The sequence below is a fragment of the Corvus moneduloides genome, chromosome 4, assembly GCF_009650955.1.
Source record: "Corvus moneduloides isolate bCorMon1 chromosome 4, bCorMon1.pri, whole genome shotgun sequence".
Lineage (NCBI taxonomy): Eukaryota > Metazoa > Chordata > Aves > Passeriformes > Corvidae > Corvus > Corvus moneduloides.
In genome coordinates this window covers 59,170,220-59,242,308 of record NC_045479.1, presented here as the reverse complement: position 1 = coordinate 59,242,308, position 72,089 = coordinate 59,170,220, and the positions used below count along the sequence as shown (strand labels likewise).

General features: G+C 39.4%; 1 protein-coding gene across 1 annotated transcript; it reads right to left on the bottom strand.

The window, feature by feature from the left end:
* Positions 1-29,942: 29,942 nt before the first annotated feature.
* CERK (ceramide kinase) lies at positions 29,943-71,620 on the bottom strand. The gene is made up of 13 exons (XM_032106260.1): positions 71,333-71,620; positions 62,535-62,648; positions 61,228-61,350; positions 59,404-59,529; positions 58,822-58,885; positions 54,618-54,763; positions 45,748-45,822; positions 44,083-44,235; positions 43,178-43,283; positions 40,436-40,506; positions 35,501-35,706; positions 32,052-32,260; positions 29,943-31,138 (listed from the first exon to the last, which is right to left on the bottom strand). Exons 1-13 carry the CDS (start codon positions 71,469-71,471, stop codon positions 31,039-31,041), a joined length of 1,632 nt encoding a protein of 543 aa, XP_031962151.1. The 5' UTR covers positions 71,472-71,620; the 3' UTR covers positions 29,943-31,038.
* Between the last annotated feature and the right edge of the window lie 469 nt (positions 71,621-72,089).

The following is a 72,089-nucleotide window of genomic DNA, read 5'->3' as shown; positions in this document are numbered from 1 at the left end:
AACAAGTAATGAGCAATTGCCTTGAGCATGACTTGTTTTGGATATTTGAATTCTTTTATCATTGTTTTTCCTTTTTCTGTCCTGTTAAACTGTCTTTATCCCAATCCACAAGTTTTCTGACTTTTACTCTTCCCACTCTCTCCCCTTCCTGCTGGAGGGGCAGTGAGCAAGCGGCTGTGTGGGACCAAGGCTGATATTTGCTGTAATTATTACCAAGGTGTCGTGAACATAAGAACAATTGGAAAGTAGACATGAGCCTTCAAATAAAGACAGGTTTGAGATATGCAGTGAATTATGCAACTAATTTTCACAGAGCTGTGAAAAAGTATCTAGGATTTTTGCTCTGAAGCTGAGCAGTACCACAGCACAAACCTTTGCTTTTGATGAATAGTCTGGAGCAAAATATCTGGGCAAAGTGTGGATCTGCCCCATGTTTTGGTACATCACTGAGTGGTAATCACTTCACCCAGGCTGTTAGAGCCAGCCCTGCAGATTTTCAGATCTCAGAATAGAGATTAGACTACTATTTTTAGGAGATAACTTTATTTTTCAGAATTAGATTCTACATAGATGAACAGAGAATAGCAGGAGGGGAAGGCAGTCATTTCTACAGATGTAATTTTTGGAATATACCTGCTGACACTTCAGTAGAAGTTTGAGGCAGTGCAGGCTTAATTTAAAGAAACAGCAACCTCCCTTTTGAGGTTGGAAGTGGATTTGTTAGTTTCATTAAGCAGCAGAGTTTGTTTGACAAGTAAGTGAAGTCTGACCACAGTGTCAGCTAATCAAGATTATCACATTCCTGGGGAGATGATCCAGGCTGAGCTGAAAGCTATTTTCCTGGTGTTTGTGTCTGTGTGCACTTATAGATGTATGTTGGGTAGTGGGCTGGACCTGTGAGACCATGGATGTCAATAATGAGAAGTGCTTTATTGCTTTGCTGTGTGTCAGACCCAGCACAGGAATGGCAGTGTTCTAAATCACAGTAGTTCCCCTGCAGGGCAGAGTACAGCCGGAGTCACAGCAGGCTGCTGCCAAACACATGGAGACACAGGGCACATCAGGGTTTAGCAGAGGTGAAAGGCATGAGGACAAGAGCTCTACAGTGGGAAGAGACTCTCTACTCAATGACAGTCCAAAGGCTACTGGACTAGGCACCATCAGCTACCCTACACATGGTCCACACTCCTGTGATGCTCTGTAAGCAAGTCAGCAGCTGGCCAAGTAAGGAAGATTTTACACTTCATAGAGCTCTGGTTTCTCAGAGGATGGCCAAATCCATAGCAGCTTCCTTGCCCTTCCAAGTGGCTGTCACATTCTTAAGGCCAAACACGGGCTCCATACAGGCTGGTGGATTCAGAAGAGGCAGGTTGGCAAAGCCTTGTGAAGTATTTTCCTGTGCTGTGCCGCACCACCGGCCGTGCTGGGTGTCAATGACATGGACTGCTCCACACTCCAGGTACTTGGGGTCTGCCCAGTCTGGCTCTCACTGCCTGGGGGACACCACCACCCCTTCTGCAAGGTCTGACAGTGCTTTAACCCACAGCAGCTACCTTCCTGGAGCACGAAGAGGTTACTTTTCGAAGATGTTAAGCTACCAGTAAAGTGCAGCTTGGACTATGCAGGCTTTATTCCTGCCAATGACTTCACAGGAACTATCGAGTCCAGCACTTTGCTCCTTGCTCAGGGCAGCCCTGCTCCCCAGTGTTGACAGCATTATCTCTTGACCATTTTTGCACCTATCTCCCCAAGCAACTGCAGTTCCAGAAGGAGGGCCTGTTTGAATGTGTGATAGCTTCATGTTAGGTGCCGGGAGGAGAAAGGTTACTCGCAATCTAGTTCTACCCCAACTTTGAGTTTGTTTGCCACAAACTCATTGAAAGAGTAAATTTACATTAAAATGTATGGTATTGCACACCCCCTGATGTTGATTTCTCTCAGCAAATTTGCATGCTGTGTATGTTTGAAATATATGGTGCATCTGATGAGATCTGGCCCTTACTCCTTGCTAGCAGCTCCAGACTCCCACAGACTGCTATGGGAAACACACCAGTCTCAGAGATAGCAGTGCTGTGCTCACTGATGGGGAACTGCACACCTGCCAAACAGCAACAACATCAGTGTTTCTGTGCATGTGTGTTAATGGCTGTCACCAGCATGGTCCCTTCATAGAATACAGAAAACTGATCTATACTGGGAAAACTGGCACAAAGAGAACTCCCTTGCTCCCTGGTGTATTCATTCCTTGGCCTTGTGGCAATGCTAAACACTGGAACTCAAACACAGAATATTTCAGGGACTCTTAGAAGCCTGGTAGCCAGTTTGAATCCAAAAGAATAAACTAAGGTAAAGAGAAAACACAGTTAGGAATTTTATTTAATTTCTTTTTTTTTTTTTTTTGTCTCCATATCTGCAGTAAGTGTGTATGAAGGCCACATCTCAGAAGTGGAAGAAGATCAGTCGAGTATTCGAATTAAAGTGCACAGTCCCACTACCAGAGCTAATTACAGGAGACCTCCTGGTGGTTCCAGGTTACATGAGGAGTCCTATAAACAAAGCATCCACTTTGCTAAACACAACCTAAAGTTTTTAAACGGAAATAGAAGTGACTTTAATGAAAACTAAGAAGAGAAAAAAAGAAGAGGGGCAAGGGGGAGAGACTGAGAGTATAGAGTCCTCTTAATCTAATCTTAACTTAATCTAGAATTGAGAAGTTATGATGAATTACAGGCTTATTCATTTTCTGAATTAATGGTTATGATTTTCTGAGTGTCCATCTCAGTGGATTATGAGGCTTTTCTCCAATGCTAATTTTTCTGCAGTAAAGATTAGGAAGAAAGCAGTAATGGTAAGAATACAAATTGCATATTAGACAAAATCTTCACAGTAGAGCAGTTTCATCTTAGTTCTCACCTATAGGTTCACCTTTTCCCCAATTTAAGACAATATTCATGTTGCTTTAATTCCAACCTTGCACAAAATGAAAGCAGTCAAACACTCACAGACTTTTCAAAGGAGGACGTTTCCTCCTATTCCAAGTATTTGAACATTTTCAATGTTCATTTTAGGCAGTTTTGAGTTGCAACTGGTGCACTGTCTTGAAGCATTTTTTCACTGATGACCACAATACTCTTTCTGATCCATCCAGCATGTAAGTCTGTTTATGAAAATGTTGCTGTCAGCTGGTACCTAGTACCTAGGATTCAGTGGAAATGAAGAGTTGAGGTGCTGACAGAAGGTGTCTTCCTCCCAATGGGTAGGTGACACTTTACTGTACCATAAATCGAGTATCTCCTGATGGGAGAGAATTTGCTGAAAGTCCTTGCAAGGAGTTTAAAAGATAAAGCGAGATGTCTTCTGTAGTTTCAATGCTTCTAGATAGTTGTTTATTAAGTCTTACCAGAGGAACTGAGCCACTAGCGTGACTCAGGTACAGCATGGAAGGAGGAAAAGTAGGAGTGAGAGCAATTATCAAGATTTACACAGCCTTTTGAAGATATTTTAACCAAAAGTTACTAAAAACTTACATTATTTTCACTTTCTTACCAATTATTCAGTAACACGACTAGGAACTGCGGAATTTTCTATCCAATCAATCCAAACTACTTTTACTGCAGAATATGGAGTAGTAGAAGAAGGAGAAGAAGGTTTAGAGAACAACAACAATCCTCCATTTTGATATTTCTTACTCTTATCTATATACTATAAAGAGAAGCCCAAAACCTCTAAATTTTTCACCCTGTGACAATCTTACATAGTAGTCTATCACCTAATTCACACCACTGTATTTTCTAGTTGTTGTCTGACTGTTGGTAATTTTTTCCAAGGTTTAAAGCTATACCAGTGTTGTCCAGGGGGGTAAAAACCCTTAAAAACAGGCAGAGAAATATTCTCGGCATTCTGGGTTCCTACAGGTTGCCCCATTCCCTGGGCCCTGCCCAGCAGTTGTCACTGCCAGCCACAGCACACCCAACAGTGGCGAGGATGCATTGTGTGTGCAGCAGCATCATGTGCTGCACTGCAGGCACCTTTCTCTGGAGAAAGATGGACACAGCAAATGTGCTGGATGGATAGTCATCAGATTGCTTCATGCACTCTGAGAAGATTTTTGAGTTTGATACTGTGAAGTAAGATATAAAACCTGATATGGAACAAAACTGGTATTGAAATGTACTGTCTGTGAACACCTGCATCAGATTTAACAATTGGGAAGTTTACAGAAAGCACAAGGAAGAGGGAATTCTGCCAAAGTAGATTCACTCAAATATAAATAAAGAAAAAACACTTCAGTATCTTTGATCTGTAGAAATGGTTGAATTTTTATCCCATTCAAATTAGCCAGCCCAAGTATCAAGGAACACCAGACCTTGCCAAGGACCACCAGAATCCAGCCTTACACTGCATCACTTAGGAAAAATGGTGGCATTGCACTGCTGTTGCTGCCAGCACTACATCCGAAATTGCCTGAAGTTTTCTGTCTATGGTTGCTATATATTGAGGATGATTCTCATTAATAAGTTTCTTTTGGCATTCAAAAGTACTCAAACACCCCAAAAAAGACTTCCAGGTAAACCCCATTCAGAAGAGGCCCATTCAGGTTTGTCTTCTCATGTTCAAGTTCTGGCAGTTTGTAAGCAGGTATGACCCATGTGGGACAGTCACACAAAGGTGAGAGTTATCATTGGGTTTGTTTAGTAACAAATCTGGAAGACATGGCCTCTGTGTATCCCTTCTTTGTCTTATGAGCTATGGTCCCATGTCAATATTTTTCCTTCTCAGAAAAAATAAAGTAAAATAAAAATTAAAGGCTATTTTTATCCATTTGAGAGAACAAAAGTAATTGAGTTCTTCTTTTCCTCTTTAAACTCATCTTTATGTCCTGCCTTAGAGGTGCTTGGGTCTCTGTTGTCCAGATGCTTTCCAGAGCAGCCTAGTGCACTGTAATCTAAAAACAAGGATTCAAACAGATGAAAGGCTTATGTGCTTTAATCAGACCATCTCCTGGAACTGCAGTCCCCATTCACTGTCTCAGATCTGACCACAATACGACCTGCATCCAGCTCCCATTGTGCAGCACATGGCTGATCTAAGGGACTGCTGAAGCAAACTTCAACCCTCCTGGGTGCCCCGACCCTGCGTATTCCAATGGAGAAGAGATTAGGTGAAAGAGGGAAGACTACTAACACAGATCAGTAGCTCTAAGTGAGCTGGAGTTTACAGGCAGTGATTTAGATTTTGGAGAGTCAATCAGCAGCTAGATGAAAACCAGATGCCTGGAAATAAATACTGAGGAGAGTAAAATTTTACTGTAAAGGTCAGAGGTGGAAATATCCTCAAGTGAAAGTACAGTAGGAAGAGGTAATAAAGCGATGTCTTTCAAAAGTTGTATTCTACCATGCTATTCATAAACAGATATCATCTTTGGTTTTCATATATTTTTTCCTCACATGCTTGTTCATATTTTTTATCTCACTGTACTGAATGAGGGTAGAAAGTGGATATGATAGCAGCTGTGCTTAGAGCACTTCAAAAAGGCTGCTCACCTGAAGGGAAAAAACAGCTTTCTTTTTTGAGAAAAATTGGAGAGACCAGGTGATCCTGTGATAGGCATATGAAAATGATCTTGTATTTTTTGGAACCCAGGTCCTAACTTGAGGTTTTACATAATTTAGTCCAAATTATAATAATTATTATTATTATTATTAATAACAGTAAGATTCTACATATTCATGATAGTTGTTCTAATTAATAAGTACACAGAATCGTCCCGGGTTATTTTCATCCTGACTGCTCTAAACCATACTGAAGTCTATAGGGTATCGGTGTGCTCATTTTTACCACAATATCCAAGATTTTCACACAGTCTCTCACGTAGGCCTATTAAGAAACTGAAATCAGGTTTTGGTATAAAATCATGGACATATTTTTTTTCCAATATAAAGGGTCATTTATTGATTCCCAGAAAGAATTTTTCTACCAAAACATTAAAGTAGCTTCTATAGAGGCCTTACTCATTTTGTTATGCAGAGAGAACTCCTACCATGCAGTGACACCAAATGTTCTGAATCCCGACAGAGAGCACCTTGCCTGTGACATCTGATTGTCACGTAGTCATGAAAAATATCTGGATGGTACTAGGAATATGTTTATGTGTAGTTTATTTTAGGAAAGAGGATGACAAACATATGTTCCTAAAGCAGTTGTGTGCTTTAAGAAAACAAAGGGAGGAAAATGTTTTATTATCCCTTACAGCATTGCTTCTATTTTATAAGCAAAATGTATGTATTTTTCTTTGCAGTTCTATATACCCCAGGAAAATCTTTTAACCTTGCTGTTCTTTACAGGATTGTGCATTTAGGCTGTCAGAAACCAAACTAATTAAACTGAAAAGCTGCTCACTTCTCTTTCTGTATAAGGTTAGGAAGAAAGAGATACAATTACTGGTGAAAGTAGGACGCTGAGCATAATTTAAAACTTTGTGCAGCCTAGAAGCATTATGAATATGAAATCTTTGTTGTACAAATTACAGCTTGCATGCAGGCCTGGGCACCAGCCTTCCTAGGAAGATAATGACTGATTATAAAGAACTTTAAGAAGGATAAAATGCTTAACATAAGGGCTAGAGGGGATGATCCGTGGAGAAATCACCTATGAGCTAAAGATTTTAGGATGTCTTACATGGTGTCCAAAACTGTTTACATGTGCTTGAAAGATACAAACAAGGAGTCATTAGGAAACTGTTTAGAGCACTTCTCAGGGGTATAATTGCAAATAAAAGTAAGAAAGTGAGCAAACGGAGATTTGACTATCCAGCCATCCAAAATTTTAACAAGGACATGTAATCGACTGTGAAATAGCTTTCCTAGAAAAAGTGTTAGAAGTCACATCTCTGAAATGATTTAAAAGCAAACCGGACACATCACGTGGTAGGGTAATGGATGGAGAATAGAGAAGTGGCTCACAGTGTATTTCTAGCTTTTGTTTTAGGCAGTCCCTCTGGCTGTGACCAATCTGGCTGCCCTCCTTGCTGCTGCTGTGCTTCTGGAGCAGCACTCACCACGGCTCCTGTGCAACACTCTGCCCCTCCAGGCATAGACGGATATTTATTGGTCAAAAAGGATGACTCTGTTGCTTAAATATTAGGTGATTGAGTGGATATGGTAAGTTATCTGCAAGGGGACTCTGTGCACCTTGGCCAAGGCTGAGTGGTGGCAGCACAGCCCTTATACTGCCACAAGGGGCAGTGCCCAAGAGGTGCTGAGGACCTGGTTCACCACCCACTCTGCGGCTGAGAGACACTTCCCAGCTGTGAGCTGCCCTGTTGAGGCTTCTTATGAACTACCCCAGCTCTTAACATGGTATTACATATGCACAAAACAAACAACAAATGTGAGGAAATCAGTATAAAAATGTCAGTTTTCTGTGAATTCTCTGTGTTAATGCGTTCTACGCTCCATTCCTGCAAACAGTCTGCTGCACAGGAGGTTTCTCAGTGAAAATATGTGATGAATTATCACATGGAATGCACATTACAGAAATACAAGTTTGTCCTTGTGAAAGGCCCAATGAGTTTGTTACACCTCTTCTTAGATAGTTTTTTTCGCCCAAAAAGTCCTTTGCATTGCGACATAGATGATAGGAGAAAAATTTGAGATAGAATGCTTTCCTCTATCAGTTAAACAGGGCATCTGCTGAAAACAGTGGTATTAGCAGCAGTAGTAACAGTACTAATATATCCTTGAAATACATGGTAATGATGGATCTATGGTTAAGACACAGAGCTTATAAGGAGACCAGGAGACAGACTTACGGCTTCCCCACGGGTTATCCAGTAAGGTAGTGGGTAAATTTCGTATTTCACTCCAGTTTTGTGTCTTTCATCTATAAAGCAGAGGTACTAACACACGCTGTATTAGAGTGACACAAGTCACAATTCCTTAGAATTCATAATTCTTTAAAAGCCTTTGGCAATAAGGACCTCAGCAGCAAAGGCTGAAGAGCATAGGCAGCATTGGTCATTAGTACTGGTGTGATGCTGGGCCTGTGAACCATGCTGGGAAGGAAATCTTCATCCCTGAAAGCAGCAGGATTCTCCTGGCAAAAGATGTTTAGGTGACAGAAATTTGTTCTGACTGAATTAGCTGACATGCAGCTGAAAAAGAAATGAACAGAAAATATATTAAGTACTTTGTCTTAGAATCTTAAAATAATCTTTGTCATACAAAGCGGTTATCTCCTTTCACACTAACTCTTTTGATCTAAGCATGATAAAAACATGATGTGCCAAATTTGAAACAGAACAGCCAAATAAATCAGTGGCAGCAGCTGTGAAAAGCAGGCAGTATGACTGAGTTTTGTTACAAACCCGCAACCACAGAGCCTGATGTATTTTGTCTAACAAGAGGAACACAAGCCTAGCTTTCAATTCACTGATAAAAATGAACTTCCCTTCCAGCTGGCCAGCTGGAAAATATGAAGGAATGCTGAGACCTTCTCTACAGATAATCAATACTTGATTCCGCTTGATAAATATGCCCAGACATTGGAAATAATTGCCTAAGCACTATAGTGCTGTTACGTGTTTGAAAGACTAGCTATAGGAAATGAAAACCAGTGGAAGAACAAACTAGGGAGTACATTATCATCAAAGCAGTATGTTCATGTAGATGAAGGAAAGGCTGTTGGGGCTGGGCTGTATTTATAAGTGCAAAAATCTGGGGAAATGACTGTTTAAATATTATATACTCACTTTCTACGTGTTTACTTTCCTGATATCACAGCAATTTGGTAAACAAATTATCCAAAGTTAAAAACTTAGGTGCACTCTGTATGCATATACCATTCAGAAGCTAGCATAAAAAAATAATTTCTCCCATTTCACCCTGTCTATCACTGGGAATCTGCATCAGGCGCTGGTAAGAAAGCCCATATGTATTTTTTTCCTCCCCCTCCCCAGTGGAAGCATGTAGTAGCAGGGTAAATAAATAATCAATACAGCAACTGAGCTCTCTTGGGTGTGATTTGGGGCAGAGATTGTGTCATCCAGCCTCACACAGTCCTGACCCAGGGAGACCCTTTTGGCACAGCTGTTAATGGTTACTCAAACCCTTCCTGACTGATGAGGCTATTCCTAAAAATTAGCAAAGGGGCTGAAAGAAGAACATGGGCCTTGTGGAAGTCCAGCCTGGTTTTTTGCTGAGTTCCCAGAGACTGGCATGCTGACAGGACATGCAAAGCACTGGCCCAGTGTGGTTCTGAACCCCACGAGTTCAGGATCATGGAGTGAGGCCTGGAGACACGGGCTCCTTTCCTGGGGGAGGGACACAGTCACGGGGAAGCTGAACCTACCACTCAACTGCACCAGACCAATTGGCCTCTGCTGAGTTTTGCACTTGCTGCCTCTCCCAGTCCCTCGATACTCAATCAACAGGGTTCACACACAGATCTCACAGATGATATATAGTGGCACATTTTGAGATGGGGAGTTGACTTACAGGGATCCCTTATATTTGAATTTGTCATACACCAGTTTATCTGCTTCTCAAACCTGATCACCTAGCTTTTACTTCAACAGTTTCCAAATAGGAACAACTCCATATAGCTAATCTTTCCTCTTTTTCATTTCAGACACAGAGTTTCTCCTAAAATGACACCTGTGTGAGCTATTAGAAAAGTAGGAATCAGTGCTACAACAGTGACAAATTTTCTTTTGCCTAGAAATGTCAGAGCTTTCATGTCCCATATATGTTATATTGGATATGGCTAGAAATAGAAACCTTTATGCCAATTGAAAGGGAAAATTCCCAGTCTCCCAATTCTAGACGACTTCAAAATATCTGACCCTTAAAGTATGAATTATTTTCTAGCATATAAAACCTATTTTTGAAATGTTACAGTTAATTCCTGGCTCAAAATATCTGGACTAGTAATCATAAAAGCTCTTGGCTCTTGAGATGGGAAGATATGAAAAATACACCTTCTAGACTACAAGATTTCTCCTAAACTTTATAAGTAGGTTGTTTTAATTTTGTTTTCTTGTTGGTCGGTTGTTTCTCTGTAACAAGCTCATGGACTGGGTTTATTCTCACAACAATCAGGAACCTCCTGATTTTTGCCGGCAGCATGTAAATAAGAGGATGTACTGATGCTCCTTCCCCAGAAGGCACAAAATAGCTCAACTAGACTTCCCAAGTTCTTATTCTGTATAAAGCAGAACAAACAGCAGCCCATAATGCTCTAAACTGCAATTTAACTTTTGCATTTTGAATGCAAATTGGATGGTTTTGGGTAGGTTTATTAGGAAGAGGGAATAAAGGTAAGGGAATTTTGCCTCTCCATCAGCAGTAGCATGTGTCTCTTGGATCACGGTGGATTTGTATTCACACAAACTCAAACAAATTTGTGCAACTTTGGTCTATAGATCTGCATGTCTCAATGCTTCCCAGAATTCATTAGTAGGCATTTGCAGTAGATAGCAGCTGGGACAAGTGGAAAATATGTCACAATCAGACGGTGAGGCATTGCTTGGGCATTTTCCCAATGACGTGACATTTCAACTTGGCAGGGTTTCACTACCAACCTCCTTATCAGTGTACAGCCATTTCTTGTTCTTATTGTCTTGCTCCACATCAGGAATGTTGTTCCAGGATCTTTGAAATATGATGTTTCTTTTGCCCACAGAGCACCTTTATTGCTCTCCCTTCCTTGTGCCTGGCAGCAAAAATTAGGTCAATTTATTCTATACATTGAAGGCAAACTAATGTGACATTAAACAAAAACTCATACAAGGATGAAGAAAAATGTGAGAATATATCTGTGCATGCTGACAGATTGTTATGCTGTGATTTATCTGGAACAGAAACATCAAGCCAATTTACCTTGTGGTATCATACCACAGCAGTCATCAGATCATCCTGTCTGCCTCCGCTACTTAATCAAGCATGAGTCTGGGAGAGCACTCGAGCGGTGAAGGCACAGACACGATGGTGTGGGGATCACAGGAGCACATCAGCCCTACAGTGTGTGGGCAGGCATGTACCCTGATACCTTTTGGATGCAAACCCCTGACTGCCTCTGCTGCAGATCCATCCCCTCGCCTTGGTGACAAGCGTCTATCCCACGTCATTCCTCACTTCTGGAGTTAGTCTCCTGTGACAGCAGGAGCCTGTTTACACTGGCACTTCTGCTGCACATTGCTAGGCTTTACATGTCTTGGCAGATATTTGTGATATACCAAATGACAGGTGCGTGTCTTAATAAGTTCTACCGGGGGCAGGAATTAGTAGATGAGGGAGCACACAGCAGTGGAAGCATCTGGTAGGAAGAAAAAAGATTGTCTTGTACTCTGTCAAGTGTAATTAGACTTGCCAGTTGTCGTTGCTGCTAGCGTTTACTTAAATAAGTTTTTCTGATGAGAAACTATCTGACAAAACTCAAACCCATGTAAATTTATGAACAACATAATACCAGAATGGTCTTATTATTAAACAGACATGTTGGAGGTCAATAGTCCCTGAGCAGCTTCTTTTGGATATGTCATGGGTGAAGAGTGTAAGGCTTAATGTCAAAGTTACCCATTTGAAGATAGTATATAGAATTTCTGATTTAGCAGAGTGGTATAAAATATACTGAAAACATAACACAAATATGAATTACATTTACCAAAATATAGCAACCGCCACAGTTCAATCGAACTACGAATGTGATTTCCCATTACCCATCTCTATAATATGCTCACTGTCACAATGGGGGATGTTCGCAGTTGCCAAGAGGGAATGTATGCATTGAAACCAGCTCCAGGCAGTTGCTCTCTTTGAAATGCTTTTGCTAGTTGTCTAGCTTAAACTCTATGCGAGCCTTCTTCCATGGCTGAGGTCTATTGGTCAGTCTCAAGCCACCAACCTTACTAAAGCAGAGGTAATGATTTCAGCAAGTTGTAAAATTGTTACATTAAAAATGCTCTCAAAATAATTTGCTTTCAACAGTAAGCTTTGGGGGAGGCTGGCGATAAGTGTCCTACAGTCTAATTAAGAAGGATAAACATTCGTTATTTTTATTTGTGTCTGAAAACATATTTAATTTCCCCCTCCTGGAGAGCAGCCCACAGGGGCACTCGCAATCCACACCCCAGCACACTCTGAGGGTCTCATGCTGGGAGAGGAGCAGTGCACCACATCCAGCTGCTGCAAACAGCATCTCAGTTCTTGTTTTAGATTCTAATCCATCCTTTGGTACTTTTAATTAATGATAATTATTTGTTGCTTTGTTATTATAATAGTGTTTCATTATATAATTGCTTTGTTCCTGTCACCTGAAAGTATTTAGAAATTAAAAAAAAAAAAACAATGATGATGCATTTTCATGTTTTCTTGGCTAATTTAAATTATGGTTCTTGCACAAAACAGCCCACAGCTGGACACCTGACCAGTGTATGACCAGTATGACCAGTGTATGACCAGTGCTGTTTATGTCCAGTGAGGAGTTTGACTTTATTTTGGGAACTATCCTATACAGTCAGTGGAAGACGGAAAGCATAAATAGAAACCTCTGAGCACAGCTTTTAAGGAAGGGGAACAAATGAAAAAGATTCTTTGAAAGGGATAGCTGTGGAGGAAATACGTATTAGCCAGACATGAACTGTAGTCAAGTAATAAACTCCCATAAAAATCACAGAAAACAGCAGCCCTCTACCCCTCTCAAGACACTTCAGGGAGTAATACAGACTGTTGGCTTGTGAGGTCAAAACATCCACATGTTTTTTTTAAGAACAAAGTCATGGAAATTGATGAGCTAAAATAACATCATATATGCAAAAACAAGGAGTGAAGTCCTAACCCTTTTACCTTCAAATGCCGCGGTCCCCTCAAGACATGGTAGAATGTATAGGAAATAGAATTACTTGCCCAATTTATACAAACTCACAGAAACAATGAAAGCTCATAACAATTGTAATATTTTTGAGGGAATATAATTCTACTGTGTTCCTCCAAAGGGCAGACTTTGTTCCCAAGCTAGGTATGTGCCAGGTGGGTGCTGGCACCTTCCTATGGTATGGCTGGGGCTGGCAGCACCATCGTTCAGATTCTTGCTCTCTGAGCTATGGGCAAGCTTTCATAGCCATTTTGTCAAGTCATACTGGCAGTGAAGAAATATCACAAGCAATCTACTCTGTACATGAATTACTTTTTAAGTAATACAAGCAAATTAATAAAATAATAAAGGTTGTCTCTCCTGGAATAAAAGACAAAGAGAAAAATGGCCTAAATATATTGAGAGCATTGTTAATTATCTATAGGCCCAGCAACTGAGTTTCATCTGCCCTAGTTAGGGCTCTCAAAGAGTGAACTTCCCCCTCTGGGTATAAACTTACACTGAGTAATGATGCAATTGCCCCAGACAGCAGATCTAATTCCCCTGGATTGCTAATAACACCTCAGATGTCCAGACACTCATTTCAAGCCGCTCAGCCCCATTTAGGCTCATTTGCTAGCTCACACCCTCATGCCTGAGAGGTGACTCCAAGATGTGCCATCCATCACGCAGCACTCTCATCTCCTGCCTTTCCCAGATGGATGCACAGTCCTGCTCCCTCATGCCACAAGTGCCCAGCAGGCAGTGAAGGTGCCCAGCTTGGATGGGACAGGGGCTGGCCACACACCTGAGAGCCGTGTCACAGTTATCCATCTCTTGCAAAGCCTGATTAAAGGATGGGGCTGCCTGACAAGCTGCCTTCCCCAGCCAAAAGTGCTACTCCAGCACAAGTCTCTGGAGAGGAGAGTAGTCCCCAGTGCACACCCCAGCCTGGGTTACTGGGATTTATCCATGTTTTTTCCTGTCCTTTATCCATGTTTTCAGGCTTCCCATGTATTTTGATGGGAACATGTGCACACTGTGAATTTTAACTCTCCTGGAATAAGTTGGGGACAAGAGAAGGAGAAAAATATGGAGGATATTTGGCAGTTATGAAGGAAATAAAGAGCTTCCCTTGCTCAGCTTCCCACTCCTCACGGGTAGTCACCACAGAAGAGCCCAGAGAGGCAGAAATCCTCCTTGGCAGAATCCCCAGATGCGTCAGAGTCACAAAGGAGCTTCATACCCCAACCCACATGCATGACTCACAAGCCTTCCCCCACTATGCAATATCATGAAATGTTCTGCCATTACAGACCACACTGCACCTTTTTCCCCATTTGGCAAAAGTTCCTTTGCATTCACCTTCCGAGACACGCAAACAAGCCACCCACACAGATAGGGGATCCCTCCAGGACAGAAGCTGTGGCAGATGGTTGGCTTGGCTTGCCTGCATGCATCCCCAGGAAGCAGTGAGAGCCATGTCAGAGAGTTTGGAGGAGGTGAGGAGCCAGGGATAGAGAGGGTTTATGTGGAAGGGGCTGATGGAGGAGAAGCAGTCACAGTTGTCACTCAGACTGAGTCAGTGACAGTGGGCTGTGAGTGACTGCCACAGGAGTCATCAGCAGGAATTTGGGGGGGGGGGGTGTGCACTACCACTGGTCACAGCAGCTGGCCATTGCAGTGTCCAAAGCTGGAAACAGCACCATGGGCTGGCTCACCTGTCCTTTTCACCCCTCAGCCTCAGGTTAATGGGATGGAAAGGAACTGAAGGTCTAATTTCAGCCTCATACTAGAGGCTATGCTAACAAATTAGTGTCTTGATGTACTTGCAGGGCACGTTCAGAAATTCCCTCGGAGACCACGTACTAACCAGTGCTAGTCATCAGCCTGGGCATGCACGGAAAAGAGCCAGCGGCCACAATAGTTCCAGTAGGTTTCGCTGACATCTCAGGAGAGGTGGTGACAGCAATTCTGCTGACAGCCTGTCTAAAGGCCATTGCAAAGGCGCTGCATAATGCACATGTGCGGCTTGACCTGAGACTTTTGATGCAGACCTTGTCCATGAGACCTGAAAACTGGATTGTAGATGAAAGTCAGAGGATTTAACAACCAAACAGCCTACTGCAATGCCCAAGTCTGCTCTTTTAGGTTCTCTGAGCAGGAACTAGTGATAAATGCACCAGGCCAAGTGCGGCAGCTTGCATTCAGGACCTGTCTTCTGTCTCCTGCTGTGTGTGTCTCCAGGTACAACCTCTCTTGCTCCCCAGCCCAGGTCGCCACCCCTTCATGGCCAGCCCCACCAGACCATAAACCATCATCCTGATCCACAGCTGTGGGGCTTTCACCAGTGCAATGGATCCCTGGCAGCACAGTCAAACAGCTTATATACACCAATCTAATTTGTTTTATTTGCCAAAAATATTTGCTGTTATTTTCATCTCCAATACTTCCTAATCCAGGTGACCTAAACAAACTGGGACAATGATGACTGAAGATTTTATCTGACTACAAAGAAGCTGCTCTGGAAAGAGCTGTGAACCCCAGTGCTCTTGCTTTCATCTGGGTCTGAGGGGGCTCTGTGACACTGGGAGGCTCATAATGGAGTGTGATGCCATTAAAGGATGGAAGGACATGGCAAAAAAAGGATTTTTAGCAGAATACAAGCCATAAATGTTAACTCTCACTGGTGACTGTGTGTTTTGTCTTAAACCTGTAAGAACTGAAGAATGGCCCAGATTACTACAGGTATCATTATTTTTTGTTTTGTCACTGTTTAACGTTCTAGTTTGGGGAGTTGTTGCTTTTTTTTCCCCCTAGATGTTGGCATGACTAGATGGCAATAGCATGGTCTTATGCATTTAATACCATTTTGTGGATGCTATGTTGCATGTACATTATTTACTGCTAGCACAAAGAATATATTAATTATTCATTGTGGCAAGAATTGAGTGTCAAAATGCCTCTGGTAATCCTGAATTATAGATTGATCTGTATTTATTTACGTTTTGCTCTTATGAGGTGCTCTTTTAAGACTTTCCCTCAGTGGATTGTTCATCAATATGATCCTGATTCATGTCAGTAATCAACTATCAGCACAGGTGTACACTCTGCCATTGACAAGATGCCATTGCATCTAGCCTTCAGCTGTGTGGTCCTGTTCTCCTTGCTCCAGCATCAGGGACTAACCTCATTCAAAAATACATGTGTGTGCTACCTAGGCAGTGGACATGGCCACACACAACTTGGTCACCAGAGTTGCTTACTTCCTTGCTCTGGGCAGGGCAGCACTACAGCTCGTGCTCTGTGTCAGTTGCTGGGAGGGGACCTGGTGCCATCATTGTCTGCTCAGAAGATGCAGGGACACTCCAAGACATGCCAGAGTCCTGCCAGCATTGTGGTAGGTGGAGCCTACCCAAGTGCAAGGGAAGCTGGCTGGTAGAAACTTGGCAGAGGGGGGAGCTGCAAGGTGGTGTCTCTCAGAACATCAAGCTGCTGGCAGTCAGTGGTGTCTTGTCCCTGTGCAAGGCAGAAGCTCTCTAGCTAGAGTGATGTCTGTGAATCTTGTCAGGCCATGCTTGGAGTATCATGCTCACCACTGTCCCAATAATTCAAGAAAGACACAGGAAGAGGGTCCCAAGGAGGGCTATGAAGATGACCAAGGAACGGGAGAACCTGCCCTTTGAGGAATGACTAAAGGAGTTATGTTTTTAATCCACAAGGAAGAGAAGGCTCGGTGTGGACCTCATCAAGTATTCCAGTACTTAAAAGGGGGCTACAAAGAGGATGGAGGTCCCCTTCTCTTCACAAGGCAGCTCATGGAGTAGACAAGAGGTAACAGACACAAGTTGCACCAGGAGAGGTTTTACCTCAACACAAGAAAGAAATTTTTTACAGCGGGAACAGTCATTCAGTGGAATAACCTCCCCAAAGATGTGGTGAAGTACCTGTTGCCAGAGGTTTTCAAGATGCAGTTGGTTAGGATGCCAGGTAATGTCATCTAGGCTCCTTCTCCCACAAAAGGTTGGACCAGATGGTCTTTTGAGGTCCCTGCAAACCTGGGCAGTTCTATGACTCTGTGGTTATTGTCTTGTATGAGAACAGTTTTTCCAGTCAGAGTTCTGCTGTCTTAATGATGGCATCATAAGCATGTACATCCATCTCCTGTTTCAACTCTGACTATAACCATCTCCCAGTTATGTATGTACTTTCTCACAAATGGGAAGGAAGCATTGGCCACGTGACAAGCAGCTTTCTTCTTCTGAAATTGTGGGTCTGGTAAGGGCCATGGAGAATGTAGCTTAGGAGTCCTTAAGAGCAGGTATTTTTCAAACCCATGAAACCACAGACTTTTATACTTCAGGCACTTGATACAGCTGAAAGTAATTGCTCCAGTGCTGAAAAACAAAATTGTTCTCTAGGGATGATAGTGTTCTTTAGTTAAAATCACAGGAAAATAAATAACTTACTTTTCTAAGAGAAAGCCAAAAATGTCATTTAGAGCAGAGCAATCATTCTTAAAAGGCAGCACTTGTCTGACACGACTACAGAAACAGCACTCTTCCCAGGAAGGAGCTTCTGTGGTTATTATTGTAATTCGTGCAGGTCCAGCTGCCAGAAGCATGTGGAGCAGCTTTAATCACAGTTTTAAACTAATGTGGCAGATATTTATGATAAAAACAGTGGTGTCAGCTGTGTCAGATGCTGTAAAAAACCCTCAAAACAATCAGCTGTCAGATTGATTAAAAAACCCCACATTTTCCTCTGAAAGTGCTGAGGTAATTTAAGAAAAAAAAATTATAAAGAGCAAAATTAATTTAATCAAACAATTTTAATGATAAATTGCAGCTGGGAATGCCTCCTGGGGTTGCAAAGAACAAGTTTATATTGTCAGGTGTGTCAAAAGGAAGATTAGATGGAGACGTTGTACTGAGAGGGAAGAAGAAGGGAAAATTGTTTCCCTCAGTTCTCTGCTGTCGGAGCATCCCAGAAGAGCCATCTCCCACCCAACACGGCCAAGTGATGTCTCCTGCCCGCTTTCTGTCCTCCTCAGGCTTGCACCAATGAGAACACTTGATTCCACAAAAAGAGTCAGAAACAGTAAAAAGTTACCTAATGACTTACTCTTCTGAGCCTGCTCCTTAAACAACAATTTGGGATGCAATTATGGATCATGGTCTGGCACTGCCTGTCCTGCTATGGGGCCACAGGGCCATACAGGGCCAACCCATGGCTGTGCTATCCTGTGGTATTGTATCACCCCTCCTCTCACCACCTCGGTAATGGTGGGCTGGGACCATGCCACTGTGCTGATCCTGACAGGAACGGCCAGTTTCTGAGGGGCAGGTTTCCAAAGACTGCACCTCTGTGGGGAAATACATCCTGTTCCTCTGTGTTTGCTGTGCAAAATGATAAGGCTAATGTGCATCAGGTGAAGCTGGGGCTAAACCAGTTTGGCTTATGTGATATATGCAATCATAGTCCATGCTAAAGAGTAAGCACATTAGAAGGGACAGGTAGGAAAATGATCAGACAACCCTGTGTCTTAATCTTAAATTTGAAAAAAACCCCTAAAATAATCTCCTTGGTTCTGTCTGTATTTTTAATGGGAAAATTAATATGGGGAAACAGAAAAATGAAACTAGATGATTACTTAGTGCCATGCATTAAATGTTATCATTCAAGAGTGTTGTACACAGAAGACAGCAAATATTGTAGATATGTCAGGGATGATTCAATGTTACTGAAATAACTCGAGAACATAAGCTCTCCTTTACTACTGTCAGAATAGCTAGACATGTTTGATTTAGTTCATCCTGCTGTGCCATGTTGCTCTGCTTTTTCTGTTAACTCCTCAATTCAACCTTACAATTGGGAATTCAGATAACACAGCCCTTCACTTCTGATCTTAGTTGAATACAAATGCCATAATTTTATGCTTCCTTGCTTTCTCTACTCTCTGACCTTTCATGTTTCTTGAGGGACATCTTATTTCCTCTAGCTTTCAAACACCTTAACACTTATTTCTTTATATTGGTGATACAATTAAGTACACATCCTTAATTGAGTTACAAGCAAATACATAGAATAATAACAGGGTGTTTATCTTTGTCAACCCTAGACAGGTAATTAAATAGTCTCCTTCACACTCTTCTAGGCAAACAGAACCCTTTAAACTGATATGCTGCCTTTACATAATGTCAATAGACTGTCTTCTCCTCTCCTCTGTTTAGATGGCCTTGTGTATTCAACACAAAATGCAAATTTGCCTTACTCAAAACTCAGCTGGAAATAAACGTAACACTCCTATTAGTCTAGTTCCTCTGGTTCAGGGTACACCAAATTAAAATAAAAAGTTGCTTCATTGCCAGAGCTGACAGAGCACAGTTTCAGAGGTCACGCCTTGGGTGCAAAGTCTGTTCCGATTTTCAGTGCAATACTTCGTGGTAAGTGTTTGGATTTAACATATATATCAGCTAGGCAGAGCAGCAGATTTTCATCCACGGTAAACTGATGTGGCTCTATTAAAGGTCAAAGGAGATGATTTCCATCACTGAGGACACAGCTGACCAGCCATTCATGTCTTGTCCCTTTGCCTTCAGAAGAGGAGGAAACCCTCTGGCATTCAGCAAGGTACTGGCTGCCAAAGGCTCTGTTGAGGAGCAGATGAATTTCAAAACAGTTATGTAAGGCTGTTGAAGACGAATGATCACATGCCAAAGGCACCAAAGTGCAGTCAGTTTGGATTTTGTAATCAACATGCCACTGGCTGAGACTTGGGCTCAGCCAGTAACCTGACCTGGGATACATCAACTTGCAGAGGTCTGGCTTCAGCTTGTCGTTTTCTCTGATCTGTATTATTTCTCCACTGCTACCCCACAGGGATCGGTACTTCCCCTACTACCTTTTCAGTAGATTTGTGTTCTCCGTTATCGTTTTCCACGACAAGCCCCAGGGATCTTAATACTCCTGAATTAAAAGATGCCCACAGAAACACAGACTCCACAGCCCTTTTGGCCATAGAAACAGCCGTTTTCTGGCTTATGGCTTCTGATGAAAGCCAGTTACAAGCATTAGGATGCACTTCAGTCGAGTGTTATGTGGATTATGGATCCCATTGTAAACAAGCCAGCTCATAGTAAGAAATGCAAGGAACATTTGCCCTGAAATCACTCCACCCTATTTTCTGCAAAATTGCTCTTACACATATATCATTGCTCTGCTATAGAGAAGAAAATATGTAGAGCATAAATATTGACATTCATATTGTTCATACTTGTACATGTTAAAGAAATCATTATTTTTTAAAGGCTTTTGATAAAGATGGCTGTTGGAAGGTTAAGAGAAGGAACAAACACCTTAACAGTGCCTCAGAGTAGTTCTGTTTCCTTGGAGATACCTTTTAATGTAGAAATAAATAAGAAAAGCTCACGGTTCACAGCAATGTGCTTCTTTTACCTAGTCTTTTAGAAAGAAAAGAAGTATGAACATGACAGTGCCTTACCCCAATGGTGACATTATGTAGCCTCATATCAGTGATACTTGGTTTTTGAATGCTCCCTTGGGGACCAGGCACTTATTTGCAATTGAACTATACATAACAAATAATAATTTCCTATTGCTCTTGTCATCAATTTATTATACATCAGTATTTCCCCTTGATAAAAAGAGTTTTGGAGAATTTTCAAACAGACAGAGAAACACTCACAAATCCGGAAACCCAAAGCTGATCTGTATGGCTTGGATATACCCCAAGTTAAAAAACCCCTTGGGTGCCCAAAGACATGTCCAGATGTCAAACATCTCTTCTCAGAGATGTACAAGTAAGTGAGTCCCTTGTTTCAGATTTATGTCTGCATCACAAAATCAAACAGAAAAGTTCTAGAAGAGAAACAATATAGAGAAGAGCTTGATAGCCTGTGTGCTGGAGCAGCAGGCAGCCAGACTGAGGGAGTGCAAAGGTGGAGAAAAGCAGACCAAAGGAACAGAGAGCAGTATTATCAGGCCTGTACTACAGGTACTATACTTGAACTCCAGAAAGTACTCCAGTAAAACAAAGTAACGGGATTTGTGAAAAGTCAGGACAGCAATGAAGAAGAGGAAAAGCTGAGGGAGAGAAGGAGTGCTCAGAAATGCTGCTATGGCCATAAAAGGAGCAAACAGGGCTGGGTCTGAGAGGCAGGAACTGGCCAGGAAAGAAAAACCACACCAGATATAGTCAGGTTTGCCCCCACCTCCCATACACCATGTGGCACTGACTGAAAACTACAGATCATCCTGTCTGTCCTTGCAGGCTCTCTGCCTAACACATATGGCAGCTGATTTTCACTATGACATTTGTCCACACTTGCTTAGGGCAGAGCAAAGTGACAACTAGAACTACCTGAGACCTGGTGGAAACAAATACTTAAGCCATCTTTAATAGTGTGCTCAAGACACTTGCAACACAGGAAAATTCAGCGGCGTTGAGAAGGTTGGTACATGAACAAGGGTCCCAGATGCTAAAATTTATGATTGTACTTTTCCCCTGCTTGACCTATGTTTCTGTCCCTTTTTAAGGAAGACATTGTTCAAATTATTCCGTTCTTTGAGACAAAAGCAACTATTGTAGCATCTATCATCGTTTGATCACACTGAATCCTGTAAAGAAAATTAAAAGTAGAAATCACTGGTGTGAAGTGACATGTAATTTGAACTGAAATATGTTACTGCAAATCTCATCTGTAGGGAGACATAGGAAATGGAGTTGCCAGACTACCTTAAAAATAACTGCTGTATTTTGAAATGTGGAGTTACTTTCAAGGGAACTAATTTTCAGTAGAGGGAGCTGCAGGATCAGGTCAGACTCAAAACACTGAATAGCTGTCACTGCAGTAAGGTAGATTAAAAAGTATTTACGTTAACACACAGAATTATTAAACAGTGTACCAGAGGGTTTATTATCATAAAATTATTTAAACTTTGGAACTCTCCACTGCATCTTAGGGTGTGGAAAAACAAGTGATGTATATAACTGCATGTAAAGACATTGTTTGATATTTTACTGAAAAATATCTTCTCTTTTCCCGGATTATAGGCACTGATTTGTAATACAAAGACTCCACATGCAAAACAAAGCTATATTTCTTTCCTTGTTGAAAGCTGGTGGCAATATTTCCAATATGGTAACTAGACTGCAGGTTCAGAGATTCAATCAGTGCACATGGGAGAGCAATAGGCAGAGTTCTCTGTGCTGTCTCCATCTGCATATTTGTATGCAAAATAATCTGCTTCTACCCAAAGGCAAAACCTGTGTGTGTGCAATTTTCTGTAGATGTGTCATTTTCAAGGGTTATCCTTTAGACTCAGCACGTGCTGAGCCTTTTTCCTCTGATGCGTCTCCACCAAGGCAGGCCAGCCAGTGACATCTGAGCACTGTGCTGTTCACAGATGTTTAGCATTGCTCAGGCTAGCAAGCCTTCTCTGTACTGACACCACTGTGTCAGCCAAGATGGAAAAACAAGATCTTGACAGGTTCTTGAGCAGAGAAAAATGAGGTTACAGCAAAATATTTGATGTTTTTTGCAAGTCTCGGACTACATCCAAGAATGCAAGAATGTCTTCCACTGGACCTGCATGAAGAGGCCTTGAAAATAAATATACCTTTGTCACAATTATTTCAACATATCAAATTGCTCCCAAATATTCACAGTCAAAAATATGTTGTACCACAGGAGCAGCAGCAGTAGGGCTGCTCTTCAGTCACTCACGATGGATGCTTCACTGCACCAGTCCTCTCCATGACACATCCATGCCACCTGGCATGTGACACAAACCCAAATGACAAGGCTGTGCTCTTCCACCTGAGTTCTTGTGCACTACATAGGCCCTGCTGCACTGTATAAAAGGTCATGATGCAGCAACCTTCCAGTGTCAGTATTCTTCCTGCTCATTAGGAGGTTTTAACAGGTTGATATTCACAGAATCGCCGAATATGCTGGGTTGGAAGGGACTAAGAAGGATCATCAAGTCCAACGCCTGGCCCTTGCACAGGACACCCCAAGAGTCACCCTGTGTGCCTGAGAGCATTGTCTGAACACTTCCTGAACTCTGTCAGGCTGGTGCTGTGACTGCTGCCCTGGGGAGCCTGTTCCAGTGCCCAACCACCCTCTGGGTGAAAACCTCTTTCTAATATTCAACCTAAATCTCCCCTGACACAATTTCAGGTCATTCCCTTGGTCACTACAGAGAAGAGATCAGTGCCTGCCGCTTCTCTTCCCCTCACGAGGAAGTTGTAACTGCAATGAGGTCTCCCCTCAGTCTCCTCTTCCCCAGACTGAACAAACCAAGTGGCCTCAGCCTTTCCTCATATGGCTTCCCCTCAAGGCCTAGTTGGCTGTGAGAAGAGAAAGGCAAATGAGCAAATAGGAGCTTGGAGAGAGCTTTGGGTAGATAGAAAAGCCACCATGCTGTACACCAGAGCATTTCAGAAGCCATGTTGCCCAAGCCATTACTTAAACAATGGAACATGAGTAAGTTGCTGGAGGCCACCTCTCACGAGATCAGGCTTACTGTCTTAGTGACTTGCATCTGGGACTTGCATCAGGACCTTTCAACCTTTGTAGTACAACATAACCACCTACAAGCGCTTTATTTTTAGATCAAGACCTGACTTGCCAGTGCACTTGTTTCCAGGCCTCATTGCTTTCAGTGAGCTGGCTGTGCTCAGCCCCTGCAACTCTGATGCACAGCAGTCCACAGTCACCAAGTCCATTACAGACATTTTTAACACCATCTCTGCCCTCTCCTCTACTTTGTACAAGCTGTTTTGTCTGCTCCCTGTTGGTTGTAGCTCCCAGTGTCACTTCTGCATTCTAGAGGCAGTGTGGCTTGTGTCAGAGCCATCATTGCCATGCACATCCTAACCCGAGGTCCTCTGCCAGGCATGCTCCACATCGGTGCTCCTGGGGGTGACAGGTCACCCCTGCTCACCCACACTGGCTGCCCAGCCATGGAGATACCTACCTGCTCCTCCTGGTACAGACCTGGGTTTCCCAGCACACATTTCAACGTGTACGAGAGACAACTGCATCGTCATCAAAAATATGCACTCTTCTGCTAAAATGTCTGAGGTCCCCACTCAAAGACAATGGGCACCTCATTTCCTGATGGATGTGAAATTTCCTCCAACAAATGAAGGCAGGGCAGACAGCAATGGCCTTCAGCCCCAAGTCTGAGCAATTGACACAGGCATGGTGCAATGCTTTATTTACTGGGTGGGTGAGTTTGGACTGCTGAGTCTGCACAGCCACTGATCTTTGGATATTCCTGCTCACTGCATACCTCTTCTGCACTGGTCCATCCATTACTGCCTGGTGTTCCCACCACAAAAGCTTCAGGATGGACTCCCTGAGCACAGAAAACAGCAACCTTGTGCTTCTTCCCCATCTCACCTTCCTCCACTGAGTCTGTAAAATCTTTTATGCAGCAAAAAATACAAATGCTTCTGTTGGCTCAAAGCTTTGCCTACACACAGAGGAGAACAAATAGTACTATCTGCTGTTCTGGTGAAAGAATACGCCTATGTGTACTCTTTCCCAACAACCAATGTGTTGTGGATTTCCTGAAAGTCTTTATTAGAAAATTACAACCACAGCAACACCCAGGTGTTCAGGTTTTGCCTGTTTTCCATAGAAAATTCAAACACTGCGAGAAGCAATGGTAATAGGAGGCTCCAACCATCTGAGAACTACTTATTGCGTTGTTTTTTTGTCTTGGGGCAGGGCAGCATCTACCAGCAGAGTAATCCTCAGAGTACCTGTTTATCTGATAGGTATTGCTGAGGGGAAATATCTTCCTTAAATTCATCCATCAGAGCTTTAGACAGCATTCTATGAAAACATGGTATCTAGGTACTAAACAGTATCTGATTTGATTGAAGACTTTATGCAGCTACTCATTCTAGAGCAACCCTGTCAGTACCAGTTCTCTTCTACTGAGCCCCTTCTTTGGTGGTAAACAAAAATCATCTTCAATCAGTTTTTCTTATCAATAGGTACTTGAATGTCGTGGGATTTTTCGTTCTCTGTCTGAATAGTAACACAGTTTAGGCAAAGAACAGGAGACTGAGAGGGAACAGAATAGCCCAGGCAGTGAATTACCCAAAGGGAACAAGCTGGTCTCTGTGCCCACATGTAAATACAGCAAGGGAGATCCAGCTAAGTGAGTGACCAAGGGTTTCTAACTAAAAATCTTTAAGAAATCAGTTTTGATGGCTAATCTGCTTTGCAGAATATACGTCACTGAAAGCTCAGAAAAACAGGTTGCACAAACACATTCTTGTGAACCACACAGGTATTTCTGCAGGGAAGCATTTTCTGTGGGGACTTCCCCGATGTTACAAGGTCTATGGGACAGACCCTTAGCTGGGGTGAGTTGCCACCTTGACCTCAGCAGCATTGAAACAGTAATCTAGCATTTCTTCTTGTTGTCCAATCTCCCCTTTCCTAAAATACAGCTGCTAAATATTAACATGAAAAATACTCAGCAGATTAAATTAAACGGTCATTTCCGAATGTTGCACATTGCTACAGGAAACCATGAAGCTGCTTTTACAATTCTCATTTAAAAGCTCTTCCAGCAATGCTGCTGTTATGGTAAAGTTTGTGAGTGGAAATACAGAGGGCGACCCAGCATTTTTCTAGAAATATGTCTTCATAACAGTGATGAAGATTTTATTCTCTCTACCAGTTGTAAATAGTCAAACTTACAGCAATCTACTCAAACCTTTAGTGCTAGCTTTACTGTGCAGTTACAGTACACATACCCAGGCAAAGCTTTCCAGAAAAATAAATGGAAAAAAAAAAAAAAAAATCTGTGTTTTGTTTTCTTGTTTCCTCTTTTATTTTTCTTCTTTTTAATATTTGTTTTGCAGTTTTTCTCTTTCCAGAATTTGGTCTTCATGATATTTTAAATTTGCATCACTTCTGTTATTATTTCAATATTTTTCCTTTATGAATAATTACTTTTCCTTTACATTTTTTCTGTCCTACACTATTGAAATATTGAAAAAAAAATTTAAAACCTATTAATTTTATCTATTGGTGGAGGATTTCTATGAAATAAGCCAGAAAATTGCCCCTTAGGTGAAATAGCTACCAACAAGAGCAAATCACCCTTTCAGACATGCAATAGTCTCAAAGGAGACAAAATTTTTTGAAGACAACCTCATTGACAATTTTGGTAGGTACCTATTATGAATCATTTCTAAACAGTAGGAAATTGAATAAAAAAATTGTGATTGCAAATACTCATTGCAGAGTATTTGAAAGGCATGACTGAAGAATGAATGCCCCACCCCCTTCTAATTAATTGGACTAGTCATGCATGAATTAAGAACATGCATAAGCTTTGCAAGATGTCCATCATGTACATAGAAGGGGGTAAGACAGAACTCTGGGAAGACTGTTGCTTCGTTATGGACTCATTCAAATTCATTCATTTACTGCAACTTAAATACCAGTTAGAATCCACTGAATTACTTAACTCTCCTGTTGAAGAGTTGAAATGAGAGCAATGTCACTAATGAGAATAAAAATGATGAATTCCTATTACTCATTTACTTCATAGGGATTAAGGCAGGAGTTCTAAGGAAATTAATTCTGTGTTCAGTTCTGGGCCCCTCATTAGAAGAGGGGATCATGTCCAGAGAATGGCAACAGAACAGGGGACATGTCTGGAGCACAAGTCTGGTGAGGAGCTGCTGAGGGAGACAGGGGTGTGCCTATTCTGAGGAAAAGGAGGCCCAAGGGAGACTGTATTACACTCTACAACTACCTGGAAAGAGCTTGTAGCCAGGTGGGGGTCGGTCTCCTTTTCTATATAAAAGCAATAGAACAAGAGGCACTAGAGGAAATGGCCTCGAGTTGAGGCCAATATCAGCTTTAGACTCAAGCTGATCTTTAAAGTCCCTTTCATTCCAAGTTCCTATCAATTTGTGTCAGGGGAGGTTTAGATTCAATATTAGGAAAAACTTTTTTGTGGAAAGGATTATTAAACATTGGAACACGCTGTCCAGGGAAGTGGTTGAGTCACTGTCCCTGGAAGTATTTAAAAGACATGTAGATGCAGCCTTTAGGGACATGGTTTAGTGGTGGACTTGGCAATGCTGGTTTAAGGGTTGGGCTTTATGATGTTAAAGGTCTTTTCCAACCTAAATGGTTCTAAGATTCTATTATTCTAATACTTGAATTGCAAGACACATGCTTGGAGAAATTTCTGATTCTAGACCATCCTCCTCAGGATGGGATGGAGAATGATGAAAAAAGCACATGGGTCAAGCTGAGGACAGGGAGGCTCCTCAGCAATTAATCAGGGGCAAAACAAAGTCATCCTGGGGAAAATTAATTTAATTTATTGCCAATTAATACCAGAGTAAGACAGAAATAAACCCAAACTCAAACCTAAACTCACCACCTCCTCTCCTCCCTCTCTGCCTCATTCCTATGCTCAATTTCACTTTTGACTCTTTCAGCTCATCCCCTCTGCCTTGAGCAGCACAGGGGGATGGAGAAATGGGGGTTCTAATGAGTTCACCATTTTCCTACTTCTTCCTCCTTCCTGAGCAGTAAATGGTCCCCCATGGACCACAGTTCCTGTCAAAAATATCTGCTCCTGTATGTGCTCCTCTCCGTGGCTGCAGCCCCTGCCAGGAGACTTGCTCCAGATGGGCTCTCCATGGCTTGCAGCTTTCCTCACGGCACATCCACCTGCTCCAGTGTGGGGTCCTCCACTGGCTGCAGGGTAATCTCATCTGGTGCCTGGAGCACCTCCTCCTCCTTCTCCACTGACCTTAAGTGTCTCCAGGATGTTTATTTTCCACTCACTCCTTTCAAAGCTGTTGAGCAGCGTTTTTGACCCTTTTTTATTTATCATGGAGGTGCTTAGCAATGCCATCCAATGAGCTCAGCTTTGGCCGGTGGCAGGTCCATCTTGGAGCTGGCTGGGTTGTTTTCTTCCAGAACTCACCCTTGCAGCCCCCCAGCTACCAAAACCTTGCCACACAAAACCAATACACTTCAAAAGCATAAGTCTCTACAGAGCTGAAAAACACGTTCTCCTGTGCCCATTGTTTATCTACAATGAACACATTTTACTTATTAGAATACATACTTCATCTCTAGTAATTATGGCAACAAAATTCTAGATCCCCCATCCATTTATACTATTTATAGTATAATACATATTTCATGCTTCTTAGAACAGCAGTTTCTTTTCACTTCCATAATAATAGCAACTCTAAATATCTGCATTATAGTAAGTTTCATATTTAGTTTGCCCTGGCAGAGTTGCTTAGTATTAGCCTAAGTCCAGCTTCACTAGTTGCTTTCCTTCACTCTCAGTGTTTTTTCACACTCACACTTGCCACAAAGCTGTATCAGCCCCACCGGAAGGTTATGAATTGCTTCTCTTGGTTTGATCAGCCCACAGTGGTTACACTAAGTGCACTACTGCTGGATTTCTGTCAGTGAGATTTTTTTTCAAATCAAGTTGTGAAAAGAAGAAAACCAACGTACTGTTGTACAATGCAGTTTTATTTTTTTAATGAAATGCCCTAGCATCATAAAACAGAACTCATTTTCTAATCTTGAAGCCAGCAAGATTGGGAAAAAAGAAAAATCAAAGTTGGTTTTCCTATACATAATTTCCATACTAAGATTACATTCCGAGAAAAAAAATCCCTAGAATTAAAATGTAAGCAGACATTACTTACACAGCTCTCTTAAAAACAAACTGGACATGTCATACAACTCACATATGGTGCTTTGCTAGTTTAATATGCTACAATAGAATTATTCAAATGCAACTATGCAGCTTTTCTATTACCTAAGACCTTTTAATTTTATTATGTTGCAATATTTTTATTATTTACTTCACACTTCCTTTACCATACTATACAATATTCTTTTGTCCTTTTCTGGTGGCTTTTTCTCAAAAAGGAGACCTTCACTGTGGCTTTCTTTGGAAACAACAAGCACTCAGTTGCAGATACTCAAATATTCAAAGCATTTCAATATACATTCACTATGAGATTAAGTCTGCATTTTTCAAGTAGGGGTCTCATGACTTGCTAGTAAACTAATGGAGAGAGCTGGTTAGTATTTATTCCAGTTCTCATTGATGAGAATGTGCTCTGGATAGCTGCAATGCCTCAAACTCCCCCACTCTTTGTAAGCTGAGTGTGCACAAGAATTACTGTAACTTGGAAGTCTGGGTACTCTCACAATATTCATGAATTAACCACAATTACTGCAGACATCTTTTAACAACTGACACTTTCAAAAAATATTCACATTCGTAGAACTGCATAATTTCATTTTCAATGGGATGTTAGTTCAAAAGTACTATTTCACTCATTAAACATGGCTTTAAAAATACAGTATATGTAACGCCTGTGTTACAAGTGTCAGAAAAACATTGGATGAGTCAACATTTCAACTCACTGTATTAATAAGGAAAGCAAAGAGCAGTAGTTTTGGAAAAGTATTCAAGTATTTTCCTGAAATACTATATAACAAAATAAAGATCCTAAACTTCGTATGATTGTACTTGAGGCAAGTATAATTTGCAAGTGCTTTTTGTCGTATAGAGCAATATGAATAATACTTTGTAACAGAGATATAGCACACAATTTTGATAATACACAAAACTGGAATGTAAATAGCTTCAATAGAAAAAAATAACCTGCCATTTGTAACAATATTCAAGTGCTTCAGTAATGAAATGACCCATCACCATGGCTTACATTGACCAAATATATGAGAAACATGAACCTAACACAAGCTGGATGACAGAAGTACCAATAAATATACATGAATACAGAATCATCAGCTGTTTGGATGCAAAAAAAACCTCAGACACAGTAAGTTTTAAAGAGAACTTTAAACCTAAAAGAACACTTATAAAAAGATAAAATAGAACTGGGGCTAACTTCTGTCCTCAAACAGGAATAAGTCTGTACAAGAAGAGCAAAATTTAGCCCCAACCCTGGACACAAAACATGTATGTGCCACAATACACAACTATACACAACTTAAATAATCACTCCATAGCTCTATATGACAGTCTAATGTTTTTTATTATAAAAACAAATCAGCACAGTGCATTCATGATTTGTCAGATGCCAGTTTCTTCCCTTGGCTTCACAAAACAAATTATTTGTTTCATATTTAGTTAAATTATTTTAAGGACTTCCAATCATCAGATCATATTTCTAAACTTAACATTTCAACATCTTATTTTGCAGAGACATTTTAACATATGGAGTAGAATGTCCAAAGAATTGTGTACTGAAGAGGGAAGCTTTTAATATGTTAATACTAGATATTTTTAAAAAATTAAAACTTGCTGGTGTTTGAGAACTTATTTATATTTTCCCTTGTCTGTGCCTTCCTGATATTATACAAGTATTCCTGCAATTTGCTTGCAAGACTTTTCAGTTGCACTGTGTGGTATTTGGTATCATCCAAACAGTCATAAAACCTTTTATAATCCCAAAAAGCATGATGCAAGGAAGCCTTCAAAGACAGAATATATAGGATGAGGTGTGACCTGTATATAGTTGTGCTTTTATTTTTCAAATATTTGTACACTATTATTATTATTACTACTTAAAGCCAGGAATGTGTGTTTGAATTGCATTGATAAGTTGCAAGGTATTGTCAGAATTACAAAATGAAAGATTTTAATTAAAAAAAAAAAGATGCGAATGACAACACCGTTGTCCAGCATTTAAGCCACATGCAACTACATAACACTCCCAGCAGAAAACATCTTCTCAGACACTGAAAATGTCTTGCCTTGGTGCCAGTGGGAAGTCCAATGTTTCATAACATTTAGATATTATTGCAACACAACTACAAAATTAGCTCTCTAGAAAAGCACAGAGAATTTATCAGTCATCATGAATACATAGATATAGGCCAACCCTCTCTTTTCTAACATAACAGATTACATTGCTCCAAGATATATTTTAATGATTACAATGGTTTTTTTAAAAAATGACACAATGCAGTAAGATGTCTAAAATTATACTGAAGCCATAAAAAAAAATCTAAAAGTTTAAAATACTTGTCAATTTGACTAAAATGCATATTTACTCAATTTCCTTGAGCTTCTATTTTTTTCTTCTCCCCATTGGAGGAACAATGTTTATAGTAATTGTTCAACACTACTCTGGCTGTAGGCAGCTTCATCTTTACAGTTTTCCTCAATTCCCCTTGCAAACAGTTTCATTAACTGGCAGTGAACCCTGAAAAATATAGAAATCAATTAACAAGACATAAATGGGTGCCACATATTTAATTCTAATAATTTAATTGTAATAATCCATTAATTTCAAGCAGTTGGACAAAGTTCCTTACTCCTGACTACAGAAACCACACTCTCATTTTTGATTCAATCCTCCCCTGCAAAGAGGGCTGGATGCTTTCATGTATCCTCTTTTACTCCCCTTGTCTACACAAGAAGTTCTATAGACACTTAGATGAGCCAATCTTTTACAATATACAGCATTTATAAAACTCACCTTTGGACTGCTAAGTGATTATGTTTTAGTGGAACACACTTGCATGTAAATACTATGGTTTTGGTTCCCTTTGCTCTAAAAACAACAAAACAAGCAACCAAAACCAATCCAAACAACAAAAAAAAACTCCTTTCAAATTTCACAAACTTCTTTGCTAATTTGAGTATTTGCACAACTGCAAAATTCTTCCTCTGTATGCAAAGATCGGAGATAAGACTCTGTGCTGTGTGCCAAAACACAAAGTAGGGGACATACTCAGTATTTCTGTAAGACAAAGAAGCTTACTTAAGCTAAATAGGAAAAGCTATTGCTCAGAGTAATGAGGCATTGCACTCATTTGAAAAGAATCCTTCCAACACCATCTTCACTTTCAGCACTTTAAGCACATAATACCAGTCCCTAAGAAGTAAGTATGACTTCAAAGGTAGGGCCATCCATCTCACTCAGAGTGATCATTTACAACACATATGGTCGCAGTATTCTCTGGAAAGGATTCAAAACTGTAACAAAAATATTTAGGTTTATTATCAGAAGACTCAAATTTGCTATGCACAGGCATCTTTCTGGGATGTCTTTATGAACATCAATGAGAAGGCTTAATGTGTTCTGCTATATAGACAGAAAAATCGAAGCTTACCTCACTTCAATTGCTGAACTATCCAGAGTTTCTCCATCACAGTTCCAGGTGCTATTAACAATATTACAGCAGCAGGCTGGATGATCTCTGCAGAACTGGCCAAAACGTTTCTTTACTATGTCCATGACATTGCTTTCATTGTCTTCTGAAAGCTTTGATGTAAATTGAAAACACTTCACCCGATAAACGTCTACAAATGGAAAGTCAAACTAGGAAAAAAAAAGAAATGGGCAAATCAGGCAATTACAAGTTAATACATTTGATGTGTAAAGCAACTCAGCATGCAGCAATTTGTACTCAAGGACAGTCTGTCCACTCCAATCTTCTAGAGAAGCTTACCTGAGACACAAAGTAATTTTTGTTTTTGAAAAACTGCACAAGTCAAAAACAATAAAGCCAAAATGAAACCTTACTTCTCAATGGTCACTGTACAGATAACCAGATAACAGGTTCTGAGATTATGAGTAAATGGATTATAAAGACTATTTTAAACAACATATAAAAATTATTATAACATGATACCAAAGTGTTGGAGACTGATGGTTTATAGCTTAAACATCTTTATGAAGGACTTTTGCCTATTATAGCAAAGCTGTATTAAAAAAACTGCATGGAAGACCACCACACCCTGAACGTGCTTCCTGACTGAGGGCCTGCACTGCAAACTGGTGGAGATCAGATACAGTGATTCAGGTCTGGCTGGGGGAGAAGAATACATTCACAGGAGGATTAAGCCCAGCACCTTCGGGGTGGAGGCCCAGCCCCAGGGTTATCAGCTGCCAGGCTCGAACAGACCCTCACACCAAAGGGTGGTGGGGAGAGATGTTCTGGGTGTGTGGTGAAAAAGCCTCTGGTGAGAGGCAGTGAACACCCATCTTCTGCTGTGCAGATCAGCTCAGCTGTGGAGACCCTTCGCCTCGGGAAAGCCACATCTAAGGGACATCCACATCAGGGACAGCAGATGGAATGTCATGGCCCATCAAAGGCCCACCCCCAAAAGGGTCCCCAGACCCTGCACCAGAGCACTGCCCATGATACAAAATGATGCAACAGATCCACAGCCTTGCAAGGGACAGTGTCAAATTTGACCTCCCCAGAGAAGGCACGTGGGTGTTCCCATCTGGCCCAAATGTATACTAATTCACTGGATTCTATACTTTTTGGTGGGGGACCCTCACCACCAGGAAGACCAGTTGGAGGGAAACAATGAGACGTTGTTGGGATCCACGGAAGGGTGATATGTTTCTGCTTAATCTGTCTCTGTCACTCTCCCTGTCCCCGCTCCCCCCTCTCCTTTTTCTATTTCTTTCTTTCTTTTCTCTTTCTATCTCTTTGCCTTTTTTACTATTAAATAAAATATATCATTCTTTTGGTTTCAACATCTAACCTCATTTGGTTTTAATCAAGTTTTGGGGTGTACTTCAAACCTTTCTGAGTTCGATACATTTTATTCACAGAGACTTAGTTTTCTCTGCTCTTCTGTGCTTAGACTGGATCTCAACACAAAGTCAAAAAGGTTTGGATTGTATCTTTGTGTCATCCTCAGGACCTGTTCAAACACAGTCCTTAAGGCTTTTCTGAAAGTCTTCTGCTTTTGCACTTGGAACAATGCCCTGAAGGCGAGAATTCCATGGCAGTGTTATCAAATCACAGAGCTGGGGGTACATGAAGAATAGAGGGCAATATTATTGCATTCCAAAAAAAAAAAAAAAAAAAAAAAAAAAAAAAAAAAAAAAAAAATTAACTAGTTAATTGAACTAGAAAAAGCAGGTCAATTAGAAGATTGCTCCTAAAACTGAGGCTGCAGATTAACTCTACAATACTGTACAGATGCTTTAAAACAGGCTTCATTAATTGAAGGAACAATAAATTAGAGGATGCCCCCATCTGCCCTGAAAGCAACTTAACAGATATGGAACTAAATATTCAGCAAGCTCTAGTAAATACAGACAGGTCATTTAGCAAAGGCCATGGAGTATGTCTGGGTGTGTTTATGAGAAGGGGATGGCAAGGAAGCAAATGTGAAGAAACAGTTTACTCACAAATCAGTATGTATGGGTGTACAGTCACCCTTTTCTTCCTTTTTTTTCACATTTCCTTAAGTTTTCAAAAAGGGTTTCCCACTACTATGGTGGATACTAACCTGAGCTAAGGACATATGTACAACCCTGCATTTAATCTCCACTGCAAAACCAGCATATCCCAGAGAGAAATGAGAAGCACTGGAAAGGAAATGGCTATAGTGAAAACCAGAAAAAGCAGAGATGGAGACACCTCCTAGGTCTTAAGTTCCCTCAACTTTTAACCATAAAGAACTGTAAAGTCATCAAACTCTATGCTTGGAAGCAGTGGCTCCTGGACCCAGTGGGGCTCATTTAACAGTGTGCTGGTCCAAACTGCTCTGATGCAAATGCTGGTATCCATGGCTGCATCGTCACCCGTGTCTATGCAGAGAGCACCCGAGCTCTCACGTCTCAAGCCTAAGCAGAATGTTGTCCCTTGATAAATGTTACAGCCAATTTGAAAGGTAGCCAGGGGTGGCTTCAAATGATCGAAAATATCAAAGGAACAGTGAGTGAGAAGGTGTGAAGGGAAGAGGAGGAGAGAACAGTGGGAAGGACGAATATGGACACATTCACAATGTCCCAGGGACTGGCAATGAGGAAATAAAGGGAAAAAAATCTATCCTAATTCTTTTACAGAGGAAGAAGAGTAGCATCATAAACATTCAAGATTTGTATTGCTTTTATGCAGTAGATATGACATTAGTCCATCGTTCAGAAAATTTCCAGAACATATTAATAATATCAGGTTGTGACAAGTATTAAATATGTGTATATACAGCCATAGCTCTGTTTCAACAGATACTACGAGCCAAAGCAGTGATGAATCTTCCCTCCTGACAGCTACAACGCATGCAAGAAATAATTTTGAAGCTGAATGCATAAAGCTCATATCCTGGTCACTTACACGTAGTAAAATACTGCTAAAAGCCTGCAGTTTACAATCAAACTGCAGTTCTGGAAACTTTCTTCTAAATCACATTTTTATACAGTTCACAAAAGTGATTTATTATGCTTCACCACATCTACCTCAGCTATTCATGCTGTGAGCAGTTTTTCATGACAACTATATAAGGGCACAGTTGTGATAAAATAACTTTACATATTGTCCAAACAGCAAATACATGGAAAATGTTACAAAACTGAATTCCGTTGGCAGAAGTGGAAATTTGTTAGAATGCTATGGCCAAGGAGTTGAGTTTGGTAAAATGTTTTGAGCTGCTTTATTTTTTATGATACACATGCTGAGATTGCATCACCCAAAATGTATAAATTTTAGAAAAACAAACAAACATACTTTATAGATGTTATTTCTGTCATATAAGAATACCAATATTTACACCTTTGATGGACTGTCTATAATTCACTGTCAAAAGGAATACACACCTGATCGTCTTGGTTTGTGTGTCTGACAAGATACCGTAGAAAATCAAATCTGGAGCATTTCCGAACTAGAATGAGGTCTGCTGAACCATCTGCCAAATGAGCTGCTGGTGAAAGACCTTTTGGACTTCGTGGACAGGCACAGCTCATACTTACTGCATTGATGGCTAGAAATTTCCCTTTTACAACCTTCCACTCTTCTTCACCTTCTGAAACATATCAATAAAGACATGGAGATAGGTAATAATTTGATCTACTCACAAGAACACTAAAAAGCAACCACTGGCAACTTAAAAGTCTTCCCTGGGCATATTCATGTATTGTCAGTAAATATCTAAAATAAACTACATTTTAAAAATTACATTTTTAAGTATCTGTTTTTCACACACTTAACATAGAAAGTTGCTTTCTCCCTTCAGACTGTGACTATCTCCCAAAACTGCTTGCCTGTTCTGGCATATGAATGTCAAATTCAGGATCAGTGCTATTTGGGTAAACTGGCAAAGGCATAGGAATGGAAAAGAGAGGCAAGTTACAGCTCTCGTAGTGTGAAAGTTCAGAGGGATTAACTTTTTAAAATTCTATTTTTGCTCTTCAACAATCTTAAATAAACAATGATGCAAAGATCGTAGTTTAGTATTTGGTTTCTAAAGCAATATTCCTCTTCTGCCTCAACGCTACAAGTTAATATTTTAAAAAAAGACAAAGGGAAGAGATGACTCAGCAAGGACCAGCAGGCAGGATATCAGGAGTCTGTTTCCACCCCAGCCCCAAATGTCTGAAGATTAGAACTATTAACAGAGTTAAACGTCCCTGTGTGTAAATCTTCAGAGATTTCTAGAAAACAACACAAAGTCTGTTTTCAACACCATGAAACTCTGTTGGAGCTTACATCTAGACTGAGCTCAAATGTGTGCTGGCATTGATACTACCAGGAGGCAGAGGAATTTTCTAGAACAAAGAAACATTGGCAGGCAAAGCAGAGTTGTTACCTAAACTGTATTTTCTTGAATATGGATAAAAATATATGAAAAATGCCTTCTTTTATTTTTAGATTACACATAATTGTCTTCCTTATCACAATAAGAAAAAGCCAAAAAGCAGCCATAACACTCTTTTTCTCCTTCCAAAAGTGGACTCATTTCAAATGAACAATTCCACAGAAGTAATGACTGCAAAATAGACTATGGACATACATGTTGGGAGTTCAGGAGTGAAGTGTCATGAGGGGTAAAATTAAGGAGTGAACAAGAAATGCTGAAGTTTGTTTATGTAAAAAAGGTAGAGATTTTGAGGAATGTTAACTGGTATGGACTTGAACATCTAACATTATTCAGTTCCCCACATTTTGGTTAACTTGCAATGATTTTCAAGGTGCTTTTGTGATGGGACTACAGACAATATTTATGCTATGTATTTCATGTCCTGAAATTCTGATATTCCTTACTGTCTCAGTTTTAGGAACTTCACATTTACTTTAGAGAATCAATATCACAATTGTCTAGGTTATTTTGAACCTGAAGTCTATTATGCACTAATTTTGAATTGACATGTTCCAGGCTCTAAATATCAGAAAAGAGAAAAAGAAAAAAATTGTTTCCAAAGTATTTTGTAGTTGCTCTTCACTCTTTGAACTTCTCTCATTTCCCGGAATTTTTATTCATTGGAACTTCTTACTGTCCACTCTCTAGTAACAGAACCAAGAAAAACAGTGTTCCAGGAAAACCATGTAAGCTTATAATGTGACAAAAGACTTAAAGAAAACAAAAAACTTTATTATAATTTTTCCATCTAGACTATCCCCTCTATCTCCTGAGAAACAAATCAGAAATAGCAAGAAAAAACTGCAGCTTTTAAATTCAGCATTTTTGCTTCATTTGCCACAGTGCTTTTTAGTATTGCTTGCTTTACTGCTGATCTTTTTATGTTGTTTTCAAACAGGACATTACTGAAAGAAGTAATTTAAATCAGATTCAAAATGTGCATGTTAAGAGAGATGAGACAGACCTAAATGTCAGACTATAGAATGACTGTTCAGGCTGCAGGCAAATGACAAGACCCTGCTCTGAGACGAAGGTAACTGAACAGAACATAAACTACTGGAACTGGAAACAACAAGCATTTTCTGATACACAAACAACAAAATGAAAACAACACCTTTTATTAATAAATCCTTTTGCTGTTTCTCTGAGAAGCATTAGTAATTTGGTCATCAATGTTTCTAGATATGTATTAACATTTTAAGTATGCTCACTGTAGTAAGTCTCAAATTACTTAAGGTAAAATGCTTCTTTATTTTACTGTAACACATGGTTTTCATCTGGAATAAATTTCAGCATGTTACTCAAGAACACCTTCACTGTTCAAAGTAAGAACAAAGTCAGGGTATTAATCACGTTTTAAATGAACAACTGTTTTCATAACCATTTCGCAGTGTGTATCACTGTAATAACACAAATTATTTGCTCAAAGTATCTTTCCTACAATAGGGCAGTCATAAGCAGGGAGTGCATAAGTGGCACTCACTTCAATGGCCTATTGTGTACACACATTGCAAATTGCTGAAGTCAGCATAAAGTACTAGCACTCAACATTTACTCAGCACATGCACAGAGACTCCTGCACAGTTCAAAGAAATATGTTCAGTAACAACCAATCAGACATCCTTCTAAACTTATCTGAACCATACACAAACCCAGTAGGCACAATGAAAGAGTCTGCCAAGACACCCTGCTTGGGTGAAAAGCTTATCTGGAGATTTAAAATCCTTTCTATTGTGAATCAAAAGTAGCTGATTGTATTGTTCCCTTACCAGCACTGCATGGAGAAGAGACTGGACTGCAAAGAGAGCCAGCTACCAGAAGTAGAATGGAATAAAGTAAACAATATCCTACATAACCAGCTGCTTAATGTCATGTGCAATGTTGGCTAAAAGTGTCTTAATTGCTAACTAAGTCCTTTGCTGGATGAAAGGTAACAAAATGGCAGATTTAAAAACCAAACCAACCAACAAAATAACCAAACAACACACACAAACATGAAAAAAGGCAAATAAAACCCCCCCACAAACAAAAGAAAAAAGTTTGGCAATTTCTAACTACAATTATCTCTCAAAAAGACAGAATTTATTTCTTACCAAAAAGCCTACTGTCATATTTATGTTATTATTTATGCCCATTATTTATAGTCTATAAAAAATTCTTTAGCTGAACCTGGGCATAGATTAAAATAACCCAAGAAATATTCTGATTTGGCCATCTCTTGACTGTCTCGAAGATCTGAAAGCAGCAGCTGGGATGAAAGCACTAAACATGTGTAACAGGAATTCAAGTTGCACAGAAATCTTTGTGCTACCAGTGAATCTCCACAGTATGATGATCTTTTTGCTAAAAAATGCCTAGAACCTGGCACAGACACAGTGCAAAAAAACTGTAATTGTAAGATAATCTAGGTCACAAGGACCAAATGTTCATGTCAAGAAAATTGCGGTTGTATGCACTGGGCTCTACAAGAAGAAATAAAAACACAGTAAAGGACCCACAGGAAGCCTGCCTGCTCTTTAAGAGGGGTTTATCCAAGATGATGAACCAAAGCTGGAGGCAAAACCCAACTGAATCTATGTATCTTTCTCTAGCAAGGCCACAGGTGTACGAATATCAGTACTTCTTCCTGTTAGGATGTAGTAGCCAGAAATAAAGAGATACAACTAGGAGAATGACTGAACAGAATTCATTAACAGTTGTTTTAGCAAAAGGAAAATAAAGTTATGTCCATTAAAAAAAAAATGACACAAGTGTGCACAGGGGTTAGAATGGAGATAAAGAAGAGAAAAAGGATAGTGTAACTAGAGAAAGAGGACAGAAATCTCATTTATCATTTATAGTGAGTATTGGTGGAGTGTTGTACAGAAATACTTAAGTCCACTAGATCAGCTACTAGCTGTCCAAATTCACTGCCCCATATTAGGGTGACATTTGTGCTAACAAAAACAAAATTTTACGACTGATCTATTCTAAAAGTTATCTTAATGAACTGCTTCCTTCTATGACACCTCACAGTTTATCCATTCAGTCCTCACAAAAACCCAGAGTCCTAGCTCACAGAATATTATTTTTTCTAAAGAAAAAAAACTAAACACGCTGAAATATACAAGTAATTAGTATGATTTTATCAGAACTTTCTGAGGTCTGGGTGGAGGAGACACCTTAAATGTTTTTCACATACTTAGAATCATAGTATCATAGAATCATTTTGTTTGGGAAAGACCTCTAAAATCAGATGTCAAAATTGACATTGTCCAAATGTCAATTTAGCACCACTAAACCGTATCTGCCCAAGTGCCACATCCATGTGTCTTCTGAACACTTCCAGGACACACGAATGTTGATTCTACCACTTCCATGGGCAGCCTTTTCCAATGCTTGACAACCCTTTCCCCAAAGAGATTTTTCCTAATATCCAAACTAAACCTTCCCTGGCATGACTTGAGGTCATTTCCTCTTGTCCTATCGCTTGTAACCTGGAAGAAGAAAGAGAACCCCGTGAGGCTACAAACTCCTTTCAGGCATTTGGACAGAGTGATAAGGTCTCCCCTGATGCACCTTTTCTCCAGGCTATACACCCCCAGCTGCTCCTCACAGGACTTGTGCTCCAGACCCTTCACCAGCTCTGTTGTCCTTCTCTGGACATGCTCCAGCACCTCAATGTCCTTCTTAAAGTGAGAGGCTCAAAACTGAACACAGGATTTGAGGTGTGGCCTTACCAGTGCTGAGTGCAGAGGGCAATGACACACATGTTTTCTGTAAACTGAAAGAAACAATGGATTATCTAGTAACTCAGTGTTTAAAAAACCAAAATATATGAGCATTTGAACTGATATATTCTGAAAAATAATTATTTGTGTAATACTATCACATTTTACTTTTTTTGACAAATTACCTTCATGTTTTAATCCACATTCCTTGTGCTGTTCTGCCAGCTGTTTCTCACTTTTCTTGCAAATGTAACATCTGAAAACAAAAACACCATTCATTTCCTGAAAGACCTCCACTATTATGCATTTCAACTTTATTTTACCCAGTCATTACAAGATCTTCCCCCATCACAAGATGCAGCACAGCACTGACAACCCTCATGTGGCTGGACTCATCACAGCCCGGCAGGCAGTGCAGTTATTTAAGTACAGCTCTGAAGATTACTGGATGTCAGTGGTAACAGCAGCAGAGAGACATAAGATCACATAGGTTGGGAGGGACTGATGTGATCAAAGTTGGTCTTACAGGATCAGGATGTTCAGTGTCTTACTCAGCCGAGTTTTGAGGATCTGTGAGGGTAAAGTCCACAGACCTCTGAGCACCTTGTTCCAACATTTGACTGCTCTAACAGTGAAAGACACTGACATACTGGGGACAGTCCATCTCACAAGTGTTGAGTGCAGGGGAAGAATCATTCCTACCTGTTGACTTCCTTTCTGCTTAGAAAACTCAGTATAAGGTGGGCTTTCCTTGCTGCAAGGACATACTGCTAACTAAGGTACAGCTGCTGTCCACCAGGATCTTGAAGTTATTTTTGGCAGAGCTGCCTTCCAGCCAGTCAATACCCAGTCAACACTCTTACACGGGACTATTTCACCCCAGGTACAGGACATTTACATCTCCTGAACTTCAGGAGATCCCTATCAGCCATTTCTTCAGCCACCAAGATCCCTCTGAATAGCAGCCCTGACTTTCAACATAAACCACTCCTCCCAATCTGGTATCATCCACAAAACTGCTGAGATAGCACTTTCTGAGACTGTCCCAGTCATTAATAAGGACTCTGCACAGTATTAGGTCCAATACTGCCAAGGGACACCATTAGTAATTGGCTGCCAGCCAGACTCTGCATTCACAACCTTTCTAGTAGTCCAGCCAGTTTCTCACCCACCCACTTTCCTAGTCCACACCTCATCAAATTAGTTTTAACAGTACTACAGCAAACAGGACCATAGGTCCTGCTGAAGTCAAGGTATGTAACATCCACTGTTTCCCCTTCATCCGGGAGCCTGGGGACCTGTACGGCTTGGGGAGAGACTACATTAGTGAAAAATGAGATAAAGGGGTAACTTTGCAGCCTTTTTGATATATCTTATCACTATGTTCCCCATGCCACTAAGCAGCAGGCCCACAGTTCCTTCAGCCTTTTGTTATGATTGGTATATTTAAATAATCCCTTCATAAAAAGCAACACCCTTCACATCCCTTAGTGATTTCAACTCCACCTGAGCTTTGGCTTTTTCAATTTCATTCCTGCATGTTTAAGCAATATCTTTTGTGTTCTTCCAAAGTAACCCATTCCACTTTCACCTTCTTTTTACTACTCAGTTCTTTGCTCATTCAAGTTGCTTTTCTATCCTGGTTAATCAAGTTTCTGAGTATCAGAGTGGATTATTCTTGAACTTTGATGAGGTACCAACTAACTCTCCTATGCCTCTTTATACTCCAGGACAGACTCCCATGGAATCCTGCCAAGATCCCCAAATAAACCAAAGTCCAGGGTTGCAATTCTATGTCTTGTCTTGCTTAATACTCTCAGAAGTTAAAACTCTATAATCTCACAGCCACCACTGCCAAAATGGCCCACAACCATCACATTCCCACTTTTTATTTTCTGTAAAAAGACTGGCAGAGCAGTTGTTCTAGCCAGCCTGGCAATCATCTGCATCATCTATATCATTATCACACTCCAGGATTCTTCTAAATTGCTTGTGCCCAGCTCTATTGCCCTTCCAGCAGTTACCAGGAAGCAAAAAATCCGCTGTGAGGCACCAGGCATTCTTTACTCCATTCCTGACACCTGGATGCCAGCTTTCTCCCTCTGGAGCCTCTGCTGCATCAGGGCACCTGATGGGTCAGGATTGTTGCTCCAGCTGATACTAGAGACTCATCTGCAGCATGTCACAGCACTAGCACAGCAGTCTTATTGTTTCTGGACAAAGTTTGTGGTTCCTCTGTATCCTGCTGTGCTGTTTGGCGCTGTGACAAGTACTTCATCTCTGATAGCTAAACTTGTAGATAAAGAAGAATAATAAATACTAGTGCATAACTTCAAGCAGGTGAAAGCAAAGAGAAAGGAAGGAACACTGGGAGATTAAGACAGGCCCCCTGACTAAAGAAACACAGAATATCACACAGAATTTATACAGCATCATAGTAGTACACAAAAAACCAGGGTAGATAGGCTGATTCCTGAGAGGACTTGTCCTTAGGACAAGTCATGCCAGTTGTTGTCATGGCACTAAAACAACTGCTAAAATTGCTAGATCCAGTTACAATGTGAACACTTAAGAATTTCTGAATTATTATTTCCCTTTGTGGAAGCTACAAGGCATCCAGACTTTTGATTTCTTAGTAGTAACACAGCACAATATCTTCAGCATCTTTTAACTGGGTCCTGTGCTGTTATATTTTGCTTCCCTTAAAACTGAGGGAGGAGAAGAACCAGCTAACAAAATTTTATTAGATTTTTGTTTAATGACCTGATAAAATGAGGTGTTCTTTTTAATGAGTCAGTAATTTTTTTTACAAGCTTATCTCTTTTAGAGTAAGTGTTTTGATATTAAAACCAACACTTCTGTAACCTCTATTTATGTACGTTTTTAAATAGTTCACACCAAATATCCTGAGATAAACATTAGCCTACCCTGTTCTGCAGCTCTCTTTATCTCGTGGAGATCCGTGTGTATGTTTTGCTGGTTGATAAGCAATTGTTCCTTCATAATAATGATGAGAAAGAAAAGTCTTGAAGCCTACATAAAAAAGGCATTATGCAGCATTAAGTCATTATAAATCCACATGGCAAACATCTCTGCATACATTCCTTGATTTTTCCTCTCTTTCCTTTTCTAAGGACTGCAAAACAGTAGTAGCCCTCCTCAAGCTCAGAATTCTTTTTCTTATGATGTTTTAGACTGTAAGGAACAAGAAAATATCACAGTGCCACTCCAATGTTTTAACATTTGTCAGAAGTGCCATTATGCACTTGACATCTTTAAAGACCAACTAAAAAATTTAGTTATACATCACTGTTGAATCTTAAAATTGGCCTGCACTAAAATTCTCCTAATGCATCTTCTTTCCCTAACACAAATCAAAGGAAGCAAAAGATACTTTCCCCTAGGAAAGTGACATAGGATTTATTCAAATACTAGGTAACAAGACTAAATCACACATCTCTCTCTAATCAGTGCTAGAATAAGGGCAAGATTAACAATTCATTCCATCAGCTGAATGTTCAAGACAGAGGAGTGCCTATCTCTCTTTAAGTAACTAAAAAGAAAGTCATAATGATTAGGACAGAAGTTATTACTTTTTAGGCCATTTTCCATAGGTGGCCCATATTCAACACAACTTTATTGAGCCCACTGTCAACGTTAACCCCAAAGTCAAACCCAAAGAGCTTTACATAACACGATCCAATATACTTGGTGCTACAAGGAGTTCAAGTCTGTTTCTGATGTTTACAAGCTTCCGACAAGGTTGGTTTGGAGACACTAAACCAACTGCTCCAAAGTATTTACACACTGACAAAAGAATTCCAAAAATTACCTGAGTAGTCATATCTCATTGGACCCATCCACCGCTTCTTCTCACTATCTTTTAATATATCTCCATAAAAACCATAACCCAGCAATGACACGGAGTATTTCAAAAATGTGTTGTTGTGATGTACAGAAGAGACATCCAGAGGCTGACAGTCACCTATAAAGATCAGAAGTGCAAGGTTCTATTAAGACTTACTTTATTTGCAGCTGCAAACATGATAGTAACTTTAACATTGCGAAGTCATTAAAAATAAAAAATACATATTGCATTTATGTCAATATATATGCCATGAATGCATATACTTCTTACACATGCAGAAAAAAGAAAAATAATTTTTAAAACTAATTTAATCTCATACTTTAAAAGCATTAAACACTAAGTGAGAAGAAAGGGCTCAGTATGCTAAAAATGTATAATGAAGAACTTATACTCCTTTATCCTGTAGCAGAAGGAGGGGATAGAGTCACAGAACTATTTAGATTGGAAAAGACCTTTAGGATCAGAGTCCAAATGTTAACCCAGCCCTGTCAAGGCCACCACTAAACCATGACCCTAAGTGCCACATCTACACATTTTCTAAATATCTCCAGGGATGGTGACTCAACCACTTCCCTGGGCACACTGTGTAAATGCTTGACAGTCCCTTTCCCTGAGTGGATCGATGCAGTGGCTCCTGTACATCTCCTGGGTACTAAAACCTCCATGTCATGCTATCAGAGGATAATTTGAGCTGGAAGGAGCCTCTGGAGGTTTCTCATAAAACCTCACACTCAAAGCAGGTTCAGCTATGAGGTCACATCAGGTTACTCAGGGCTTGTCCTGTCAAGTCCTGGAAATCCCTAAGGACAAAGAGTACACCACTTCTCTGATGTCCTCCACGTGTAAGCTTTGGAGTGATGGTGGGCGTTGTGGGGGTGGGTTTTTTTGCTTGTTTGGTATTTTGGTGTTCGGGTTTTTTTGTTTCACTGGGAAGTTGGACCAGATGATCCACTGTGGTCCCTTCCAACCTGACCCATTCTGTGATTCTGGGACTTAATAACACAACTAAAATACTACGATATACTAAAGCCACATCTCTCCAATCCTAGTCCAAAGGCCTCAACTCCACAGATGCTGAACAGAGTTAACCATAGGTTAGTAAGAGAAGCACATGTGCAGCTCTTTGCAACATGAGACCCTAAAACTGCAAGTGTTAAATCAGTAATGATACCAAAAGGTGTTGTAACTCTAACTTGTCAAGGGAACATTGAATTGCCCAGGACAATTGGACAACTAGAACAAAATACTACTATTGAAGTGTACATGCACTGATCATAGCTTTCTCTTAGATAAACATATATATATATAGAGATATAGTGCAACAACTGATGCTGCTTACTGCATTTTACTATTTTCAAAAGAATGCCAGAATTCATGAAAACTTTAGCACCAAAGTTTCAAAATGTTATGATCCCTTGAAAATAATGAATTAGTATAGACCAAGCAATTAATTTTTAACCTCCTGTATTTCAAATCAGAGACTTAAATCCCAGACAAAAACTTTGTATTTCAACCCAGCCATTATGTTCAAATTATATTTCACAGACATAAAGACAGAACTAAATGAAAACAGTATTTTGGGCTACTTTCATAGTTTTCGTAACAAAACTGCAAACTGCGACCACCCACCTACAATGATATGAAGAGCTGAAGTTACTGGATCAGAAATGCCTACAGTTGAATAGCATATGCAATCTGTTGATCCTGAAAAACAGAAAACTAGGCATCAATTTGTATCTTTACAAAACAAGTATTATTGGCATAGTCCTCCACATAAATGCATTATGTTCCCTTGGTTTGCTCCTTTCTATTTTATGGAACAAAGTATATACAAGGATACTGTATTATTATTATTATTTAAACTGTAACACTCCCCCCCCCCCCCCCGCTCCCCTCCAATGAGTACAAATTATTGCTCTCCATACAAAGTACAAAAGTTTTCACAATATAAGCAATAAATATGTAGCAGTTAGTGAAGGGAAGTAAGTTAATTTACACAGAAAATTTCATGATTACATTATAGCTTTTATATCAAATGAGGTAGGCATACATTGATTCTCTTTTGTTTAAGATTTCTTGCTCATTGAAATCTCATGGAAAAAAGAGAAATTGACTGGTCTGCTGTTTTTTGTGGTACTGATCTGAATTCCAGGATGTCATCTTATACCAGAAACTTCTGCTCTGTTCTATTATTTGAAAATCAGTAAAAATACTTGCTTTCAGGAATTAGTTTCTAGATAGGGTAACAAAATGGATAGAGATGTACCTTTACAGTCTTGATGCAAAATACCTACAAGAAGAAAGGGGGGAAGCTTTAGGTTTCACCTATATGCTGTTTAGAAATGGACAATTCTCCCTGTTCCCTATAAAAAACAAGAGCCTAGATAGGGATCTGGTTTATACTCTGCGACAGGGACTTGGAACTCAGGTCCAGACATACAGAAGTGTATTTGTTGCAGCACCTAACACCAAATTTATCTTACAGTTTCTCCCATCCCTTCCATGAAACCGAATTCCCTCAAAGTCAAGGCTAGATATCTGAAAAGATAAACTTTGTCCGCATACATGTTTTCAGCTTTCCTACCAATACATTAGGCTGAAGAGGAGCTCAAATACAGCATACTTGGTTACTGAGGCCTTACCAAGTTGAAATAAAAACTAAAAATGGAGGAATGAGCAACCATTATTTAAAAAACACCTTTAGTTCTTTTTCACTTTGGAAATAGTCAGGGCATAAGCAGTTAAGAATAGGAGCAAAGAAAATCCTTTCTTCTCCAAGTCACTTTTCAGAAAATTGATACTACTTCCCCAACCTGTGAATGGCACGACAGAAGCTTCTACCAAGTAGACACTCTGCAGAAATTTGCCACAGTGAACAAGATGCAGCTCCAGGAGCCAATTAAAAAGAATAGAACAGGAATGTAGAACAAAAGAAACATTGGGACTAAATAGGTTGTCGCTACAACTGAGGTTCAGGACAGTGCCAGTGTATCATTACAGGCATATGCCACTGCAGGACAGAGGACTCCAATTTCCTACAGTATCATAACAGACAAGGTACACAGATCCCATGTAACATTTAAAGTTTTATAGCAGAAAATATTAAGTGGAGTTATGAAGCTGAAGCTATACTTTACTGCCAAGTTTTTCAGTTTCATATTGTCTCCTATGTTCATGAATAGAAAATTCTACTTTTGAAAAGAAAAACAAACAAATAATCCCTGAGAGATCTGACCTAAACTTTTACTGCTGAATGTACAAGCCTAACACTTTATCCAACATTTTTCATTTCTTCCAGATTTGTGTACATTCTGCTCCTAGAATTACTTCAGTCATGTTTGTCTTGATGTAAATAGAGCTTCCAAGTAGTCTTACACTACAGACGGAAGAAGAAGAGGGGAATTCATGCAAGCTACATTTCAACACCAGAGGTTCATCTCCCTATGATCTTCCATAGTCAATTAAAAGCTGATTCATCTGTTTGGCAACTACACTGAACTTATTTTCATTTCTATTCATTTACTAGCAAGGAAGGGCTAAAATTAAAACTGAAGTCTGAAATTAGTTCTGAGATTCTAAAACAGGAGACTGGGTAACATACCAACAGTAAAACATTTTTGGTTTTTTTCTGTTGGAGGTAGTAGTGTGGAGCAACAAAACCAGTGACCTATTTACATGGATGTAGCTACAGCATTCCTCACACACATGCCAAGAGAATGTAACTTGCCACAACACCATACCAAGCATGAACCTAACAGTACTTGTTTAAAGGTCACAAAAATGTTCATGACTAAGGTTTTGAGTCCTTTTGAACACTTCTTAACCAAATAAGACTTCTAGACCATTAGGTGGGTCGTCACTAGATGTGGAATCTACAACTGCTGAAACAGCACTCTGAACAGATGCACACACGAACCCACCAAAATCTGGGTTATTTCATCAGTATAAGTTAATATGAAAAGCAGGATTAGAATGTAAACATAGCTTGAATAATATCCCATGATTAATATCTTAGGATTGCCAGAACACTCAGTTTGGGGAAGAAGCTTCCCATAGAGCATGACCCTTGACTAATGTTAAGTGGTGGCTACTGTACACTCTGGCTAAACCAACAGAAAAATCATATACATACTCTGCCAGATTTTCTTTGGGGATTTTTAAGGGCAACAGCCTGAGTGAAGGAACATAAAAGAGGTTTTTATGGATTGCAGAGAACTGCATGCAAATGTGAAGAAAGTAGTTGGACTGCTTGCTAACTGGACCCTACTTCACTTAAAAAAAAGAGAGAAACATATTCAGTATAGAATCTAATTTTTGCATTGATTTGCTAGTAGAGAAGAAAATCAGCTTGCAAAGCAATGATTAAGTTGCAGGTTAAGACACTTACACACAGCTATTTGTGTGCATGTTACACTGCAGACAATATGCCAAAGCTTCTGTTCTGGTCAAGGACATCTTGTCAGGAATAGCTGATGGCAGCTTCAGCTTGAGTCAAGGTACACACTCATAGGCCTCAGTGGAAGGGCCTTAGGAAGCAAGTGACAAGCTGATGCAACAGAAGATCAATGAGCTCTGCTGATCCTATTGACCAGATGCCCCCCATTATAATATGAATTTAGATGCCCATCTCACTTGCAGATACCATATGTAAGCATGAAAGTTTGAGTGTCAGTTTCAAACTGAAACTTACCCTAAGGAGATTAATTCCTTCACCTAAAATGCCACCAACCACCGGGGATCAAGTGCTGCAGATTACTCTGCTTGTCCTCCCAACTCCTACTCTAGTACAACAATTGTCTTGCACAGGGCCAGTACATTTCAACAATGGTGGCACCATACCACGATACCATATGTAGATGCTGAATGTCTGAAATCTCCCAGCTAAAGAAAGCTCTCATCCCAGATACTTTGAGATTAAGAACTCATTAAAAATATGAAGTATGTAGAGGGCACAACAACTTATCTTTGTTAAAATAAGCATAATTACTTTTAATCTTTACCATACATTGCTCATTTTCCCTGAAGTCTGTTTTTCATTAGGAGGTATCATACACCCACATAGTTGTTATACAGGCAAATTCTTCTTTGTTCTTTTCCTCCCCAAATATGAGAAATGCAATCTTTTATATAAAATACATTTAATTATTTAAAAATTAAGGAAATCTCTCCTTTTAATTAATCAATCACAAGGAAGAATGATCAAGGTATTTATTGAAGTATAAAAGAGCATGTACTCCACATGATTAAGTTTTGCTACAGCAATACTAAAGAAAGCAAAGTGATGGACTGCATTACACAGAATGTACTATAGCTAAATCACCAGATTTCCCCTTTCACGTGAACATTGCTAGATGTTTGTGAGTAGAAAAGTCATGCAGACAGGTACATTCAGACACCACTTCACAAGTTTAAATTCGTACTAGAACCACCAAAGTGGTTAAGCAAAACCAGAAAATTTGCTGGTTGTATGGAAGAGTTCATGCCATTGATTGATGGACCAACAAAGAAAGTCAAAGTGCTAGACTTAATCATCTGAAACATGATTAGACTACTAACTTACAACTAGGGTTTCTTAATCCAAAACACACACATGGTGTAGGCTACAAGTATTTATTTTTGTGCTTTTACTGATGGAAAACTAAGCAAATTGCAAACAACTGAAGTACTAAACTAAGCAGGTGACAGAAGCAAGTCAGCTAGATGTTGATCCTATGCAAAACAGTGAATTTAACAAAGAAATAGAAATATTTTTAGAGCTCATGAGCATTGTTCCATGTGAGATACTCTTGACAGGGGCAGGTGCTCCCATAGCACACAAAGAATCCTCAGACAAATTAGTATGAAAACAGTATTTGTAGTGAAAACAGGCAGAATAGCAGCTTCAGTGGGGGTCCCATATTTGTGCAGAGTTTTTGAGAATCCATAATCCATGCAGTCATCGCACAGAGGAAATGTCAGGTAAGTCACCCTAATGGCAGAGTAACTGCACGCTTTTGGATCAAACAGCATTTAATATTTTGAAAAATTCTAGAAAACTACTTTTCTGATAAGTGATTTTTAAAAGAGAAGGAGCTGGCACATTCAAAAGTAAGCGGAGAAGCTACTGCTGCAGGGAGAGATGAAGGGTCCGGGTTCACACCCATGTACCTACTTGAAGTTTCATACATCTTCCTTTCTGCATACAGAAACCAAGAAGTCAAGTCATCTGCAGAACAACAGATTGACTTAAAGAGAAGCAGTTCAGAAAGACTTTGGTGTAGGATTTTTTGGTAGATAATTGCTTCAGCATAAGTTCAGTAACAGAGACAACAAAAATGGATTCATCCAATAATGGTGGATTTTAGACAGGAAATGAACCTCACAAGAATAAGTAATATTGACTTAGTTGTCTCCATGGCAGGCCCACTATATTAAATTCAGTATTTAGCCCTAAGACTCGAATTTCAAGAAGTTTAATGGATTTAAAACGCTGGAGGAGGAACATAAAACATGCACTTCTGATTTCAAAGTGGATATACTGAACTTTGAAATGAGACGCTAACTAAATGGCAAAGATCATTAAATATTACAAGCATTGTAGCTGAGAAGGCTGTGAATAGATCACTTGGAGTAATTAAACAAGAAAGATAGTTTTTATGGCTATTCTTTAACACATTTTTAAGATAATTTTTACACTCTAAATAACAGAAATATGAGTCCAGTCACACTTCACAACTTGACTTGAATCTATTTTTTAACTTTGTGAGTGAATCCTCCATCTTTTTTCTGTATTACATTCATATAGGAAGCCTGCACTGTCTTTAGCATTCTTAACTTCTACAGTGACGTATCAACAGTCTGATTATAATCATACTGCATCCTTCAATCCTAAACATTACAGAGCTGACCACCAGCAAACAGAGTGATCTGGATACACTAGAAGCCTAAAATCACTATAGTTACTAACTTTATGTCTGTTCTTTACTCAATATTCCCAACTGCTTAGATTTACAGCCCAGGGTGGGTTGCAGACTCAGTGTTTTGAATGAATGCAATAGTATGTCACAACACAGAGTGAAGTGAGATTTTTTTTTTTTCCTATATGCTAAGATCATTAGAGTATTTAATCTAGTGAGTTCTTTCTAACCAAAAAAGAACAGCAGTTGACAGCTTTGTCCTCCTATTCTACGCAAAGTGTAATAAGAACAGCAATTTACTTTGGCTTACTCCAGAGGGTGCAATTTTAATCCTAAAATATGTGGATGAAACGTCAGCGTCCAAGCTGTACCAGGAATGAGTCTCTGTTTTTAAGTTCTATGGAGACATTACTTCTCTGAAGGCAGTGAGACCACATGGCTGAATGTGCTTTTAAGGCCAGTAAGAAATAACTGGTTTTTAAGGCTGAGAGGAAGAAATAACTAAGGAGAGGTTTTCAGAGATGCACTACAGCCTCTAAGTACTCTTAACAGCAAATCCATTTACAATGGCAAACTCAATTTCCACTGGCAGATTTGAAGAATGGCTGCAACTAAGAGAAATTCAGAAGTTAAAACTGCCACTTGAGTAGAAGTCTTTTATTCATGTCAACAAAAACACAAGTTATTTCATAAAAATGTTCCATAATGCATAAGAATAAATGGTATTTTTCAACCATAAGACACACTAAGGAAAGATGTTGTCTGAAAACTGACAGCTGTTCAAGGAAAAAAAAAAAGGAGCCAAGCAGGGACTTGCTCCAGAAAGTTAGAATCATGATTTACAAATAGTATTCAACATTCAAAAAAGAGAGCCTGCACAATGGAGTTCTGCTATGAAATAAAGCTTATTACTGGAATAACCCAGTCATATAGGTGAGTGTTTTAGAATTAAATATCTTTCATTTGTAATTTTGAACCTTGTACAATTAAATTGTGAGTCTCTGAGCAAAGACTATCTGCTGAATTTAGTGTTTGTTTGAATACAGAAACTGTTTAATCACAACCACAAACCACAGCCTGCCACATTTCTCTTCACACGACTTGATATCAGGAACTAAATGATAAAAAAGGGGAAAACACTGATCTACTGTTGCCTTAACCCAGGCTCCTGTTAACACTGAGTAAACTATCTCCATGTATCAGAGGACACACAGAGCTTTAGATCTTCGTCTCTAAACTATGGGTAGTCTTTGTTTTCAGTATCTATTAATGAGCTCTTAGGATTTTTAAAAACAGGCTGGTTATAAAGAAGTAGAAAGGAGATAATGGACGAAGTTTTACTAGAGGTATCATTTGTATTTCTTTACTACTTTTGACTTGCTGTGTTTCAGCACTACCAGTTCAGTTTAAAAAAAAAAGTTCTTCTTAAGAAGAATTTCACTTACTTTTGGAACAGACTTCTTGCACTAGTGATAGAACTAGGCGATCTGTTGGGGTCAATACATGGCCAGAACTCCATAATATCAAGCAAAGATGAATAGAGAACAGATTCACCATGGGCTGGAAAAATACAAACCAGAACAAAACCCCAAATCTTGCTGCCTTCAGGGTGGGTTTAGCTATTTCATACTCAATTTAAGGTCCCTGTAATGACTAGATGTGCTCAGATTTGATCAGTGACTTGACTACCTTTTTCAGTATATAAGCACTTTCCCATATATACCATAATGGATCATTTTAAATACCGTACAATATACAAACAGATCAAGAAATATATTATCCTCTGTATTTCCAAACAATTAATAGAACTTTAAGGCCAGCTTCCTTATACATCATTATAAATAATTTCTGAGGGATTTGAATAATGACTTGGAGAAAATATTTGAACTATAGCACTGATTACAAGGCTGTACCTCATGTCAGTTCAAGGAGTAGAACATACAGTATACATTCAAATAGCAAAAGGATACAATGGACAAAACACAACAAACAAAACATTAAAATATGTAAGAGAAGTGACTTAATACATGTTAACAAAATTAAAATGTCAGTGAATATCATACTTTGTGGGCGCAATTGGAAAAAATGCATTAAGAAAATGTTGAAAAAGCAAGGTTAATATTTCCTGAGGACAAAGAAATAGCTCTTAATATTGATGTTCTGTTTTTCCAATTGTATCTTCTTATGGTCATATATCACCAGTAGGCAAAATCTTCTGAAACCAACCATGTAAGCAAAAAAACCTTTCATTCAAGAAATTTGCCCAAATAAGAAAAAGGAGGAGTAGAACACTTCAAGTTCTATTCTTGTGAAGTTTATTATACATACTGACTTTAATACAAAGCTTTAACAAATAAAACCAGAATATACTTAATTATAGCAGGAGAGTAAAAAACCATAAGGGGATATTCACATTGCAACTTTTAGACACCAAACATTTATTGTACTGCAAGCAGAAAAGGTTAAGCTTCTTGCAAGCAACAATTCAGATTGTTTGGGTCTGGAGACATTCTTCACAATCATGTAAGGAGTATAAAATTAGTTACCTATAGCTTGAGAGTAGAAACATCGTAGTTCACTTGCTGCATTTTTACAACCTATGCTAAATTTTCTCAGAAGCCTCTATTTTAAGTCTAACCAGAAGCTCACAGTGTTTATTTTGTGTCCAGCTGTTTAATTCAAAGCTCAAGCATCAGACAAGAAAAGAGAACAGCATAGAAAGGATACTGAACTGTCCATTTGTACTCCTACAGATACTTCAAAATTACTGATTCTGTTAAAGAGTTACAACACTTTATTCAGTCCTCGAAGAGAGAGCAAACTTGTTAATCTGCTTTTGAAGGAATCTTTGAGGACCAAATGGACATGATGAGGTAACACCTGGGACACTAGATTGAAAACAGCAAGATTGATCCAAAGAATGACTTTGTGGTCAGTAATAGCAATAATAAAAATATCAAAAAAGACCTCAATTGAAGAATGAGTTCTCTCAAATGACAGCAGTCAGGACTGCCTGAAAAAGTGGCTGACATTAAGAACTGTGAATGTGTAGCACCTCTAACAAGAGGCAGAAACTGCAACTTGGTCTGGAAAACAAGAACTATTCCTCAGCTGTAGTTGCCCTATACTTGCTGTGAGAACAAATGGAGGAAAAGAGAGTCAAGGAAACTTAGCATTTGTTTGGAGTTTGTCAGACCAGTGGGAAGTTCTCATTACAATTCTAACTAAATTAGTGAAGGATTTGGAACTGAAAAAATATTCATCTGGTAAATTTCTGTTTAGTAAATTCCACTCAATGTGTTTAGAAGGGTATTACTGTCAACATCTTATCTCATATTAATACACAATAAGCCACAAAAAAAGAAGTAGTAATTAAATTCTAAAGTTATACATTAAGATTTGATTTCCTTTACAAAATATTCTTCCTAAATAAAATTGCATGTGATCAGTAATTTTATATGGAAACAAACAGCTTTACCTAGGTGTCTTTATAAAATATCATTGCTCAGATCTTACACTTAGGCCTAAATTCAAGAAGTTATGAATAAGAAAAAAATTCAAGAATGAATGAATAAATTAAACTGAAAGTTAACCCTTTCTTACCAGCAGGAATTATGCCAATCCTTATATTGCACTGGACTAACGATGCTTTGGGATTATTTTGGTCTATGCCAGAGTCCTTCTGCATTCTTCCAATGAGACCATGCATCACTTCACTGAACATGCCGTCCCCACCAACACAAACAACACTGCCAGGAAACACAAATTAGAATGCACACTAACAGTCAATAAACAACACAGCAAGTGTTCTACTTAGGGCATGCACTGGGCACACCAAAAATAGTTGTTCTATTCTCCTCCTCCATTTTTAGAGGATAAAGTAGCCCACAGTCAACTAGGCAATTAACAAAAAGAAGAAAAAAATTTTCAAGCTTCAAAACTGCAAATGCACCTAGACGTATCTGGAGCGTTAGGAAAAAATGTTGGAATGCAACTGGCAAAAATCTTTATCCTCTACTACTGTGGGCAGACAGACAAATATCAGTGGAAATTCACTATACAAATAAAACACTGAACAGGACTGTACATACGACTCTCTAAGTACACAAAATGGAAACAGGGTACCTTTACTAAAAAGGCAAAAGTTGATACTTGCCACTTCAGGCAGAAGTTTATTTTACACAGTTTAGTAGGAATATACATTATATGAAAGTCAAAATCCAGAGGAGTGCATGCATCCTCTTTCCAACGTGCTGAGATCCCACCAGACAGAAGTCATGTATATCTACAGAACCATTCGTAATCAGACAAAGTTCTAAATGTTACCAGATGCAAAACTTTGTTTCAGAAATTTAATTCAGGTCAGAACTGGTACAGCAGCTACACAGATCCTCAATATGTTAAAGCTTAGCAGAGAGTCCACAACCAAGCAAATACTAGGAAGTAAAGCAGTATACATTTAATGAACAATAAACAAATACACTGTGAACTCTAAGAGCATAAACATTCTTCAACTGAAAAACTAATTCAAATACACTTTAAAGGAACACATGAGAAATCCAGAGTTACACATGTAGTTCCTAGTACTTAAGTCTAGGAATGTGTACTGTTATCTATAGCAGTAATTTCCAACTCAAACTAATACTCTTTCACATCATCAGCAACAGATATTGCATATTACTTATTTCATAGAACAAATTAATTTAATTTTTAAGTATAGATCATTTAAATTTAGTTATTCTATTTTTAGCAGGTGGAAAGCTTGATAAAAACAGTCTTTTTTTTCCATGAATGGAGAGGACAGTCTTAAAAATGTAAACTCTCCAACTCTAAGTCAAGACCTAGGAGACTGAGAGAGAAGGAATAAAAAGATATTTGTTTTCAATTTTTAATGTTTTTTTCTCTTCTAATAGCTTAACTACACTATTCCTCAATTTTAGCCTTATCTTTCTCTGCAGACTCAAAAAAAGAGGCTAAAGAAACAAAAACTTCCCTCGTCAGCTCATGGCCAATTTCGTCTCAGTACTAGTTTGCTCAAAGCTCCATCAATCCTGGCCTTTAAGACTTCCAGGGATGGGGTATCCATAACTTCTCTGAGCAGCCTGTTCCAGCGCCTCTCCACTCTCACAAATTTCCTCCTTAAACCTAGTCTAAACCTGCCCTCTTTCAGTTTAAAGCCATTCCCCCTTGTCCTATTGTTACATACCCTTGTAAAATGTCCCTCTCTAGCCTCCTTCTAAGTCCCCTTTAGGTACTGAAAGGTGCTCTAAAGTCTCCCTGGAACCTGCCCATCTTCAGGCTAAACATGCCCAGCTCTCCCAACCTGTCTTCATAGGAGAGGCGCTACAGCCCTCTAATCATCTTCTATAATAAACACTATATCCAGGCTCAGAGGAGATAGTTACATGAATGTCTATACCTATCAAAGGTAAATATGATAAAGAACTTCACATATGCAGTAACAGCACAACCAAAATCATAGCAAACATCAGAAGACTAATGTACAAGTCAGACATGTGCTGCACACGTGAAGGCCCCTAGTGAAGAATGTCTGAAAGAAACGGAGCGATTCTTACTCTTTGGCTTTATTTTACTAGTGGGCAAACATTTCACTTTTTAGATAGATGATAACAGCAAAGAACATCTGCTAGAGGACTTCAGAAGCTAATCCACGAGTCCAATGAGTTTTTAAAAGAACTGTAGTCCCTTCTAATCTCAACCATTCTGTGAACTAACTCAAAAACTAGGAAAAAAACCCCAATCAGAACAATTTTACAAAGGCTTGTGCAACAGACATAAGAAACCACAGTGATACATGTCACTTACTCCAAACATGGCTATTACCTGCACAATATTACAGAATGTTCTAATTGTTCTGCACAGTGATGTACAAAACCCTGCGACATTGTAACCAAATGAATAATTTAAGTAACTGTGCTTAAAGAAAAGCTGTTTTATTACTGAGCTATTAGCTTACTACATTCACCATAAGAATTTCCTATAAGGCAAAACAGGAAGAACAAACAGGAAATATGCATAAGATATTTAAATAAGCTGTCTAAAATAAAAACATTTGAAAAGCAGCGAAGCAATTATCATTAAGAATCCTGTATCTACTTGCAGAATTCCATGTATGACTTTGCCAAATAGGGAATCTGGAGATTAAACGAAGAAATTCATCACTGAACGAAGGGAAAGCCACACATCAGAACCAGTCTATGAGGACAGCTGAACAAAAGTTAGATGCAGGATTCCAAGGAACCTTTTATTGTATGTAAGAAAGGCCAAACTTGAAGAAACACACATTTATGTGGCTCAACCATTTTTAAAAGCTTCCAAATGACCATGTGATCTGTTATTTAAAAAGTAGTTTTAATTCAAGAAGTCCTTCCTAACATCACTGTTAACCATAGAAAAAGAGTTGTACATGATGCACAAAAGTCAGGCTTGGAAAGACAGGCTGCAGACCCCAAGCAAACTGCCATTCAGGCCTAGCCCAGGAATAAAAGAACCATAAGATTCTAAAAAGATGCAGTTCTCTGGCGTATTATTTATCTTGGCATATTAGAGAGACAAAACAAACAAAAAAACACCCCAAAACAAAACCAAAAAAGCAAAGGAAAAGCAATTCTACAGTACGAGACTTTGAATCTGCCAAAAACACTTCAGATATCACCACAATTGGTCACTGCCACTTGCTGTAAAAAAAAATTTGCTAGGAGTGAACATGGGCTCACTTGCCTCCCCTTCTGCTCTGTATTGAAATTTCACCAATCGTCAGTATACTTATTTCAAATCGAAAATCAAATGAAAAGGAAAAATCACAACTAACTAGCTTTTTCTAGGATCAGTGTTTCCCTTCCTTGAACTTCTGAAAAATTAAGAAAAATCATAGTATAGACAAAATGGTTTATTTAAAGGCAACTCATTTTTAAGCAGGTGAAGCCTGGGAACTCAGCCTATGAATACAATTTCCCAGCATCATGACCTTACTCAACACAGGCAATGTAAATAGTAAAGTACTACAGCAAAAGTACTCTGGAAAGACCTAATGTGTTTTCTTTTTGCAACTTACCAGTTTAAATGTACCTGTCAACAACCACGAGATATCATTTTAAAATACTGTAGTTATGAGAGTTTATCTGCATACATTTTCATGTTTTTCCAGACTTGTAACTTCTTTCATGTCATGAACTGGAAACTGAAATGACTAGCTTTTTTATTAAAATATTCTGCTTCTACAGCAGACTTAATAATGGAATGCAAGATCACCATTCAGTCAGGTCTTTTTTAAAAGCAGTAACTTCACAACAGGAGAAATGCAAATAAAGCCAAACAATGTAGCTACTATTGAACAGTCAATATATAACAAGAAGAACTACCTGAAACATTTCTACACAGTTCATGTTTTTTACACACAGGCTGAATGCCACTGGTGCAGTGTTCTGAACTCATGTATTTCAAGACCACAAAACATTTCTGGGTAGTTTTTGAGCTATAACAGAATGCTCAAGTGAGCAGAATTAATCTTACATTCATCTTTTGAACATAAATCTCATGCAAACATTGTTATACTACACTTGAATATATTGTGTTGAACAAGTTTACTGAAACAGTTTTGTTTTCTTTTTATACTCATAAATGTGGATCTCCTACAAAAAGGAACATGCCCCAGGACTTTCAGCTGTTGCAATAAGTGTATTAGTAATGATGGCTACTATTTTAAATGAGAGACAAGAACAGGCCAATTACATAATACATCAGCTTGAAAACAATAAAAAAAAAAAAGGCAAGTAAAGTTACTTACCCATCATATTTATAAATATTAACTTCAAATAAGTTGTCCTTGGCATGGTTAGCATGTTCAGTTACTATGAAGAAATAAACACATTAAAATTTATTATTAAAAATACTACTACAAAGCTGCATATAATACAGAATTATAAAAATTAATTCATTAATAACCATGATTCGATTAGCAATGTGACCATAAAACAGCCTGTCCATAAGATGTGTCTCAAAAGATTTTTGCTAGGGAAAGAATTGAAGGAGACAGGCACAGTAAATAGGAAAAAAATATTTCACTAAAACTGTGCAAATGATCAATTAGTTTTAACAGTGAAACTAAAAATGAGAAGAAAAGCAGAGTTTAATAAATTAAGAACTCAAATAGCTCAGGAGCACCAGAAGTTTTAATCTAGTAAGCAGAAAGCTGATAGAAGGTTGCCATTTATCGGGCTACCTATGTTTTAATTAGAACACATTCTCTATGACTTTGTTTCATTTCCTTAGTAAGAAAAGTAACTAACAGAAAGAACTTTAGCTACTCAGGGATGTTTTAAAGAGTTCATACTGTGCTTATTAGGAAATTAAAATATTCATTACTCACTAACAACATCAGTGGATATAGAAGCCATACTGAAGAGTGGAGCAACTTTCTGTTCATAAATCCTCTTCCCTTGTCTTTTTCCTCCATAGGGATTAATATACACAAGCAAATGCTTTGGTCTAGACTCTGCAGTAAGGAAAATCATAGTAGGGCAGCAATAGCAAAGGCACTTGGAAGTATCATATTTACATACATTTTACATACATAAAAATACTTTTACATTCATTTATTTAAACTGTCTTCTTACTTTATTAACAGGGTTAAAATGCATTTCCTTTCTGTGATCAAGTTACAGCAAGAATGCCTCACAAAACTGCAGGCTGCACAGCAAGTGCTTGTCCTACAGTGTTAGTTGCCCTAACCCTGTTAGTTACCCCTCCCTCCCTCCAAAACCACCTTTGATATTACTATCTCAAATTTGTCCAAACAGTTATGGCTTTACACTAGTAGTGTCAATGAAAACAATTATTACACCTCTGTATTAACAGATATACAAAACAGTAATGCTTGCTGCACCTAGAAAACCTCCTTTTTTTATGGAACAGACAAAAAACTTAACATCTATACTTCCTCAGACAGCATTCTACATTATTACTTTAAAAGGAAAAAATATCAGATTTATTACATAAGCACGCTATTACAGCAAATCCACCCAAGCTAGATAGACTGAGTGGTTTAAATCTGCCAGGCACTTAAAGCACTATTGAACCTATCTGAGAACATACTCCCTTTCCTGAAATAGTTTGTTACCAATAAAATGAACAATTGCATACAAATGGAATTGACTGCTCAGGCCACAGTTCTCACAGGTGTATTGATTTGGTGCACAACCCCCATTCTTTGAAAAAGACAGATATCTTGTGTAATGTAAACAAAACAAAAACATTAAGAATGCTTCCACTGCTTGTTCAGAGCAGCTTTTCTTAAACTTACTAATTTTTAGTCTGTGAGCCTTAAGTACTTGCTTGAGTCACACTGTAGGTGTACTTGTATCCAATCCCTTCTCCAGCTCTGTATCTCAGAGGGGCCTCAGACCTACACTGTAGCGAGCTCATCCCTAGTCCTGTCTCCAGCTCCAGCTGTTCTACTCCAGCCTCCCTGGATGGACCCAATTACTTTACCTCATCTGGGCTGTAAACTGGACCTGCTTCTATTCCCATCCCTGTTCTGCCCACCCTGCTCAGAGACAGTGGGATGCTGGTCAGCAAGGGCACTGCCTATGCTATGATCACCCTTGACATCCTTCTGTCATGGAGTTACTCTGCTCCTGCTGCTTCCTGACAGCTATCAAGGTATCTCTTTCAGGAATAACTCCTTCAAAACTACTTTTAACCCCCCATGAAGCAGATGTCCAAGAGTCTCAGAAATTATTAATGGGAACTCTTATTACATAAGACATTTTGTTGACGACAGAGTCTGGAAAGGTGAAACACACCTATAAATCTTTCAATTGCTACAGTCCTTACCCTCAAATCTCTAGAGTACCTCAAATCCCTGAGCTTACATCTCCCCATTACTTTTTCTGAAGCTACAGTCATTTAAAGCCTCTGCTAAGCTTCCAGTGTGTCTCTATTTTGCGAAAATAGTTTGTATCTGGGCAGAATTATATGACATCTACAGTCCTGACTGATTAAAGCACTCAGTACAACTTAGTGAATATGCAAGATAAAGTAGTGATAAGGAGACACTTCAACTCCTGGCTCCCTCATTTTGAGCATAAGCTGCTCTTAAAAGTTCAAAAAAGCAGATATATCAAAATAACATTGATTGATGTACAAGCCTACAAAATGATGGTGCAAATGTTCATAGTTTATTCAAACTTACTCTGCATTTCAAGTAATTCTTTCAGTGCCTGTATCCACTGATTACATATGGGCTCATCAACACACCAAAATGTCATATCACTGCACCGCCAGCGGTGATTTCGGGCTTTCTTCACATAATACACTATTTAAAAAAAAAAAAAAAAAAAAGGCATAATGAGATGGTTCTGTGAAATAAAAAATGCATTTCAGAAAGATCTCCAAAATACTGACCTGTAATTAACCTCCACTACACATTTCCACAAATGACAGAAGCATTCCGATGAACAGCACATTTGTAGTCCAAAGGAAAACATAAATGAAAACACTTGCTCTAGGTGTCTGCTTATAGCAGACACCCAAACACAGGCTTCTTTTTAAAGAAGCCATTTCTCATCAACTTATTATAGACATACTTGTTCAGCAGTTCACTGAGCTTATGTATTGTCTGTATTAAAGTCTGCAATATCTACATAAAATGCCACAAGCTTAAGATGATAAGCCAGGCTGACACCAGTTCTGATGTAACCAAGGGTGAATTTCATTACGTAACGCTGAAATTTGAGAAAAAAGTTTTCTTGTGCATTAAGACCTTATACTTACTTCATCTACAGTATCTCAAATCACTCTCACTAGGGGACTAAATGCGAGGAAAGTACTGCACAACATATAATTTTGGCATGACATCTTTTTAGCACAGAAGTCACCACTCCTCTCCCAAAACAGACATTTATTTCTGGCACTTTGTTTTAAGAATGCAGTCAATAATACAAATAAACCTTCATGCATACATCCTGATGGCTAGGGGTAATTTAAAAAACCCCAAACATTTAGGGCTCTTTTTTTCAGCCTCTCTCAATTTTCTAGTCAAGTAGTAGAAAGCAGGTGTCCTACTGCAGAGTCATTCAGCAGCAAAAAGACATTAAACACTCAGATTAGTTTGAACTTCATTAAAAGCAACTAAACAGAGCATGTGTTCTTAAAGGAAGAGTTTTATCTTCCAAGTAAGGATCTTTAAATGTAAACCAACAGATTTTTGGTGGGGGTTCTTTTGCTTCAGTTTGGTTTTTTTTTTTTTTTTTTTTTTTTTTTTTTTTTTTTTTTTTTTTTTTTTTTTTTTTTTGTTGGGGGTTTTTGTTTGGTTGGTTTGGTTTTTTGTTTGTTGGGGTTTTTTTTGTTTTGGATGATTGGTGTTTTGCAGGGTGGGATTTTTTTAAACATATGATTTCTTTTAAAAAAACTCAAAACTCTAATGATTCCTTTTGAGTCTGCCTTAAACTGCCTTCAGAATAAGGAGGACAAGCACCCAGAGACTGTTACTTGCCTTACCCGTGAAAGCATGTAGCTTTGCCATTTTGTGCCATCTGCCAATGTTACGTTGTTTCTTGTTGAACTCAGTTTCTTCTACAGCAATGATCTCGGAGATTGGCACAAAACAGTTTTCTGTATGAACACAAGATCTTACGTATTAGAATCTTCAAACAGCACCTGAATGATTATTTCTATACCTAATATGATACAGACATGATTAGAGCAGCTGCTCAGTAAGCACAACCAAGAGCAAAACTAGCAATTTTCTGAATATTTTCGATTTTCTTTTGTCTTTAGTCAAAGCACATAATCCGTAACCACCTATGAAATACCCAAGACAGTATTTTAAATGTCTATGATTTCTCAGAAAATTAGGTATTTCATGTATAAAAATATTTTTGCATGAAGCCAAAATCCAGCAACATTGATTTTAGAGTAATTAAACTGCCCCTTCTATGAGGCCTAGTCCAGATACTTGACAGTGAATAGCACAAGCTATTTCAAAGAATGTGCAACTAAATCTAGTGCACAGACTACAGAGGCTATTTGTTATTCTCAAGTAAGTAGCTGGTTTATGAAAGAAAGGCATTCATATGAATTCTTTAGATTTTAAATCCCACTAAGCTTTTAAACTTTAGTATCTCTTAAGAAGAGAATTCCAGAAGTTATGTTCACATACGGTGAAATATTTTCCTGGTATCAACTTCAAAACGACTTTTTTTTCAGAATGAAAGACCTCTTGTAGACTATGAAATAATTTCCTCCAACCTTAATCTTTTTTCTCTTATTGTTCCTAAACATCATCTCAGACTTAACTCCTGTAAAATTTTGTCTCATTTTCATTACTGATTTCAACACTGCTCTGCTTTTACTTCATCTAAAAAAAGTGAAACTTAAAACACATGCTTTGTATTTATGTACAAGCAAGTGCTCTCTGTATACATACACATGTATAAAAGATTTATATTGTTACAATAGTATAGTCTCACATAAATAATCTCTTATATAATAAGAATTATAATATACTTGCTTCTCTCACATATACAGAGAGAGTGATACTAGTATATTAAGCCCATAAAATACAGACACTAATACCATTGCTCCTGGGGTTTATTCCACATTTCATTTTCCTCACTATTTTGCAGAGGTACAATGGTAGTGGTGAGGAATGTAAAATGAGCAAAAAGTTTTCCTGACCTCTTCACAGTGATGACTGCAATTCATTAGCCACTAATTCAATTTCATTTTTTTTTCCCCACCCTATTTAATTGGTTTAGTCAACAGAGTCTTTACAATCATCACATATATCAACAATTTGTGGACTGCTCACTCAAGGGGTTTTGGTATTTGACATGATTAGTGTCATGGTGTCACTCATCTAGTGATCTTATCTTCCCTGAAGTTTTTTTGCATGATTCAAAAGAAATTTAGCCTTCAAACTTTACACTGAACTCCTTTAGGAATCTGGCTGTATTTGAATGTTTCAACTTAAAAACAAATTTTGGCTTATAATAATTGCACTTACTATATTTAAGGCATGATAGGGGAGTGCAGCAGTCACATAATGTTGGATTAATAATATTAATATCCAACAGCAGGCATGGACTCTGAGATACATGATATGTATAATGTACATATGCACCTGTAAGACTATATCTAGTATTGGACAGTAACAACTATTTGGTCTTCCTAATAGATAGAAGATCTGCTAAGGGATCTCAATGTGATTATTAACCATTTATCCGAGGAAGAAGAAATACAGAACAGACATGGAACAATAAAGGAAAGGAAGCACATTCTTTAGTCTTTCTTCCCCAAAATTCAAATGACAGTGCTCTAAAGAACATTTTTGGAAATAGTCCTTCATAGTGCATACTTATTAGCACGTATACTGGGAGCAGCAACTGAAGTCATTGTCTTATGAGGCATTTTTTTAATATAATAAAGCTGTCCAACTGTACAGATGGCTAACAGATTTAAAAGTACTTCCAAATCTGTATCACTGAAAGCATTTCTTTGGAGTACATACTTCAGTACATATTACACAGCTTCTATTAACAACCTTGAAACCGCTTCTAAAGTCTCCTAATTCTGTGTTCTCCCTCTGACAGTTGCATGACTGTTTTGATTTTCAAGCAAATCTCTCCATAGATGTGGCAAAAAAAAGCAAAAAGTAAATATTTTTGTTATATATGTACATTTTTTAATCTTATGGCACCAGAGCTACATATCTGAAAAAACAGATTCCCGAAAAATGGGGGGGTGGGGGGGAAGGAGGGAAACACCAGAGGAACAAATCCCACCTTCTATCTGTAAATCTTTGGATTTGGTGAAAGTCTGAGGAGTTTCTGTTCTATGAATACCAGCTCTGCCGATTATACCCCTCAGTACTACTTAGCACCATAAAAGCATCAAGCAACTCCACTGTCCTGACAGTGTACTCCAATCTTAAGACAGTCAAAACCACGCACAACTGAACCCAGTAATTGCAGATGGCCAGAAAGATGCAAAACTGTCTCAAATAACATGTGTTATTCAGAACATTCCCTACCACTTAAACAACAAATTCTAATGTGCTTGAGTAGAACTCAAGAATTTCTATCAATCCAAATATCTCTATCACCATTTGACTTAGTGCTACATACAACATTATTTAATCACAGTGCAAATCAACTACTTAGTCCCACCCTTCCCCCTTTTCCCCAGAAGGAAGAAGCCTTCAGTGTGAAGCAATCAGAGACCTTCAGTATGAGCCCCACAGTCCTGTTCCTATAAACACAAAGTCCTCATCTGCTGTTTAGTCACCAAAACCTGCTCCATGAAAACAAGTACCAACCCAGTCTCTCTTGAAGGTTCAACAATGTTCACATACGTACTAATTATAGTCCTTTCCCACACCTATTTTTGTAGCATTTACCCTATTATCAAGCAGCCTGAGATATTTATTTCACTGACAGCATAAAGGTGTTCACTCAAAGGCCTTCACCTTTATGTGTTTCTCCCAAAACATGGAAAACCTTATTGCCACATTAACAAAACAAATACACACAAAAAAGTTGTTTACAGAAAGTACTACAAGATCGACATTAATGAAAAAAGGTTGAACTATGCACTCAGACAATACCAAAGAACTTTACTTGGCTCAGTCCAATTTATTCAATCAAGTAGCACACAACAGCTTTTAGGCAAAATTTTCACCATGATCAATGTCTAGCATACTAGAGACAAAGAGCTGACCATACAGAGAAGGTGGATCAAGGAGCATGGGGGAAAAAAAAAAAAAGAGTAAAAAAAAGCCAAACAAAACACACAATAAACAGGTGTCAGTCTTCTCAGCGCTCTGGCTGTGCCAGTCATTATTCATTCTGGGTCACAGTGCTCTTAATCTTAACATTCTTCCTAAATGCAAACTGATAAATCAGCAAAACACTGGATTAGATGCACACTACTTTTCCCACATTAAGCAAGTGGGAGGGGAGAAAAAACCCCACAGAAATAAAACCAAGGTAAGCACACTAACAGTGGGCTTTCTTTGTGAAAAATGCAACCAGCAGTTGGGAAGTGTGTTTTTCTGGGTTAAGAAAGGATTTTTGTGCGTCACTCATGTCTGCCACTCCCACAGAACACTTCCTGACTTTATAAGCAAACTCACTCAGAACACCTCAGTCAAGACTTGTTCATTCATCACTGCCAGCTACGTATCCTACACAGCCAAATTTTCCCCTCAGAAATGTGTTAGCTCAAAGTAACCTAGACACATGCACAAGCATAAAAACATTGCTGATCACAGCATTTGGTTTACTCTTAAAATTCAGCTGAGGCCCACAGATGCAGTGACATTTAGAATTAATTTAAACTATTAGTATATTCTCAGGACTTAAAAATATCAACAAGTAAAAATCTGGGATGTAGGTTTAAAGAAAAAGTGTATTTTCAGTCACTTTGAAAACTAATTTGCTGTTACCCACATGAAGGGTCACGCTTTCAGGTTTAAGACTTGCCTTCACCTAAAAGCAAGAGAACAGGAACACTTTCTATCAGAAGGTACATGGTACTATATCAATCATGCCCTATAGAAAGCTGTGTTTAATAAACACTAGAGTAAGAGAAGGTAGGATATAGAGCAGATTTACAGACAATTCACATCCTAAGTGAGGGGGAAGAAAAAAAGGTATCATGATTGATTTGATCCAAAATTGTGGAGGAGTCACAGAAATATCCAAAGACCACAATTGCACCATACACTGCCATATATAAGGAAATCTGCTTCTTTTATTTTAAAATAAATTTTCATGTATTTTGTAAACCAATAGACCAGTTTCTATTATGATTACACAGCTACCTCACATCACATGAATCTGAATCAAAACACAGCAATTTGAACTTGGGTCAATTTGAACATTTAAATCATACTATTGAATGTCTTCCCACTGTTTCTTTTTCATTTCCAAATAAAACCTTTTCTACCCAACTATCAATATTTCAATGATAAAGCAGGGAGTAAGATGCACTTATTCACTTTAAGAGGAGGTAACAACCCAGCAAAAAGATGTATGCTAAAGAACATGTATTGTTTAATGTAGTGTCATCTCTATTTGAATAACGTATCTTCCAGAAGACAACACATTCCAAAGAAGCAATGCCTGCTGGAGCAATTATTTCCCACATCCCACCTGTGTGATGTAGTTGTGGTGGCATTGCCTATAGAGAAACATGGTTCACATTTCAGCACACACCCACTGCCAGATGGAAATGACTGATGAAAAATGACCTTGACTAAGGATGTGCCAACACACCACAGGTACCAGGTGATGGACAGACCTGGTTCCCAAGCTGGCCCACCCTCTGCTGTCTCAGCACCCTGTTTATCAAACTGAGCTTTATTTAGAATCCACCAGAATAGCATCAGTCCTGTGAACACTAGCGCTGAGGCTTCCTCAGGCAGTTGCTTTGAAAAGGACACATGGAAGAGAATTCTGAAATACAAAGGCTTAAAGAAAGCACACACCGTAAGTGAACACATAAAAGTTCAGGGTCTAGTTTGGTCATCCCCTTCATGTTTGTACTTTAGAAATTAAAAAAAAAAAAAAAAAAAAATGACAGGAGAATCTCATTGGGCATTTGCAATGCCTTAGTACCAGGCACAATAAAATCTTAGCCAATGCTTCTAAAATACCTGTAAGTATATACATACAATATATACTCTGCTACCAATTTGGTACAAAAAGTTTTATCATGTGTTACTTGAGAAAAACCTGACTGTGCCATCAGCATGAGGGAAATAATAAAATAATTTAGCTGACCAGCTTTGCATACACTATTGATGATTAATGACTAAATCTCATGGAGAAATGTTACAAGGCTGAAAAATAATGTTCAAAGAAAATTTGAAGATGAAGGCATCTCTAGGAAAAAAAAAGATGCGTAGCTGAAAGTAACAGAGAAACACATGAAAATTTACAGGTAAAAATTTCCATCTAAGTTCAAACATGTCTAACCATCAAAGAACAGGAAACAGGAACCTGATTACACTGAAGACAGAACTCAAAACTATGATGCTGTTAAACAAAGTCTAACAGAAGGAAATAAATTGTATTTAGGAAGTTAAAAATACGGCATGACTTGAACAAACATTTGATGTTTTTGTTATTGTTGGTATCTTCCAAATGATAGCATTAAAAAGAATTCTCCTGAATTAATGCTTCTTCTGCATTTTGACAGAATAGTATTTAAATACATACATATATGTATGTAAATATCACTGTACAGTGATGAGAAAATGTAAGAATCTCCTCATACTCTGTAAAACTGTATTGTCCTGGACAACAGGACAAAGTCTGGATTGTTTCCTATCTGTTTCTGATTTTGGATACAACAGGGAAAGGTAAACATTTCAACACTTCTACAATACACCTAGCTACAGCTCTAGTTCTGTACATGTGAAAGTCTGAAAACCTTGAAAAAACTTACACCAAACAAATTTGATTTATATAGCTGAATTTAAGACAGTCATAAATGCTCAGAAAACAAGTAGCCCAGAGTTTTTACAGTTTAAAGACAACTGCTTCACTGTAATAACTACCTACTAAACAAGAAATATAGCACTTTTATACTGCATAATTTAGGCTGTATTTAGACACAATGTAGTCATGTAGTCAATGGCTAAATGGTAGAAAGATACCAATCTTGGTCAAGCAACTCTTCTGAAATTATAGGCTTCTAACTAACTACCTTCCATATGATTAAGTTTATTTATATACTGTCACGTATGCTGCTCATATTTCTAAAATAATTGCAGAGAACACAATGAATCATCACAGGTCTTAAAAAGAGCTTAGAGTCAACAAGGGAGCAATAATAGAAAACTGTGATGATATTAAAGCACAAGGACAGGGAACACATGAATTAATCAGGGTGTTAAGAAGAAAAGGTACATTATCGATTGTATTGCTCCCCACATAAATTATACCTGTGCCTCCAGAACACTTAGGCATTTCTTTCTCTTCTCTTCTCTTTCCTCCTCCAATTCCACATCACATTTTCCAAAATCTTGTAAACAGCTGTCCTACAAGACAGCAGCTGCACTCAGTAACCACACTTGCCTCTTAAGGAATCTCCAGCTGGGTAGTACTTCAGAAACTGCCTCATAAAGAATCTAACTTACTGTATCCCACTCTCCTTCCACCACTCCCAAAATTCTGACAGTCAGAACATGCTTCAGGGCAGGTTCACACTCGGTTTGGCCTACCAGGAGCAAGTCAAGAAAACTTACAACTTACAGAGTAGTAAAAATTCACAACTGTAAGCAGCTGTAAACTTTAGAGTGCTAATGAGAGAGCTAGTGTGACTCTGTGGCACTCGTGCTTGATCTACAGGAATTCATCAGCCAGGAGAATGGCACTCCCCTTGAATTTGCTCTGCCTACAGATCAGTCAGCTAGTGACTTTGCAAAGGCATTTTCAGAAGGACTTTACACAATTCAACCAAATTATCTCCAAAGTAGGAGCTACTTTACCTAGTGGGAGCAATTATCCCAGAAGGCCTTGAAACTTTCTATTTTAAATTTAAGATCCAGGTACCTTTATCTAGACTAATTTTGTTTCATTTTGAAAAGTATACAGCTTATTTTTTGCAACAATGTGTTAAGCTCGGCAGAATTAAAGAATCAATTTGTCCTCAAAATCTTAAGCTCTTTTAATTGAGAAAAGTTCAGGAATTTTTGACTACTTTTTCCATCAGTACTGCTGATAAACACTAGATTATGTCAAACTACTTGCACAGTAGCATGGGAAGGATAACAAACTATTTTTATATTATGAATAAGAAGGGTTGTACTTAAAACATGACCAAATCTCAGTTATGTAAAGTATAACACCAAATTCTCACAATTCTTGAGTTCTCCTTTTTTCCTCACCTTCTTGAAAAAAGCCTCAGGCCAATAAGATATATGATAAAATCTGAAAAATATTTAACAAAGGTACATTGTAAGAATGGAAGAACTATTTAACTTTTTAAGTTTGAGGACTTGCCTGGGATTGGAAACATCTATATTCAAACCTTTCTCAGATAAAACTTCTAGTCAGCCTTTCTATTATTAGTTTCTCTCTGTCTCAGATCCTGCAACCTCTAAAATGAGGATGACAGCAGCTTGTAATTCTACAGTAGCTGCTGTGAAAAAAAGTCATTACACATTTTCAGACGTTCACAGTCTGTGTTAATATGGCTACATTAACAATGGGAATAACTACTATATAAAACCCCCAAAGTCAAGGACCCTGAAAAATACCACTTAAAAGTATAGTAGAAAGTTTGATATGCAGACATTTTCAGAAGTTAATCTGATTTTTTTCAGGTATTTTCATCAGTGACTTCTCACATTGGCAGTTTTGTACATCCACACTATGCTAACTGCACAAAAGGGGAACTACAGACATCTTTGTTACACTGCAAACTAGCAGCCTACATTAAATATTTCCAAACCAGTAAATCACAAAAGCTAAACTTTCTTTGTAAAATTTCCACTAAGCCCCTGAGCTTTTTAAAATGCTCAAGAAAAAAAATAAGGTAGTAATTGCCTGAGACACAGTCTCACTATGAAAGTGTTTTTAACCACAAGTCTTGTTGTAACTAAAAAACCAAAACTGCTTTTAGTAAGTCTCTTATGTACTGCTACGATTACTTTAAATACATTACAAACTAGACGCTTCTCCATACTCGCGGAGCCAAGAAACAATGGGGTTCAGCTGACCAAATCTGTGTTTTGCCCAGCCAGCTGTGGGGACAGGTGTCCCCCCGTGCCATCAGGGGCACGCTCGGGACAGATGCTCGCCCGGGCTGCTCCGCGACACGCGGGACGGGCTGCACTCGCTCGCAGGGGCAGCGGCTCAGCCAGAGCAGGTCTGGGCTTTGTTTCGGAAGGCACAGCCCGACCAGCGTTCAGCACAGCCGGCTGTGGCCGGGGGCAGTCCCGGCTGCATCTCCCCGCTTCGAGCGCCCGGCCCAGCCCGGCGTGGGACTGGGCCACCCTCCGCCTGTCGGACTCTGAACCCCAGAGGCGACGCGAAGGCTCCCGAGCGCAGGAAGCGCTCACGCCGACACGGCGCTCCGGATGCTCAACGCGCTCCGAGCGCGGAGGCACCGCCGCGGGCGCCAGGGCAGCGCGAACCGCAGGCCGCCCCCGCCAGCACCCGCGCCCGCCGCCGCCGGGGACGCTGAGGACGCTCTTCCCCCGCCGCCGAGGGCAGACGCCCCTCGGGCGGCCCCGGCCCGCCCCAGGCCGCGGCAGGTGCGCCCCGGTCCCCGCCCGCCCCACTCACCGCCGGCGCGGCGCGGGGGGCGGGGGTCGCGCCAGGCCAGCCGCCCCCGCTCGTCGTCTAAGGTGACCTCCCAGGAGCGCCGCCCCAGCCCCAGCGAGGACACGAGCCGGGGCCGGCGGCCGCCGGGGAGCCGCTCCATGGCCGCCGAGAGCCCGGCCCGCCGCAGCCGCTACCGCATGGCCCGGCGGAGCGGGCGGGCGCCGCGGGGCGAGCCCAGCAGCAGCTAACGGCGCCCCCGGCCCGCCGCTACCCCGGCTGGCCCGGGCGGGGCGGGCGCGGCGTCAGCGCTACGCCAGCGCCGCGGGGCGGGGCCGGGCCCGGCTCCCGGATCGGCGCCGGCTCCCGGATCGGCGCCGGGACGGGCTGAGGCCGCGGCCGGGGCAGCGGCGGCTGTCCGGAGCTGCGGGGCGCGGGGGACGCGGAGGGCCCGCCCTGCTTTGTCTCCGTGCCCCGCTGGAGAGAGACACTGCCCTGCGACCCGCGTCAGAGGCTCGCCCGCCCCGAGCCCCCGGCTCCGGGCAGGGACACCGGGGCTGACACCATAACGGGCTTGGATTGCTTTCGTGGGGTTTTTTGCGGGACGACGAAACACCTATCTCAGTGTCGATGGACTCTTCCCTCTTTCCCTTTAGACAGTGAAAATGCAGTAAGTAAATACAAATGTCTGGTGATACAAGCTTCTCCATCTAACTTCACCTCCCTTTACATAAGAACGTTTTGGGTTTGCCTTAAATATAGTGTCAGTAATTCACTATAA

Coding starts and splice junctions, on each gene's coding strand:
- CERK (XM_032106260.1), bottom strand. CDS start 71,471: ATGGAGCGGCTCCCCGGCGGCCGCCGGCCCCGGCTCGTGTCCTCGCTG. Junction 54,764..58,821: donor AATATTTATAAATATGATGG/GTAAGTAACTTT, acceptor GTTTCCTGGCAG/TGTTGTTTGTGTTGGTGGGG. Junction 44,236..45,747: donor AGCTCTTCATATCATTGTAG/GTGGGTGGTCGC, acceptor TGATCTTTATAG/GTGACTGTCAGCCTCTGGAT.